The 70,198-nt window shown below is 38.4% G+C and overlaps 3 protein-coding genes across 4 annotated transcripts; all 3 read left to right on the forward strand.

Annotated features, from left to right (window-relative positions):
- Positions 1-13,459: 13,459 nt before the first annotated feature.
- Positions 13,460-32,719, forward strand: LOC107594891 (synaptopodin-like). Its single transcript, XM_016285103.1, is given in 8 exon segments — positions 13,460-13,634; positions 13,717-14,596; positions 15,569-15,716; positions 16,655-16,745; positions 17,460-17,597; positions 20,852-22,091; positions 30,079-31,952; positions 31,954-32,719. Coding segments are annotated over 3 exon segments (2,271 nt in total). The 5' UTR covers positions 13,460-13,634; positions 13,717-14,596; positions 15,569-15,716; positions 16,655-16,745; positions 17,460-17,597; positions 20,852-21,892; the 3' UTR covers positions 32,152-32,719.
- A 2,707-nt stretch (positions 32,720-35,426) lies between these two features.
- On the forward strand, positions 35,427-41,931 carry LOC107594904 (synaptopodin-2-like). Its single transcript, XM_016285117.1, has 3 exons — positions 35,427-35,553; positions 36,349-38,273; positions 40,929-41,931. The coding sequence occupies exons 1-3, from the start codon at positions 35,427-35,429 to the stop codon at positions 41,670-41,672; spliced, it is 2,796 nt and encodes a 931-aa protein (XP_016140603.1). The 3' UTR covers positions 41,673-41,931.
- A 3,780-nt stretch (positions 41,932-45,711) lies between these two features.
- On the forward strand, positions 45,712-60,701 carry tspan17 (tetraspanin 17). 2 transcript variants are annotated; one of them, XR_001610211.1, is made up of 9 exons: positions 45,712-46,218; positions 53,229-53,279; positions 54,390-54,536; positions 54,800-54,970; positions 55,176-55,301; positions 56,932-56,979; positions 58,124-58,240; positions 58,971-59,124; positions 59,236-60,701. XR_001610211.1 is itself a non-coding variant. In XM_016285104.1 (8 exons), exons 1-8 carry the CDS (start codon positions 46,132-46,134, stop codon positions 59,034-59,036), a joined length of 813 nt encoding a protein of 270 aa, XP_016140590.1. In that variant the 5' UTR covers positions 45,712-46,131; the 3' UTR covers positions 59,037-60,701. The 2 variants fall into 2 exon arrangements, 1 of the variants encoding a protein (XP_016140590.1); XM_016285104.1 differs by having other exon boundaries at positions 58,971-60,701.
- Positions 60,702-70,198: the final 9,497 nt, after the last annotated feature.

Below are 70,198 nucleotides of genomic sequence, written 5' to 3' on the forward strand. Positions count from 1 at the left end.
CCATCCTGTAAATTCACCCAGGATGACCGATGCAGTCCATCGGGACAAAAAGAGCTCAGATTACAGCATCTATCACTCCAATCTTTCTGTGTGCCTGTGCTCTGAGAGGTCAGGCCTTTGAAGTTCACGTCCATGCTGCAGGGACACCGTCAACCCTCTGCTAACTAATCCCAGACTTTGACTCCTCTACCCCCATTCAGCCCCAGCTCTTTGTCAGCCTGTTTTTACTGTGAGTGCTCCATGGCCAGACCTGTTTGCATTGGTGTAAAGGGAAGTGGGGCATTGTCTGGACAGGATCTTGCTCAGAGATCATGCTTTAGATTGGGTTGGTGTTCGAAGGGCAGGACTCCAGCGACTGACGTCAGCTGTGTTTTATTTGGACCCGGCAAACACTCAGCTAATCCAAGAACATAGATATCCAGGAAGAGGGGACTTGCAAAAACAAGCATCCTGCTGAAAAAAGAAAATTCTTTAAAGTTATTATGGTCAATTCTTCACTTAAGAGTGATTTAATATCTTATTTGACAAGCAAAGTGTCACACCTTCTTCTGTAGGTGAGCGTACAATGAAATATTTATGGTATACTTTTAAACAGAATGCAAGGAATGCTTTAATACTTAAGTCATTGCCTTGCATAACCTAGTTAATCACAAGTCTGATAAAAGACTATCAGCAGTTTGTTTATTGGTGTGGAAAAATGAGTGTTAACAAATACTTGTTACAATTGTAAGTCTTTCTCCCTCAGCTCAGTGTAACATCATCATTCAAAGTTTTTAACTTCACTGAATAGCATGAAGCTAAATTTGCCTATATTTGCTATACTTGCAGAATTTATATGGAAGGAATAATCTGCAAGACCAAAACAACAACGGCTGAAATGGTCTTGCATAGCCAGACTTTTGACTATAAAAGCACATTGTGATTTATCCTGCCTGGATAGAAAGATAGATTTCATTCAATTTTTTGTATTTTCTTTTGTTTGGAAAAAAAATTGCATTTTGGTATTAGTGATGAAAAATTGCACACTTTATGTAAAATATATGTAGACTTCAAAGTTTATTAATTGCTGCTGATAGCTTTTAGATATAGCGTATAAATGGCTATAATACTATTTTACCTTTGAATTGGTATTGATATCTGCCCTGGTAGTATTTAGAAAAGCCGTGATATCGTCCATCACTAGCTGATGGCTGTAAGCTTCTCTTGTGGATTTTTTAGTGCATACTTGTTCCATATGCAGAAGTTATGGCCAACACAAACTGTATACATAACGTACATGCCTCTTGCAGCTTGTAGATGTCTGTGATCCGACCATTTTTTTCATCAAAAATGGCTTTCTCCCACCACAGACGTTGCCACATTTTAATCACAAAGGTTGGTTACAAGTTGTTTTCTCACTAAGCAACGCAAATCTTTCTGTCTGCAGAGTAGAGCTCTCTATTGAAAAGATGCAAGCAACTAATTTATGTTTACTGTCTAACCAGACAATTAAGGCTTGGCGAAAGGCTGAAATTACAAGATGCATGAGCTGTCGTGGCCTGCTTGATGGGGCGAAAATAGAGGAGACGTCTGTTTTTAAGCGTGTTTATTTATATATATATATGGTCATTGAGCTTTTTGGAAACTGGGTTTAGGTGGTAATACAACCCATATGTCCCTTTATGCTTTGATCAATGTCTCTTCTGTTGTGCCTTTCTAACAGATGTCATTTAAAGGGTAAAATAAAAATTAGCCCATGAATTACTCACCCTCAAGGCATCCTAGGTGTATATGCAGTCACGAGACTCACCGGCGCATGTGCAACGCCGACATCTTACGTCATCCTCCCAGAGTTGCTTCCATGTACAACTGTTGGCGCAAGCTATATTAAAGTGATTATTACGTTTTGAATATGGATATTTTTCTTACAAAAACACATCGATTCGCTACAGGACGCCTTTGTTCACCACCCAGAGCCGTGTAAGGCACTTTTTATTATGGATGGATGTGCTTTATTTCACTTCTTTTGGACTGATGAACTGCAACACCCGCTGACTGCCATTAAACAGCTTGGAACATCAAAGATCTATATTTAATATAAATCCAATTGGATTCATCTGAAAGAAGGAAGTCATATACGCCAAGGATGGCTTGAGGGTGAGTAAATAAGTTTCATTTTTGGGTGACCTATCCCTTTAACCAGTACTATTTTGGTAATTTACATATGGTAATATAGTAGTTAAAGACAGAGAGTGCTGCTAGAAGGGGTTTTACTTCACAATGCAGCACCTGCAGCCAATCTCTAGAGGAAATAACTTCTCCTATTCTCACCATATTCTGAGACCGGCATTTAACCAACCCTTTCTTTCCGGAACACATCATATCCATGGAATTGAGTGCCAGGTCGGGCCCACGCAGCGGGAGTCTACAGCGCAGAGGCTTCGGTTTCTCTTGGCTTCAACAACTCGCTGCAATTTCCACTGTGTCATTTCCTCCCAAGGTCAGAGAGAATCATGGCATTTCCTATTGGTTTGCCAACAACTTTGCCTTCCTCCTCCCAGTTTCCACTTATAAGTTTCTCCTGTTTGCCATAGCGTTTGTTCCCATACTAGAGGTGTGCTCTGTGAAAAGAGTGAATAATAATAATAATAATAATAATTCATTACATTTATATAGCGCTTTTCTAGGCACTCAAAGCGCTTTATATTGTCAGGGGTTATCTCCTCATCCACCACCAGTGTGCAGCATCCACCTGGATGATGCGACGGCAGCCATAGTGCGCCAGAACGCCCACCACACACCAGCTTACTGGTGGAGAGGAGACAGAGTGATGAAGCCAATCAGTAGATATGGGGATTGTTAGGAGGCCATGATGATCAGAGGCCAATGGGCAAATTTTTAATGGGATTTTTAATGACCACAGAGAGTCAGGACCTCGGTTTAACGTCTCATCCGAAGGACGGTGCTTGTTGACAGTATAGTGTCCCCATCACTGTACTGGGGCATTAGGACCCACACAGACCACAGGGTGAGCACCCCCTGCTGGCATCACTAACACCTCTCCCAGCAGCAACCTAGTTTTCCCAGGAGGTCTCCCATCCAGGTACTGACCAGGCTCAGCCCTGCTTAGCTTCAGTGGGTAACCAGTCTTGGGCTACAGGGTGATATGGCTTGATATGGTGATATAAATGGAGACCGCGAGGATTTTTATGTCGGAGCATCTGCAGTAGCTTTTAAGCGGAGATGACATCATCCCCCGTCAATACGATTTTGCTCCCTGTAATTAGCGTATCGTTCTCTGTACAGAGGCTTGTAAAACACTTACTTTAGTCCCAGGCGTGCAGATGTGACTCCTGATCTGTGCAACAGGCAAAGTTATATAGCAGAATTGATATGGAAAGAGGATGCTGCAAGGCCCGAGCAACAATTGCAAGGAGTTTTATTGCAATGCACCTGTATTTAAGTATAATCTTTTCCCCCTAAAAGACACTCCAAGGCTGAAATAGTCTCACACAGCCAGGACTTTGACTATTAACAAGACATTGTGACTTATCCTTCATGCTTAGAAATAAATATTTTATTTATTTATTTCTTCTTATTATTTTAACTCTCTTTATCTCTTATAAGGTTGTTTCCGCCATGCAGGGGATAAAAAAAAGGAAATTGTGACTTTAACTTGAAAAATAAACTCAGAATTCTGATATTATTTTCCCTTTGAATTCCGAGTTTACATCTTGCAAACCTATATCATGCAATTTATCCTTTGTTTCTCTGAATTCTGAGTTTTACATCTCACTATTGTTTTCTTTTCTGCCACAGAATAAAAAAATAAAGTAATTGCGTCTTTTTATCTTGCAATTGACTTTATTTCTCTCAGAATTTTATTCTGAGAAAGTTTGTTTTTCAATTTTGCAATCTCCAAAATTCTGACTTTATATCTCACAAAAGTTTCAATTATTAAATTTTTCTCATGGCGGAAACAAGCTTCCATAATCTTTAGCTTTATTTGAACTTTTTTTTACACTTACTTTTGCTTATAAATATATTTTTACTCTTTTACTTTTGCTAATAAATATATTTAATTTGATATCCTGATGTTGAGAATAGACATGTACTGAAGTTCAAGCTTCTCTTCTAATTAATCAATTACTGATAAAAAAACTTCATTTTTTAAAGTGTTTTATTCTCTATTTTGTACAGTATTAATAGAAAGCATCTTTTGGCATCATCATTACAAAATAACATACTGCTATACATAAATACCAAGAAAATGGGCCCTCTAGAAATGGTGTAAAATCTGATTTGTAGTTGCTCGATCATGAATGTTTATAGTTTTGTGTGCAGTATGCATCAGACATTCAGCAAATGGACTGTGTGCGGTCCTGTCTGAGTCTGGAACTAACACTGGATTAAAACGCTTGCAGCTCCACGTTTGCCTGACGGTTTGCATTAAATTCAACTTTGGTATCTGCTCAAAGAACTCTTGTCTATGACATAAATATCATCAACATGGCAAGTGTTAACAAGAACATTATTTCTTCCTTTGGTCTTTGCAGTGAAACAGACACTTCTTTGTCTAAAAAGAGATAAAATATGACAGTTGGCCAATGGAAAAAATTAAGTTTTCCATGCCTAATGGGATTCAGCTGTGGTTGTAATCAAAGGAAGATGACAGGAAGTGTAACAAAAGCTGAAGCAAGATAGCTCAAAGAATAGCTACAGAAGACTGTTTTTAACAGACTTTCAATCAGGCTATTTTTGTTCAGTCTGTGATCTCTGTCCGTGGTTGATAGAAAAGGGGGAGGCTAGAAATGATACAGACTTCAGACCCAAATAACTTGGCTATGACCGAGACTTCCCATGCTGCTCTGACTACCAATAGTCTCATTAATTTCTCCTGTTGTTATTTTAGACATGTTAAGAAAAAGTCTGAGAGTGGGCTGTACCATATGTTGGACTTTCATGGTGGGCATCACATTGGCCGCAGCATGGAATTGTTCATTACAGGGGAGGTATAATGGTAAGCAGGCCTACAGTATCCATCCACCCCTCAGACACATACCAACTTAGCATCTGCATGACCAGTCACTACGTGAATATCACTGCATGACATACTTAATGTGCATCAAAACCAGTGATCAATTTGATTTTGGCAGTCAGTAAATGCATGAAAAAATATGCTATAGCTAAATCTTTTGTACAATATGGTAGCTGAAGCTTGCAAAGCTGATGTCTGTGGGTTAATACACTTAATACAAAAATAAATGTTCTTTGTATACTGATAGAAAGACATTTCTGAGTAATTTTGTTTTGTTATGCCAGTTATGGCACAAACATACCTGTAATCCTGAACAAACAAAATGCTTGTGAGTGCTCTAAAAATAGCCAACAAACCTCTTCAGTCTATATATATATATATATATATATATATATATCAAGAAACAGTCTGTAAAAACTGTTTGGCTCCAGTTAAAACCTTATTTTTTTACTGAATGTCATTAGGTTATTATTAATAATCTGCCAATACAATGTGCTAAACATAACAGACAAAACAGAGAGAATGTCTGTTTTTATATCTTATTATATTATAGCAGAAGACAAGCAACTCATTGTCAGGTATAATGGTATAGATGTGTCAAAGATAAATAGTAACAAATATTCCTCATAAGAGTATTGTGGTCTGTTTTTATCTCTTTTAAAACTCAAGACCTGTTACTGGCAGTCAAAACACTCCGTTATACCACAACAACACACTCCGACTCAAACCACAAAAATAATAAATAATAATAAAAAAAAAAAAAACCTGTTTGGGAGAGGGAGTAATTTGTCTACTGTTTACAGGGTGCTTGGACATGTGCATGAGGGGATGTTCTGCGATAGTTCACCGATTCAGATGACTTGTTTGCTGAAAGTTTTTCAGTCTTCCTGAAAGCATGGTAATAATATTACAGAGACGAATGGAAGGAAAGTATTTGGCTTTATTCAGTTTTGAATGCAAATAGCAGGGACTTTGAGATTTGGTTTCACTGACATTCAATGACATCCTCTCTGGAATATTTTTTCCCATCAGTGCCAGAAAACATTCCAGTCCGCTGGAAATGTCAATAAAAAAAAAATGCATAATGCAGAACAATAGTGAAATGTACGTTTTTGTTGTTTCTTTTGTATTTTTTTTAAGAGTTTGTCCAAGAATAGCTTTGGATTAATATGGTTATTGGTCATTTAGTGATTCCACATTCCTCACAGAGATCGGACTGCCCTGTTCATCTCAGCTGAAGCCAGATCGCTTTCGGAGCCTGCTGATAACAAACCACCATCAGTCAAGCCACTCCTGGATTACTGTGTGATTAATGTACTGCAATATTATATTTTACCGAAATGTTGGAGATATTTTAGGTGTAATTATAGACTGTAAATACTAAAACATTTTTTTCTTTAGCAAGACATTTCTGAGTTGAATAAGGTTCCAGTGAATCATCAATCATGGTCAAATGTAAAAAAAAATTAAAAAAAAGATGGCGCCTTAACTCACTGAGACAGTTTTGTTTTGTTATGCCAATTATGGTATAGCCTCAACCATTAAGAAACAAAATGCTTGTGAGTGCTCTAAAATAGCCAGCAAATAGAAAAATATTAAATATGCCAAACTCTTCAGTGTCACATGATTCTCCAGAAATAATTCTAATATACTGATTTGGCCCTCAAGATATAACATATTATCAATGTTGAAAACACTTGTGCAGCCTAATATTTTTGTTGTGGAAACTGTAATACATTTTATCAGGATTCTTTGATGTATAGAAAGTTCGAAAGAACATTTTATTTATTTATTTATTGTTCTTTAAAATTGGGCAGCAATCTTGGAAATTACATCAAATGATGCCAGATGTCTGACCTCGAGCACCATTCCAGTGGTTGTTTTAAAGGAAGAGGTGGGAGAATTCCAAGGTGTCTGGAATGCAGCATTAGAGAAATGTTGGGGGTGGGGTGATGTTTTTGCCCAGCCTTTTGGGAAGTGATGACATATCAAAAGCTCAAAGGGCAAGTCTGGTCCAGCCATCCCGGGTGAGGGCACGTCTGCGGTCTTCCTTTTGTGTTCACAAATGCTGGATAGAAGAAGGCCTAGTTAAAACACACCTAACTCACACAAAATGCACCTGAATGCAAGGCCTGTGTTATGAGAGAGAGAACAAAATAATTTCATAGTGGGATAATCCCAGAAGAGCTTTTTTCTTCCTGTGTAGCTGGACTTTTTAATAAGAAAATGGAGGCCAAAGTCTCTCCAAAGACATGTTGACAGTTTTGTGTCCCTCCTTGATTGAATTATTCATCCAGAATAATAAAACTTGACCTTGAAGTTTTGCTTTACCAAGCTGAGCAAAAACGGTTTTGAGTTTTATGTACTGTAGAACAGTAAAAGGAACTGGAAATCATGTCCTCTGCAAAAAACATTACTGTCTTCTTATAATATGCTAAATTATTGTCCACTTTCAGATGCTAGGCTGTTTAAATCATTTTAGTTTTTTTATGTGAACAAATTTAACATGTCTGCTGTGGTTTGTTATTTTAGAATTTGTCTTTTAGTGATTCTGGGTGTATTTACTGAAGAAAAATACTGAGAATCTTAGTGCTTTGGAAGAGGAAAATGATGCATCAGTTATATAGCATTTTTCAATAAAAGAAGAAATAGTTTGTGCACCACAATCCAGGGCTGGACTATGGGAATTGCATTGTAAAACAAAGAATAACAAGGCTTTGAAATCAATCTCTATGACTTAATCACACAACAATAACCCAACGCAGAACAGACACATATAAAAGAAATGTAGTTTCAGTGAGGCCACACACCCCAATGAACGCTGATTTTAGAAAAGGCTGTCTAACTAAAAAGGTAATGTCAAATTGGCCAGCCCTCCCATTCTATCACCTCCCGTTTCCTTTGAAACAAAGGAAATTCTTTCCCCAGCTCCATTTGGTCTATACATCATATCTCAAAGACAGTTATGTTCTGATGGTGCACTATCAACTTCCGCCCCATTACACACCTGAATGACTGTACGTGAGGCTGTTAACAACACACAACAGACCCTCCATTAAAACAATAAGCCTTTCTTTTAAGACTGGACTAAAAGGACACACACCGATAGTTGACTTTTAACCCCGTCAAGTAGCCAAGAGGGCCAGTAAAACCACAGGAAGTTCTGCATGGAATAAGCATCAAAATCCAGCTTCCCAAAGAGGATTTTAAAAAAGAGAAAAATGCAGAGGCAAAGCGCAAGAGCGTGAGAGGGAATAAACTAACATAAACCCTGTTTCTACTTATCTATATTTGTTGTTGGATGTCTGTTTACTTGGAAAGGGAGGTCATTGTTAAGTTGCGAGCATGTTAGTGAACATTAGAGCATTAAAGCCCTAGAGGCCTTTCTGGATGTTGTTCTGATGTTGTTAAAGCAGTGGCGAGGCCAGAAATTTTCAAAGTAAGTAGACTTTGTTGAAATATGTTGGACCTCAGTGCCTACTCTAAAATGAAAGTACATAATTGTACAATTCTTGAGATAAAACAAACAAGGTAATTCCGACAGCTAAAAATGGCATTATCATTACATAATACATAGACTTGTCATATGTCGCTGAAAAAGGTCTCAGCTAGTAGTATACAAGTGTAATTGTTTCAGTAGACCAATCAATACCAGTATTTTCGTTTGTAGCTTCACCAAACATTAGCAAACCATAGTAGATTGACAGCTATTGCCATATAATAGAAGCGCACAATGTAGCACCTATCCTCGCCACTGTGTTAAAGCAGTACTGTCATTTTAAATTACACTTTCTTTATATATTCATTTAATTTCTGTAAACTGAATCAAATGATTCATTGGAAAGATCCAACTCAACAGAATGATTAATTCAAGAATCAGTTTTCCTCTGAACAAGGAGAATGTGCCAAAGGAGAGCTAAGGCTGTTGTCACGATTTCCAGTGAATAATGACAAAATTTTCTTTCACAAATTTTTTCTCATGGCATAAGAAGACTCTATATAGTGTACAGGTTGTATGTAGCATTTATATGATATTTTGCATCATTTTTGAAGTTTGAAAGCAAGTGTGCATTTATTAGTCATTCTTTTCCATGCAGTACAGTTCAAAATCCCCCTTTTGTTCACAGTGAAAAAAGTCAGATTGGATTAGAATGACGTGAGGGTAAACCCAGGTGTCACAGTAGTCCTAAAATGACTGTCAACCACAAGTTTGAGCTTGAACCCGCTTCTGACATGCTGTCAGCGCAGACAGCTGCTTATGTTTCAGCACAAAGACTTTCAGATGAAAGACAGAGACTTTTCAGACTTTTCAAAGAAGACGGAGATGTAATCCGATGAGCACATCCTCATTTCAAGCTCAAAAGTAGCATGAAATAAGGTCAAGGAAAAGCTATGTGTGCAAAAATATACAGCCTGACGTTGATCTACAACTCCAAGGCATGACATCAGCAACTTGACATTTTCCTTTCATCTCATCTTGTTTGACCGTGTGTAAGAGGCAACGAAGGTCTGTTTATCTGCTCCCTTGGACCATCCCGAAAAGTGGGGTCATCCCAAGGCCCACAATCAAGGCATCTGCCTAACAGCTGCAGGACAGCTCTTTCGGCTAATGCCCTGGAACTCTTCTGTGGAGGCGGTGAACTTGAATGAGTGCTTTCTGTCTGTTGAAAGGCTTGGTTTTGTGTCCGTGGCCTGAGGCACTTTTCTTTGCTCAAAATGTCCTGTTGTCCACAGCAGGGGCTAATGGAGAACCATGTGGTTAAATAACGCATATAGTATGCAGTGAAAACATCAGGACTTTCCCAGAATCCCGGGATCATCTTTTATGAGAGAAACCACAAAACTGTTCTCCGATCAGTCTTATGGTCAAGTTTTACCATAGGGCATAGAGTAAAAATACACTCTTTGAGTCTATTAAAAAACGATCCGGCTGAGCCAGGGAGGAAGCTTTCATCGGTAGCTCAATTCACACATTAGGTTAGATCATTATATAATTATTCAATATTAATTTCCCATTTGATTGTACAACAAAAGCAATGACATGAGATGATTGCTGAAAGCCAGACAAGCTGGTGATGGAAAAGAAAGATTGTAAGGAGAAAAAAGGCATTCAAGTATTGTTCATTGTCCAAAGAATGAAAATACTTCAAGTCATTGAATGGAAAAGATATGAAGGGGGGTTGTTAAATCAGAGAATACGAATTTGAGAAGCCCGAGCACATATGGCTGGAGTCATAGAGTGTAATTGCTCCCAGGCCTGTTGCAAAAGGAGGGGAGAGAGGTAGCTGTACAAATAGCGCTATGAATCATGGGATTCATATTTTTCCTAAGAGGCTATCAGACACAAGCACCATATTTGGGCAGTCTGAAAAGCTGTGAGAATTGTCTGGACATTTGAAAACCATCAAAACAGCTTAATTAAAAACCTGGGAGACCGAACGGAGCATTAGCAGAGAGGTATAGATTCGTTTATTGACGTACGATGGAGAAAGGCAATGGATTTCTTAGTAAATGTTGACATAGCCTGGCATATCTGCTCTGTCCCTAATTGCTGCCGGTCTCTAGTGACCAAGTGAAAAAGATAGAGGCCTCCATACAAAGGACATGAGCCTCTGCTCATTTCAGCAGCACTGGCTTATATAATGAAACACACAGTGCAGCACAATCACACTGGGGGCCACTGAGTCCCTGGAATGCTGAATTACACATCAACAGTTAGGGAAAGGGTGTGAGGAGAGAGAGAGAGAGAGAGAGAGAGAAAATTGAGAGTGAAAGAGACAGACAAGCTGAGTTCTGATATTTCAGCCTTATCAGCCTAATGCCATTTGCAGCATGGAGAGGGAGTGGAATGCAAAGACTGGGAGGAGGATAAGTAGTCTGACACCCAAACATATAAATATTATGAGTCTGTTCTTTATAGTGAATAAAAAAATTACTGTGCAAAAATGTTGCTTGATTCCCAAATGAATGCTTCTAATGAGTTGTTTCTTTTTCAGTGAATCAGTTCACTGGAATTATAAAGAAAAATTAGAACCAGTGCTGTTAAATTCTTTACGAATTTTCATTGCTTTGTATCACAGACTAAGGGGGATTTTGCTAAGAATGAATTACTCTTTATAGCATTGTTTATTTGCAGGCACTGTCTACTTGTTTGTACTTCTGATTGACTAGAGGAATTATGCAAATCATATAACCGCATAAAACACCCATAAAATATGCTGACCCTGTATTGCAGGCGCTTGGTGAATAAGATACAGGGTGAAATATGGTATGCAACTGTTTAGTGAATTCACCCCAGGTCTCTGAGCTCAAATTCACTGAGGGAGGGAAGCCAGCTTGTTCCTGAGATATTTTGTTTATTTGTGTCTTGGAATGATTTTGATTACAATCTAGGGAATGGGGATCAAAACAGACTGAGAGGGAAATGCTGTCCCACTCTGGTTCTCATCTGTGCTTCAGTTCTTTCCCAGGGCATGTTTAAAAACAACCCATAATTTTTCTGTTTATTCTAGTTCATCCAGAGATTTTTGCTTACCTTGTTGCTAAACATCATCACCTAAACATGTACAATAATTAAAACGGGTGTATACAACACCAGTATAAATAAAAAATGCATTCCAATACCCTAAAGTATTTCATGACAGGCTCTATGAGCAGTATGCAGCCATTGGTTACTTAATGGTGATCTATGTCACGTTAATGTGAGTGTTACACCAGGAATTCAGAGGTGTCTGTGCCATTCTGAGGAAAAGCTCCCACCCATTTCCTGTCATTCTTTCTTGTATTAGCATCAAGACGTATAACAGTGCTGGCAACTGCTCCTTAATGCCCTCATTGCAGTATGACTTGAATGCACAATAATCTACCATTCCATAAATCAGATGTGTAATTGCCTTAATGCAAGGCTGTATTATTGTAATAGTTTTGATCATCATGTCCCGCCTTAATATTTTCTTGGCTTTTTAAGGAAAATATGCTGGTTTGAAATCTGGCTGACCAGTCGTCAGGAGTGCACACTGTCTTGACCAGCCAGAAACCAGCAGTTAGCAAAGGCAATGAAATAGCGAAAGAGCACAGGATGGGTTGAAACTTTTCCCCAACCACCCTCTTATTCATATTTTAAGTCTCTTTTAGGTTGTTTTTCTCATTCTGTGCGAAATTCATTGTAAAAACAAGTCTGTCCTCCTTGTTTTTTTGTCATCACATTTTCAGGAATCTACTTTCTTGTTAATCTGTGAATGTGTGTTTTCTAGAGAATTAATTTTGCTTGCTAAAAATGTCATATAAAGCAATCGTGAACTGATGTCTTATGGATTTGTAATGACAGAATTTTCATTTTTGGGTAAACTATCCCTTTATAAGTGGAATTGTAAAGGAAGTGTGCACATTTTTTTTTTGCACAAAAAATATATTTGCCAAAATGATTATTTTCAGCCATCATTCTGACTCTGACATTCTGACTTGGCAAACGTCATTGCAGGGTAAAAAGTATCAACACCCCCCTATTTCATGTGAGTAAAAATTATGAAAACATTATCCGTATAAAACCTTTAAATTTACAGACAAACATGATGAAAATGTTTACTCACACTTTGCGACGTACCTGCTGTCAGATCCAATACAGTTCAGCTTCATACTTCAGCAGATGTTCCTTTGCAAATTCTCCATTATACTGCGCCTTGCTTACAAAATTGTCTGCAGTCAAATGCTCTTAACATGCCGGGATGCCATTAAAATACACTATTCACTTGCAGTCTGTACAACAAGCTGTTTAATCGGACATTGAACATGCATCTGTATGCTTTATACTGTAGACAGCATCAGTGATTATGATGGGCTCCATTTGCTTATGATGCAACACGGATGTTGCTCTTTTGCTTTTGCTTTTTTGTACTGAGGAGGATGATTTAAGATATAAAATTTCCATGATGTTTTAATGGTACAATTACCTCTAATATCAGGGGAGTCCAACCTCAATTAAACACACATGGGCCAGCTAATTAAGGTCTTACTTGGCATACTAGAAACTCCCAGGCAGGTGCGTTGAGGCAAGTTGGAGCTAAACTCTGCAGGACAACGGCCCTCCAGGACCAAGTTTGGACACCCCTGTCATGACCCCTCTAAATGTGCGCTTGGCTTAATTAGGAGAATAAGAATCCATTCTGAATTTTGAATTTGAAAGCTGTGCATGGACAAGGAATCTGTCAGTGGTTGGGAGTGTAACTTAAGTTTAAAAGCCTGGAGTGACTTCAAAGATAGATCTTTGTGTCATGGAGATTTATCGATTGGTGGGAGGAAGTGTTCGATATGAGATGTTTCAGAGTTTCCAGGTACTGACTCTATAGTGTGGTGGAAAAATCTCTCTAGAGCATTAACACCAGCTTTTTTTCAGGTGCATTCGCCTGGAGACTGACAAACACTGGCGAGATGTCTGGAATAACATTGCTGCACCCATAGAGAGCCCGACTCTCAGTCTCTGTTTATTGCACAGATGATTTCATTGCCATATCTGCTATTTGTTTGCATTGGCCTGTGTAAAATCTTATCTTGTGTGTTGATGGATTACACAACGGAGCCAGTATGTGTCATATTAAGCAAGCTATCAAAACAGCACTAGGTAAGAAACCAAATAGCAGTGATTGTTTCCAAGTGTGTCTTCGGATTAATCCAGACTTGTAATGCTGATTCATATCTTTTAGGAGTTTCTCTCACTTTGCTGGCAGATCCATCGCCAACCGCTCTCACCTCTGGGTTTGTTTGCGTTCTGGATGGATACTCATCAATGCAGGAGCCTTGTAGACTAAAGAGGGATTGGGCTTGATTTGTACATCCCTCTTGACAAATGACATAAATACACATTAAGCAGTGAAAGCGTTTGTTTTAGGAACTCTTTAAAACCCCTCCAGAGGCCAAGAAATGCTCCATACAACAAAAACCTTGCAGTGCTTTTTAAGCTGGGATGGGGAGTGGGGTGCAAAGGCATGGAGTCTGGTTGAGGTTTTGGATGGGAGTAGAGGAATTCTGGCCACATAAAGACACCCAGTCGCTTGATCTCAAAGATTTTGACTTTGTGATGTCTCACGTCATTGCTCAATCGCACACCCACACCCTTCACTGTGTTTGGGCACGCTGTATGGTACGCGCTTTGCTCTATAGACCGCAGCTCAGCGGGCCCTGCAGGGTCTGCGGCGCTGGTCGCTCTCTGGCATAAATCAACATTCATTCAGTCATTCCGATGAAGTATAATTGTGAAAGAAGATGGGCTGTAAAAGGCCCTGGTTTCTGGAATTTATCTCCAATTAAAATAACTTTTCATTTGACATTTCTGGACACAAAAACTTTCATTCTAACAAATTCAAATGAGAGGAAAGAAGTGCATATGATTTAAAAAAATATTTTAATAATAAAGTCCAAGTCCATTCTCATGGATGGATGGATACTGGTTTTTTACATTTTAATTTAATTTAGTTTCAGGGTCTGATGGTTTCAACTTCAGATACCCTTGGACTGGCAAGAGTTTGTTTGATGATCGTCTGATTATTACTTATTACGGCACACTAGAAAGCATTTCTTGATCAGGTAACATGTAATCTAAATTTTTGCAATGTGTGTTTTTTTGGCTTTGAGGATGAGAAATCACCATCTTTCTCAATGTTTGCCAAGTTAGTATAATCAAATCTTTGAAATATACAGTGTATGGAATATTTATTTTGAATTTTGTTCAGGCACTTGAGTTGACTAGATATCTACAAACAAAAAAGTATATTTCACTTTGACTGTGAAACCATCTCCGTTTTTTGTGTGTGTGGCGTAATCTGTATCAGAATCCTAAATGCCAAAAAAACAATAACACAGAAATATGAAGGTTGTCACTTTAAATGTCGGTTAGATGGTTTCTTCCTGTTTAAATTGGCCATTTTTGGCCATAACTTGGGATGTAGACTAGAACTTTTGCTGTTAAGTCACATAGTCTGGCTACATGAGTCTAGGATATCTGGATAACATTGGCTCGCTGTGAGTTTGCCAAGTAAGAGATGTTCCTGGATCAACATCTTTTGTTGATCCTGGATCAACATTACTGTCCAAAAATATAAACTAAACCCAATCCCTACCCCTAAACCTAACCCTACCCATAATTTATTCCTAAAATCAGTGGGAAATGATAGCTGATTAACAAGGGTGTAGAAGCACCTAACCCTGATCGTAAGCCTAAAACAGATATTTCCTGAAAAGTTATCCCTTAATTCTGATTGGTTAATTGGAATGTTGTTCCAGGATCAACAAGGATGTTGATCCAGGAACATGTTGTACTTGGTGAAATCACGGTCACCATAACATTGTTGTCATTGACCTCCTTGAAGTCCTGAACACCCGTGACGCTTTTGCAGTTGCCAGTGGAGCGCATAATCAAACATTTTTTAACTCTGTTGGATTCAGTTTCATCTCTCAACAGGGTTTTGGTGGTCTCCAAGAAGAGGAGGACAGAAAGGTTCACTTCCAGGCTATGTATGACTCCAATCAAATGGCTACTCTGCTATGGCCTTCTCTCAGTAACAGGCAACAGACTCAAAAGAGGAGAATGTAAACCAGAACACTTAGGAAATTCTACACCTTCAGAAGAAAAGCCCAGATATGGTGGAATGTGTTCTAACATTTCCTCCACTGGTCCGTTCAGCCACACAAGGATACAGATTCTACAGTGAGACATGCACACCACACATCTAGACGTACACAGACACAGCTGCCCTTTGAGAAAGTCACGCTAGACTGCTGAAAGGACAAATGTAATGACAGGCTGACCAGCTGTAAAGAGGGCGTTGGGAAAAAACAAATATGTTTGTAGTGGCGGGAGGGATAGAATGAAAGAGTCAAAGAAAGAGAAAAGAAGAGAAATGGCCTGTTTTACACTGGGGAGTTGGTATTCATGCTGGTGTGCACCTCTGTCTTTGCATAATTTGAAAATCACTGGCAAACTATTTTAATGTACTATGATGTTAGAAATATTGCATAGTTTGCAAACGATCATCCTAGGATTTGCAGGAAGTTAAACTCAGAAAAATTTAAGTTATTAAATTAGCATTAGCATTCCACTAATTAAATAAGGTAGCACACTGACTAAATTATTAGTTTTCCCCCTATAAACAGCACAGCGGTTCACTTCAAGGGTCATCTAGTTATATTAAAGATTTGTTAATTGCACATGTTAGCCTTAGAGCTAAATGTATAACAAATTAATTACAGTCATTCATATTTTGTAATTTTAAAAAAAAATTAATTTTACATTATTTATTTTGCATTTTATATATATATCTATGTCTGTTTTTAATTTTTGGTTTGTGTAATTTTAATATTGCTGAGAAAAGCAATGCTATTTATTTATTTGTTTGATTGTTTATTTAATTATTTATTTATTGTTTTTAATCATCCATGTCTGTTTGCTTTATATTTTAAACTTTGAAAGACATGCCTTGAGATTCCTAGAACCTTTTTTCTTTAGGAATTTGCGAATGGGTCAGGCTGCATGATTAATTGCACTGATTTTAATCATTTTAATAGTTTAAATAATTTGTATTAATATTATTCATTTATTAATTATTATTATTTAATTGCATTGTTTTTTGATACTTCTCATCATAGGTATGACCCAGTTTTTGCTGACAAAGCCTTTATTCTGGGTACGATCGACACGGTGGTCTGAATGTGGCTGACGGCCTCAAATATCACCCAGGTATGACATTTCAAAACAGAAGCAAATATTTGATGGGTTTACAAAGGAGCTCAAAGTTTCAGACAAGAACGATTTGCTGTGAGTGTTATTTCAACTGTGAGAAAGCACTTATAGATGAAATAGATCAGAGCTTATTTTACACAGTTGCATACAACATTGAGCTATCATAAAGATCATTTTCCCTAAACTTACCTTTAAGGATGCTCTGAAGTCCGTAATCTAACCATAGTATTTGTCTGTTCTCAGACAGACATCTCTGTCGGGAGATCAGTGGACTTCAGATCCCATCCCATTGAGACTTTAAGTGTCTTACTTTGCTTCAACACGCAGCTCAAGAATCATTGCGGGGGCTCTCCATGTCTGTGAAACCAATCTGAGAGGCCCTTTTGTGTTACACTTTATTCATCTCAAGAGAAAACACTCGACACTGGTTACTTTTTATAACTCATAGCAATCAGAAACAAGCACATATTGACAGTTTTATAGCATGCATAGGCTGTGTATGTTTTATTCCCCTGTCCGGTGTAAAAACTTGAGCGGGACAAAGAGCAAAGTGCACATGATCCCCAAACACCCCTACTTTAAATATGAAAATATATAATGGTATAATGTGTTCAGTATGCATGCTTGAAGGAAACCATATGAAGAAGGCAGACAAAGAACTCTCTGTGTTCCAACTCCTGTTCGTCCACACCCCCTTTTCCCTTCTTTCAGTCTGCTAGAGAGAAAGAGAGAGCGAGAACGAGAGCGTAACTCCATGTGAGACAGAGGGGGAGGTGAACGTAAGGAGGACCTGTAAAGGGGCTGTACAAACTACCCATAACATACACACCGAAGCACTTGGGAGTACAGGTGAGTCTACCATCAGCTCCAGACTTTCACTGAGTTTCACTTGGTGTTGTGTTATCAATGAACAGCTTTATCACCTGTTGAATCGCAAACAGCATCCTTGAAGAACCTACTGCGTGAGGTAGCCAGCTGCAACCTGGAGGAATGTTTTTGAAGTCGATCATTCTAAATATTTGGGTTGGATAATTGAGGATGTTAACTTCGTTCTCCTCCCGGTGGAGGGATAATCTAACTGGCGATGGGCTTCATGTGTTCCCTGTTTGGCTCTCCTTTGTCCGGCCTGTGTGTGGTTCTTATGATGATAAATTTGAGCAGCGTGCAGTAACAGTAGAATGAATATCCGGTGCTGGAGTTTCTTCGCGACAGTCATGACTTATACATTAGGCAGGGGTTCTGTTTAGCAGAGACGTCATGCTGAGCAGCTGTCACTGACCTTTGGTGGCATAATTTGCAGGACTCTTTAAGTCGCAGCTTTTTAATGGTACTGAAGTTTTATCTGCTATTTGGATCTGCTAGATAAGTTTAGTGTTGTAGTAATTTCTCTGTCAGAGTCCAAAAAGGCTAGCTTTTCTTTTTTATATGTGTTTATGGCTCTTTAATGAGCCATTTAAAATGAAATTAAAACAGTTACAGTATTTTCACTTTATCCCAAAGCACCTGGTTTTGCTCTTTTTGTCTTCTCATTGATTCTCTGCAGACTTTGTCAAGTCACCTTTATATAGCATTTTATACAATACAGATATCCGAAAAGATTAGAACAAATTCTGCTGTAAAGCAGTCATAAAAAAGACAGTAGTATCATTATTCAGCTAGCTATTGAATGCACAACCCAGTGAGACCTTGCACATCTATGATTTCAATGACATGTCATTTTTCTCTAAAATGTATATATGTGCCCGCTATATACTTAGTACACTTATGAAGCAAACACCATGTCTCTGAGCCTCATTGAAGTTTATACCTAATGGTGTGTTCAACCTGTGTAAGCCAAGGCATGCTAGCTATCTGCTGAGAATTACTCTCAAAGAATGCCAAATGTAGAGTGCAAGCCCCAAATTATTTTTCAGGCCACTTACAGGTGCTTCAATAGGCCTTTGTGTGAAAGAAGCCGAGTTGAAGAGCAGGTCTCTGCATTGTGCCGTGGCGTATGGTTGAAGGATCTGGCCCTGGAGGGCTGTAATGGATCTGGAAGATTAGAGAGACCTGTAGGGCCCGCATAAAAAAGACAGTAGTATCATTATTCAGCTAGCTATTGAATGCACAACCCAGTGAGACCTTGCACATCTATGATTTCAATGACATGTCATTTTTCTCTAAAATGTATATATATACTTAGTACACTTATGAAGCAAACACCATGTCTCTGAGCCTCATTGAAGTTTATACCTAATGGTGTGTTCAACCTGTGTAAGCCAAGGCATGCTAGCTATCTGCTGAGAATTACTCTCAAAGAATGCCAAATGTAGAGTGCAAGCCCCAAATTATTTTTCAGGCCACTTACAGGTGCTTCAATAGGCCTTTGTGTGAAAGAAGCCGAGTTGAAGAGCAGGTCTCTGCATTGTGCCGTGGCGTATGGTTGAAGGATCTGGCCCTGGAGGGCTGTAATGGATCTGGAAGATTAGAGAGACCTGTAGGGCCCCGGAGGTCTATCAAAACGTACACTATTACTGCTCATATTATGCACTGTAACAGATACAGCCTAAAACACACACAAATACTATCTCCCAGTACCTGCATCCGGTGCCTCGGGACTGATAACGTATGGAATGTGATGGGTAGAGTTCGATACAGCTCATTAGATTGGTTTATGAGCACAAGAATGCCCTCACTGGATTGGAATGACTTATAAATCAAATGATGGCAAATCGTTAGAGTTATGTGAGAGAGCCATGCAGGTAGGTTGGTAAGTTAATGTTGTAATATACATACCAGGAAAGTGAAATCAGATAAGATAAGCATACTTTGATACTTTAAGAAACAAAGATTTATCATTATACTGTTTTTCCCCCTTAGCAAATCCAAAAGATATGCCCTGTAGTTCAAAATGCTCTGTGATGCATCAGCTTTCAACCTTCTTTCAACCAGCTTTCAGCCTTCAAGATGTTTTGGTGTGCCAAAGAATGTTGATTGCTCATCAGCTGGTAATTTGATAAGGAACCACAACATTCTAGAATGCATGTTAAAAAAACTGAATTGATGGAGATGAAGAATGATAGTCTGAGCTTCCCTGATGTACAGTTAAGTGAGATGTGACATGCTTAATGTAAGAAATTAAATGGAAAATTCTTTACATTAAGCAACTTACAAAAGTCCGAGATATATCTGGAACAATTTATCTTGAGTTTAAAAAAATAACTTTATTGCCTTGTATGAAATATTGAAATATTTCATATTGAAATATTTCATATTTATCTGCCAGTGTGGCAAAAACGAAAATGTATTTGTCAGAGTGTTGTCGGAGGTTACATTACTCAAAATCATTACAAAACAAAGCAACTGCTCTTTATGTTTCGTCCAGTGCAGAGAAAGGCAGAGAGCTTGTGAGAGGCTTTTGTGGGCAAGAATGTTTGTTTTGTTGAGTTGATTGTCTTTATTTGTGGAGGATGGCATGGAGGGCATGAACAGTGGGTGTCATTTTTGTGGCCACTTTGAGTCAACTGTTGGAGTGGGCGGGACGTTAACTCCCAAACATAAACGCACAGGGGTCGAATGAATCACTGGAAGAGTGAAACAGACCACTCATTTGTCATAGGTGTTATTAGTTAAAACAGTGTTTTAAAGGGGGCGATGAAGACTAATGGGGTCTTATTACCTCATGTGACCCGTGGCCTTGTTGTAGCCTACAGGATGTGAGAGAGACGACACTCAGCTGATTAGACTGTTACAATAAAAGATATATATATATATATATATATATATAAGATATAATTGGGCAACACATGTTCCTTTCATTATCCTGTCTCCTTGATATTAGTCAGGAGGAAAATGAGATATGCATTGTTTCAACTTCACATGTAGCGAATGCAATTCATTCCTCCCACTGATTTGACAATGGGTGGTTTGTCATTTTCACAAATGATATCAAGTGCACAGTGCCAGAGGAAATACCCCTCCTTCAAAACAGAGGAATATTTCCTTCATGAGGTTACTCATTTCAATTAGTTCAGATTGAAAATGTTTTGTAGAATATTATTTATTTTTTATAAGTGCATTTTAGTATATATTTTGACTGACAGTCTGCACCTTATATGTTTCAGGAAGCAGCAGTGGAGAGGAAGATCACTGACTCATTGTACCCTGGCAGCAGTGGAGGTTCATCCAGTGGCCTTTCATTTCAACTACACAACTAGAGACATTAAGCCCTGTCTGGATATACCATATACTTGCCCGAGGAGTCTTTTTGAACCTAATCTGAAACAAGCAAATAAACTATGCCACTGTGATGGTGGGTTAGAGATCATATCACTGGGCTTAAGCCACCCATATAGTCTCGGTCAGTAATACAGGGATAAGGAATGAAAACTATAGAAACCATTCGTTTAAAATCCAAACAATATGGACTGAGCACAATTAAGCCTTGCTTGAAAGTTTAGCGATTACAATAGCCGCAGTCAGAACATTTGGACAACCTTTCGGCTGAATGTGTTTTTTCATGTGCTAATGAAACGACAGGAAAGCACCAAGCACTCCCCTTCATCTTAACATTGTTGAAACATTTTGAGAGCAAGGGCTACACGTGCCTTTAAAGAAACAGTCTGCCTCGGGGAGATTGCGATAAACTCGAGGGACATGTTTTGGTGACTTTGACTCAAAAAGAAAGACAAATATCTGGATAAGACATCGAAAACAGACGCAAATAGAACAGAGGACAGTTTGCCAGCCTTTGCCGCATTTGCACAAGAGCATATCCCAGTTGTGAAATTTTCTTGGCACTTTTCCATGGGAACTGATCCAGGGTGCATTGAGAAGTACCTCCAGGGAGGTCTTGTTAGAGTTTGAATAATATTGTGTGGATTGAAAGCAAAAGTACATTTCTCTACTCCGAAGGATTACCGTGAAGAAAATGTCCAGCAAAATGTAGAGCTTTAGTTTAACTTTGATCCTGCTTTTGATCTTTGTTTCTTCAAAAGTCGGGAAGCATAAAACAGTCAGCGGATCCCGAAACCACCTCTTACAAGTCAAACTTACGCCCCAGCTGAGAAAAAGCTTTTGTCATACCCAGGCAAGTGTGCCAGCTAAAAGGGGGCTCAGCGAAAGAAGAGAGTATCTTAAGCAAGAACGAAGTGAGGCGGGCTGGGATGGAGTGCAGACATGAGCCTGCTAGAAGAGGGGACAGCTGGGGTGGGCCTACCACTACAACATCCTCCACCCTCAACAAGACAGGAGCAAACACGTCCCTGGAGAGGCACAGTACTAACAACTTGGAGAAGGATGACCACCACTGTGGGGTCAAAGCAAAGCCAGGCTTGACGTCCTGCCAGATGGAGCGGAGAACAAGTAAATATTTTCTTCCAAATCTTGTTTACAGCTTTGAATCTGAAGAACATGATATTTTATAGTATATTACAGGCTGCTTTCTAAAAAAATAAATAAATGAATGCAAACACTGAGTTTATATTTTGTTGTTATATAACGGTTTCCCATACTGGGGTTTGTGATTTGATGAAAAGCTAATAATTAAAACATTGCGTAATTGCATAAGTGCATAATGTAAATGGATATGTGAGTCAGTTCAAATTTCGAGTTTTTAAAAGTATAAAGTTAAAAAGCTAATAATTAAAACAAACTAATAAAAATAACATTAATGCAATTAAAATAAAACACTTGCTAAGAAACAGGCAATTGTATAAGTTTCCCTGGGCGTCATGTGATCATAAACCAACATCAGAGAACTTGTTGTTATAATGTATGTAAATATTTTAGGTCAAAAGTTTCAACTGACAAAAACGTTTGGGAATACCTGTATTATATGATTAAAAAAGAGATGATAAGGTGCGATGACAGACATGAAACTAGCAAAACTATGTAGGAAATTGGTTGCAATGGTTGCAAATTGGGACAATGGTTAATTATTTACATTTACATTTAATCATTTAGCAGACGATTTTATCCAAAGCGACTTACAAATGAGGAGAACAATAGAAGCAATCAGACGAACGAGAGAGCAACAGTAAGTGCTGTGACAAGTCTCAGTTAGTCTAGCACCGTACACATAGCTAGGTTTTTTTTTAAATAGAATGGAATAGAATAGAATAGAATATAATAGGTAAGTGCTATACAGTTTAGTGTCATTATACAGTACCTAATTACTGCAAATACTGCAGAATGTTGTGATTAACCAATCAGAGTTAAGTGTTCAATAGTGTCATGTAATCCATTTAAATAGAAACATGAGTCAAGACAAATTTATTCTTTAAAAGTTGAATGCTTTTACAGACAGAGAGACATAAGAACCATCCGATTGATAGACTGATGTAGCTGCTATCCCCTAACTGTTTAGACATCAGTTCTTACTAAACCCTCAGTGACACATTTGTTTCCTCACAGACACAGATGAGCCGTACAGTAATAGCTCTTCAGTTCATATACCCACTGACCATAATGCTCAAGCTGTGGGTAATGTTATCTGGAAAAAATGCATAATAAGGTTTGCAGATGACCAGGCACCCATTGCAAGTGCAGTAAGCGGCAGTTCACACCAGTGACTGTGCGACAGAGGGGTTTTACAGCCCTGCTGATGAGAATTCAGACCCATTTCAGATGGTCCAAAACTGTTTTTGCAGAATTTAAGAGGTTGCTGTGGTGTTGTAACAGCTTTGGAGTGTGTAAAATGGCGAGAGAGGAGGATGTGGAAAGGCTGAGATGGAACAGCTAATTCAGTCGCTTTATATTGGTTTCATACCGTTCCTAGGAAGAGGCGCTGAAGTAAATGTCAGCATTTTCTCTCTTTTTCTTTCGTTCTCTCTCTCCTTGTATGGGATTGATGTCTCCACACAGCAGCATGATTTGATGAGATGCAGAATGTTATGCTTTTCTTTCTTGCATTTCCAGATGCTGATAGCATGAAATTGGAAAATGATACAGTGTGGTCTAAAAGTCTGAGAGCAGTTTTTTTTCGAATGTTTTAAAATTAGTTTAATAAGAATAACAATAAACAGTAGTAAGAAATTTTAATTCTACGCCGTTTTTTAGGTCATTAATCAAATTTGGCAATTTTTTGAGGTTGAACCTAAACTCTTTTGTACAAACAGTCAGCATCGGAGATCATGATCATCAGCTTTTACACATACTTGTGTAGTTCATCCAGTTTTAGTGCTGCTGTCATTGAAACAAAAGAGGGCTCAGACATTCAAAAAGTACTAAGACTTTCTGAAATTGATGTAATGGTAGTTCGCTTGGAATTGTTTTGCTAATAATATAATTTGTAGCAAATCTCTTAGACTCTTATTGCCACTGTATATGACAAATGCATTAATTTCCATGTTCCTAACTTATGATTTAGAGCTGCAGGTCATATGTTTAGATACCTTTTGCAGAATATGCAAAATGTTAATAATTAAAAAAGTCATTCCTTATATCCCTTTAATTATGCCTCTTATTCATTCACTTATTTTTTAAACCAACTTTTTTTCTTTTTTTTACAAAGTATGTAAAGAGTTCTCACAATGTACATAAAAGTTTGAACAAACCAAAACAGCAAAAACAACAATATATAAAGAACAACAATGTTGGATGGGATCCTACACAAAGGGAGACACAGTAATACAATTCAGTGAGGAAGTATTAAACAGCCTGTCTAAAGCCAGATACAGTACAGAAAAAAGAACTTATTTACCCCACACCTTTTCTGTAAACGGACTCATTTGGAGTCTTTTAAACTGTTATCTTTTCCATCACATCATTTTTCATCTAGCAGCTTCTGCAAATTTACAGTAACTTATGGCCACAGCTGTAGGTTTTATAATGATATAGCAGGTCAATTACAAGGCATTTCTCAGCATCAGAACTGAACTGTATATGCTATTCTGTGAATGTTGTCCTACTTGAGAATGAGGTAGCAGAGTAAGAAGGGTCTCCTAGTACAGGTTTCGTGGACAGTGATGTGTAATTGCACATTCATGGTTTGAAAGTTCTCAAACCTCTCTGATCTCATCACTTCCACATTTCCCAGAGGAAAACTGTCACTTTATCCCATCTTCCCAGTGAACCATAACATCCGACAGGAGAATCTGACCTTTGATATACAACCCTAGGCCTGCCAGGTCCCCAAATCCTCAAGCTGTGAGGGAGTTTCCCTCATCTGTCCAAACTGAGAGCCCACATATCATACACAGCTCGATGCCAAGGACATGGGAACATTATGTCCCTGAATTCCTTCCTACCACTACTTCTTGGTTTGAGGAAGATCCTGTCTTTCCCTTCATGTTAATGAGAAGTTAAGCGTGAGTGTTATGATTCAGGTAGGATGGATCAGCTAAGCAAGCAAACCTCTGCGGCCTAAACTGAACTTCACCCTTGAGGCTCAGGTGTCCATCCAACCAAGCGAGCGTATTTGCCGGACGACTCTCTCCCCTGACACCCAATCCTCTGAAAGAGCTGACACACTGATTCTATACATGACACTGATGAAATGTGGCCACTTAATTTGGCGTGAAACAGAATGTGCGAACTTACAGAATCTGTACGTGATTATTTAAGTACATCCAAGGCCGTAGATGTCATAAATTTGAATCGTTCCTACATCCATCATCTCTGGTAATGAAAACAGTGGTTACGCAAAAGGATAGTTCATTGAAAAATGAAAATGTTTTCATTATTTGCTCACGCTCATGTAGTTTGAAACCCACATGATTTTCTTCTGTAGAACACAAATAGAGATGTTTGGCTGAAAGTCAGGAACTGACAGCCTCAGTCACCATTCTCTTTCATTGCATATTTTTTCCAAATGAAATGAAAGTGAATGGTGACCGAGGCCATCCTTCTGCTTCTACTTTAGTGTTCCACATCAGAAAGAAATGGGTTTCAGGGTCATAGAGGTTTGGAACATGAGGGTGATATATAAAATCATATATACTTAAGAGGGTTGAACTACAGCTTTAGAAACAACCTATAAAACCACTGATAGAGAAAACATTTGTCTAATTGGACTTCTGGCTCAAAACCTCATAGTTTCTGATTTCTGACTATCCCTTGTGACAACCTTCCCGCGTGACAGCTGCAGCCCCGCTCTCCAGATCTATTCTGTATCCTGGTTCTTCGCTGTTGAATTTGGAGTGTACCAAACGTCTGCCAGGAACATTGCACAGCATAGCCATCCTTTAAAAAAAAGCAAAAAGAAGCGCAAACCTCGTCCAGTGCCCCAGCCTGCCCGCCTCATACTCGATGCGCATTTGGAGCGCGCGAGAGATCATCATTCGCAACGACACGAAATCCGATCCAGGCTCGCGCTGCTAAAGGGGGGAGTGGAGGAAACACATGAATCTTTTCCATCACATCATTTTTCATCTAGCAGCTTCTGCAAATTTACAGTAACTTATGGCCACAGCTGTAGGTTTTATAATGATATAGCAGGTCAATTACAAGGCATTTCTCAGCATCAGAACTGAACTGTATATGCTATTCTGTGAATGTTGTCCTACTTGAGAATGAGGTAGCAGAGTAAGAAGGGTCTCCTAGTACAGGTTTCGTGGACAGTGATGTGTAATTGCACATTCATGGTTTGAAAGTTCTCAAACCTCTCTGATCTCATCACTTCCACATTTCCCAGAGGAAAACTGTCACTTTATCCCATCTTCCCAGTGAACCATAACATCCGACAGGAGAATCTGACCTTTGATATACAACCCTAGGCCTGCCAGGTCCCCAAATCCTCAAGCTGTGAGGGAGTTTCCCTCATCTGTCCAAACTGAGAGCCCACATATCATACACAGCTCGATGCCAAGGACATGGGAACATTATGTCCCTGAATTCCTTCCTACCACTACTTCTTGGTTTGAGGAAGATCCTGTCTTTCCCTTCATGTTAATGAGAAGTTAAGCGTGAGTGTTATGATTCAGGTAGGATGGATCAGCTAAGCAAGCAAACCTCTGCGGCCTAAACTGAACTTCACCCTTGAGGCTCAGGTGTCCATCCAACCAAGCGAGCGTATTTGCCGGACGACTCTCTCCCCTGACACCCAATCCTCTGAAAGAGCTGACACACTGATTCTATACATGACACTGATGAAATGTGGCCACTTAATTTGGCGTGAAACAGAATGTGCGAACTTACAGAATCTGTACGTGATTATTTAAGTACATCCAAGGCCGTAGATGTCATAAATTTGAATCGTTCCTACATCCATCATCTCTGGTAATGAAAACAGTGGTTACGCAAAAGGATAGTTCATTGAAAAATGAAAATGTTTTCATTATTTGCTCACGCTCATGTAGTTTGAAACCCACATGATTTTCTTCTGTAGAACACAAATAGAGATGTTTGGCTGAAAGTCAGGAACTGACAGCCTCAGTCACCATTCTCTTTCATTGCATATTTTTTCCAAATGAAATGAAAGTGAATGGTGACCGAGGCCATCCTTCTGCTTCTACTTTAGTGTTCCACATCAGAAAGAAATGGGTTTCAGGGTCATAGAGGTTTGGAACATGAGGGTGATATATAAAATCATATATACTTAAGAGGGTTGAACTACAGCTTTAGAAACAACCTATAAAACCACTGATAGAGAAAACATTTGTCTAATTGGACTTCTGGCTCAAAACCTCATAGTTTCTGATTTCTGACTATCCCTTGTGACAACCTTCCCGCGTGACAGCTGCAGCCCCGCTCTCCAGATCTATTCTGTATCCTGGTTCTTCGCTGTTGAATTTGGAGTGTACCAAACGTCTGCCAGGAACATTGCACAGCATAGCCATCCTTTAAAAAAAAGCAAAAAGAAGCGCAAACCTCGTCCAGTGCCCCAGCCTGCCCGCCTCATACTCGATGCGCATTTGGAGCGCGCGAGAGATCATCATTCGCAACGACACGAAATCCGATCCAGGCTCGCGCTGCTAAAGGGGGGAGTGGAGGAAACACATGAAGTTAAATTAGAAAAGCTCGAGAAGCAGCAACAAAAGAGACTGTATGCTGAGTTAATTAAGGTAAGAGAAGTTTAGTTTGACACGGTGCTTCTGAAACTTAAAAAAAAAAAAAGCCTAGATTTGTGAAAGGCATGTGCTGAAGTCATGTTTAAGTTCTGAGGTTTGATGACATAGATCGTTTAAATTATATAATGTGATGCATCTTCTTTAAAGCGAGAAGAGAGCAATATTTGACAGTGAATGCATGCTGCTTTAAAAGACAATACAGACTGGTTGCCACTTTGGGTTGTCTTTAGGCATAAACAGACAATAGGCTTTTTTGAATGAATAGAACAACTTTGTTTTGAAGTTAAAGTGACAAATGGCTCTTTGTGGATTTCAGACATAATGTTTTTAAAGTAATTTTTTTGTTTAAACTGTAAAAAAAAAAATTATAATCTAAAATGTGCTTCATGTGGTAACATCTAAATTAAGTGGTTTCATTCTAGAAAAAAAATTGCACATTACCACATTTTGTAGTGTATTAATTTATTTTAAAAGTAGAAAGCAGTCAGTGAGTAAAGTCATAACTGTATTAAATGAACTTGTATTTAGGTCTGGCTCTGACATGACAGGGACGTTTATAAGAATAAGGAAGAAATTAAAACTGCAAAGTTTTGAAAGTACTTGAAACTACTTTGGTTGGTGGGAAAACATGCACATTAAATTAAAAGAAAAGAAAGAAAAATTAAGAGAAAAGCTGCATGTATGTTTTTATAATTATCAGATTTTGCTCCAGGTTTATCAAAGGAAATCTATTTAAACACCGTAAAGATGAATGTCTGTTAAGAAGGAAAATGGAAAGCTTTTTATCACAGTGCTAGAGGTTGTGTTGCATGGCCTGACTAAATAAAGAGGCATTTTTGCTGGTGGAATGAAAGGCAGATGCACATTATTCATGCTCTATTATAATTTTATGCCATGTGACATAAAAACTCCTTTGAGTCTGGCAAACTTGCACATAAAACGAACGGGATAGATTTAGAACTCTTGCTTTTTTACTACTTTTTTTAACTCCCATTGTGGCTCTGGCAAGACAAAGACCTACCTGCTTGGATAGAGAAAAAACACTCAGCAAATTGTTTTCAGGTTTGCTGCCAAGTCTGAGGTTGAGGATAAAAGCAAAGAACTACCTCAGGGAAACCTGGAGTGGTTAATTATTCAAAGGTCTATTAAGGAAACAGATTGTGTTTATGTTGCACAGGTTAACCACACTTATATTAAGAGAGTCAAGCCGTTCAGCCAGTGATGTAATTGTAAGCAGTCTGTTCCTCAGGATGTAATGTTCTGGTATAAGAATTTTCCTGAGGCATTCATTCTTTTGTAGGCAGGATTTTCAAACACGCTTGTTTTATTTACTGAAACTTTGATGCCACAGTATGTCACTGTAGGTCAAAGTTTAAGCATTTAAATGTAGACTTTGTCTCGTAAGTGATGATGGAAAGGCATGAACCTGTCGGCATATAAACCAATGGCTCCTGTGCCTCAGAGAGATTTCTCAAGGCATGCTGCAGTCTCAAGCAGGGCATTTTCTCGGCAGTTGAGGAATGCTAAGGGAGGGACTAGAGCCCATGGTGAAGGAAATACTTTCTGCAGCTCGGAATGGGGCTTTTTTGCCCAGTCAATAAACCTTTGCCATTTTCAACAAATACATGACTGTTTTAACATCCATCTTTGCCAAACTATGGGTAGAACTGCAAATATCAGCATTAAGATTTATTTACAGGAGGTTTTTAGAACTATAAATGTGTGAAAGCATTGTACGGTCTACAAAAGTTTGCCCACAGGCTCTGTGAATCACAGCAAACTGTGAAAAGAATAATTTTGACCACAAATCCTTGAACTTTATTTGACAGCATTTCTTTTATAAGTCTGTGCGCAAAAAAGACGACAAACTAATATGATTCATCTTTTTAACAGGGTGACTCATGAAAGCTAGAATTACTTGAAAGACATATAATACTCTTGACTTTTAAAATAATTATACTCCCATTTGAGCACATTGCTACTATAACTGAGACTTAAAAAGCAACCGAATGATTGAGACAGCAATGGTGAGATCATGAAATAAAATACAAAGCAGGCTAATATTTGCCAAAACCTGTCCAATTATTCTGTCTAATAAAAAAGGCATGTGATATTATATACAGCACCCTTTGTTTGTTAGGCTGAAACAATTAAGTGCATTTGAAATATTGTGAATAATTGGTGGGCTGTGCTAAATTCTACAATTATAACCTGGGTCGAGCAATACTTTGCTTTGTGAACTGAAAAGCACTGCAAATGGCATAGCTGTGAATGTGTTATATAATTTACATTTTTTTGTAAAAAAAGTTGAAGTTGATTGGTGGATTTTTCTACCATTACAGACCTCAGCAGAAGTGCCAGTTTGTCGGAGAAGGAGCTGAAGGAGGCACGGACCAAGAGTCAGATCATTGCTGCTCAGCTCCAGGCCAGTTCCAACTCTAAAGGCGTCCAACTTTTCAACCGGCGCAGACAGAGAGTGAACGCTTTCACACTTGTAAGCGTCGGAGGAGGGGGAGTGGAGGCATCCAAGAATGTAATTGATTCATCTTTTGAAAGTCCACGGACATGGAACAAACATCACTTGACTGAGGACCAGGACAAGGAGTTGAATCGTAAGAACCTCTCGTGGATGGCCGACAGAATCAGCAGTACTGGGAGTGACATGGAAGATGCTAGTGAGGTTACACAGGAGGATGTAGCAGAAGAAAGCGGCCAAGACAGACACTTTCTCCCTGTCAACGAGAAGGATGAGGAGCTCTCAGAAGACGTCACGGAGCATGTGAAGGAAGAGGTTACTCTTAGAAGTGATAATACCCCTGCTGTTATGGACAGAACTGGTCAAGATGAAGCTGAAGACAATGGAGCACACAATAAAGAAATCCCAAATGGATACAGTGCACAATGCAATGGAAAAGCAGATAAGACAGTGACTAAACAGCCCACCATCATGAACAGAACAGCTCGCCCATTTTTCTCCCCGACAACAGTAGGATCCTCTGAAGCTACAAGTCCAGTCATGGACATCCCTCCAGCCCCATCTGATGACTCTACAACACACTTTGAACCTTCAACTTACCCAGTGCACCCAAGACCTGTTTTCTCTCCACCACCTCCTCCTTCATATCCAACGCCTCCTCTCCCCAGCTACTCCAGCCCTCCTCCACCTAACACAGCCCATGCTCCCTCACCTCAGCCTTCTTCTTACATCCGCCCATATGTCCCCAGGCCTACATTTGTCCCTAACCTTATGAGTGAGAAGAGATCTGTAACTCCCATCAGATCGGGCATCCTTGACGAGGGCCGGGCTCGCAGAGTGACCCGCAAGTCGATGTTCACATTTCAGGAGAAGCCAAAAGTGGCTCCGAATCCCGAACTCCTGTCCTTGGTGCAGTGTGCAGATGGAAAGAAGAAAAAACCCCAGCCATATGCAGGGCAGGAAGAGGAGCTGCTGGATCTCGGGGCTGAAGCCTCAAACTTCCTGGCCAAGGACAAGGATATTCACGAGGAAGCTGCGGTGCCAGAGTGGGCCTCGAGTTTGAAAAGCTCCAGGACACGTGCCAGGATAGAGCACAAGCCTGAGCAAGCCCTGACCAATGCTTCAGGAAAAGGAGCCGAACTGTTTGCCAAGCGCCAGTCGAGGATGGAAAGGTATGTCCATGACAGCAAGGACCTGAGAGCTCCCTCTCCTACCATGTCCTTGCCTCCTTCGTGGGTGTATCCATCCAACATGCCCGGTCGAGTAAAGGCCATAGTAAACTCCTCCAATATAAGTACACAAATTTCAAAAACACTTCAAGCTCAGCAGGCAACTCAGAAAAAGACTGTCCCTGCCAAAACACCAGCACCTGTTCCGGCTCCACCTCCAGAAATACCCTTGGAGAATGGCTGCACTAAAATCGACATGGAGCTGTCCAAACATCAGCCATACCAGCTCAACTCATCCCTCTTTATCTTCAACCCAATGAAAGATCCCTACAGCACTCTTCCCAGAGCCGCCCCAGCTCCTAAATCTGTCGTGACAGCTCACTCCTACTCCAGACAGTCATCCCTTCCAACAAGCCCATTGCCATCACCCTACAGCCCATCTGCCGCCTATCGGTCAGCCCATTGCTTTTCGCCTCCTATGACACCTCTCAGTCCCATCAAAGCAGGCAGTGTCAGTTCCCCAGTGTCACCTTTAGCTCCAGATCGTGTGGCTTCACCTCGCTCTGGCGTCCAAGCTCCACGTCCCACGTTCTCCACCAAAAAAGCTGGTATCAGCCCACAGGTGTGGAAACCCTCTTCGTTCTTTTAAACCTTTTAATTTCTGCTCTTCTTTGCTTTATGTACTCTTCAGACCAAAGTATAATGGAAGTAAAGTAAAAGGGACACATATCAGACTGACTGTCCACTTAGAAGTAGCAAGAGAGCAGTAAGGTTCTAAAAAGTAGCTACAGGAAACATGAAATCTAGCATGCTTGGTCAGGCCTGTTTGTTTATTGTTTTTGTTTTTTTGAGTTTTGCAAGTGGAAGCAATAAATGTCAGGTCCTACAATTGCCTGTAAAACTGATTTAAATTGTAATTCATAAACTGGCCACCAGAGGGCCATCAATTGAACCCTTATTTATTTTTTAATTAAGACATTGTAATTTAATACAGCTTTGAGTTTCAGAACTACAGTTTATTCATTTTTGTGCTGATGCCAGATATATTTTTGGTACAAAACCAGTGTGTCATTTTCCAACGCTTGCCTCCAAGTTTTCAGGTTGGAGTTGGTATAAGCTCATAAGAAGTTTAGCAGATGGTGTTTTGCATTTTATGACGTACGAATACAATTTAATATGAGTAGGATGATATGAGAGCCTCTTTCTATTATGACACATGTACTAATTCTTTATCTTAATTAGTTCTGTGTGCTTTTCTTTGATTTATAGTTCCAGTTTAAAACTTGCATACTGCACACAACAGTATGTACTTAATGTAGAGTGCAAAAACTCCTGTATGTGCTACTGCAGGGATCTGATAGTGGTTACGCAAAAGGATAGTTCATTGAAAAATGAAAATGTTTTCATTATTTGCTCACGCTCATGTAGTTTGAAACCCACATGATTTTCTTCTGTAGAACACAAATAGAGATGTTTGGCTGAAAGTCAGGAACTGACAGCCTCAGTCACCATTCTCTTTCATTGCATATTTTTTCCAAATGAAATGAAAGTGAATGGTGACTGAGGCCATCGTTCTGCTTCTACTTTAGTGTTCCACATCAGAAAGAAATGGGTTTCAGGGTCATAGAGGTTTGGAACATGAGGGTGATATATAAAATAATATATACTTAAGAGGGTTGAACTACAGCTTTAAAAACAACCTATAAAACCACTGATAGAGAAAACATTTGTCTAATTGGACTTCTGGCTCAAAACCTCATAGTTTCTGATTTCTGACTATCCCTTGTGACAACCTTCCCGCGTGACAGCTGCAGCCCCGCTCTCCAGATCTATTCTGTATCCTGGTTCTTCGCTGTTGAATTTGGAGTGTACCAAACGTCTGCCAGGAACATTGCACAGCATAGCCATCCTTTAAAAAAAAGCAAAAAGAAGCGCAAACCTCGTCCAGTGCCCCAGCCTGCCCGCCTCATACTCGATGCGCATTTGGAGCGCGCGAGAGATCATCATTCGCAACGACACGAAATCCGATCCAGGCTCGCGCTGCTAAAGGGGGGAGTGGAGGAAACACATGAAGTTAAATTAGAAAAGCTCGAGAAGCAGCAACAAAAGAGACTGTATGCTGAGTTAATTAAGGTAAGAGAAGTTTAGTTTGACACGGTGCTTCTGAAACTTAAAAAAAAAAAAAGCCTAGATTTGTGAAAGGCATGTGCTGAAGTCATGTTTAAGTTCTGAGGTTTGATGACATAGATCGTTTAAATTATATAATGTGATGCATCTTCTTTAAAGCGAGAAGAGAGCAATATTTGACAGTGAATGCATGCTGCTTTAAAAGACAATACAGACTGGTTGCCACTTTGGGTTGTCTTTAGACATAAACCGACAATAGGCTTTTTTGAATGAATAGAACAACTTTGTTTTGAAGTTAAAGTGACAAATGGCTCTTTGTGGATTTCAGACATAATGTTTTTAAAGTAATTTTTTTGTTTAAACTGTAAATTTTTTTTTGTATTTACCACATTTTGTAGTGTATTCATTTATTTTAAAAGTAGAAAGCAGTCAGTGAGTAAAGTCATAACTGTATTAAATGAACTTGTATTTAGGTCTGGCTCTGACATGACAGGGACGTTTATAAGAATAAGGAAGAAATTAAAACTGCAAAGTTTTGAAAGTACTTGAAACTACTTTGGTTGGTGGGAAAACATGCACATTAAATTAAAAGAAAAGAAAGAAAAATTAAGAGAAAAGCTGCATGTATGTTTTTATAATTATCAGATTTTGCTCCAGGTTTATCAAAGGAAATCTATTTAAACACCGTAAAGATGAATGTCTGTTAAGAAGGAAAATGGAAAGCTTTTGCATAAACAGACAATAGGCTTTTTTGAATGAATAGAACAACTTTGTTTTGAAGTTAAAGTGACAAATGGCTCTTTGTGGATTTCAGACATAATGTTTTTAAAGTAATTTTTTTGTTTAAACTGTAAAAAAAAAAATTATAATCTAAAATGTGCTTCATGTGGTAACATCTAAATTAAGTGGTTTCATTCTAGAAAAAAAATTGCACATTACCACATTTTGTAGTGTATTAATTTATTTTAAAAGTAGAAAGCAGTCAGTGAGTAAAGTCATAACTGTATTAAATGAACTTGTATTTAGGTCTGGCTCTGACATGACAGGGACGTTTATAAGAATAAGGAAGAAATTAAAACTGCAAAGTTTTGAAAGTACTTGAAACTACTTTGGTTGGTGGGAAAACATGCACATTAAATTAAAAGAAAAGAAAGAAAAATTAAGAGAAAAGCTGCATGTATGCTTTTATAATTATCAGATTTTGCTCCAGGTTTATCAAAGGAAATCTATTTAAGCACCGTAAAGATGAATGTCTGTTAAGAAGGAAAATGGAAAGCTTTTTATCACAGTGCTAGAGGTTGTGTTGCATGGCCTGACTAAATAAAGAGGCATTTTTGCTGGTGGAATGAAAGGCAGATGCACATTATTCATGCTCTATTATAATTTTATGCCATGTGACATAAAAACTCCTTTGAGTCTGGCAAACTTGCACATAAAACGAACGGGATAGATTTAGAACTCTTGCTTTTTTACTACTTTTTTTAACTCCCATTGTGGCTCTGGCAAGACAAAGACCTACCTGCTTGGATAGAGAAAAAACACTCAGCAAATTGTTTTCAGGTTTGCTGCCAAGTCTGAGGTTGAGGATAAAAGCAAAGAACTACCTCAGGGAAACCTGGAGTGGTTAATTATTCAAAGGTCTATTAAGGAAACAGATTGTGTTTATGTTGCACAGGTTAACCACACTTATATTAAGAGAGTCAAGCCGTTCAGCCAGTGATGTAATTGTAAGCAGTCTGTTCCTCAGGATGTAATGTTCTGGTATAAGAATTTTCCTGAGGCATTCATTCTTTTGTAGGCAGGATTTTCAAACACGCTTGTTTTATTTACTGAAACTTTGATGCCACAGTATGTCACTGTAGGTCAAAGTTTAAGCATTTAAATGTAGACTTTGTCTCGTAAGTGATGATGGAAAGGCATGAACCTGTCGGCATATAAACCAATGGCTCCTGTGCCTCAGAGAGATTTCTCAAGGCATGCTGCAGTCTCAAGCAGGGCATTTTCTCGGCAGTTGAGGAATGCTAAGGGAGGGACTAGAGCCCATGGTGAAGGAAATACTTTCTGCAGCTCGGAATGGGGCTTTTTTGCCCAGTCAATAAACCTTTGCCATTTTCAACAAATACATGACTGTTTTAACATCCATCTTTGCCAAACTATGGGTAGAACTGCAAATATCAGCATTAAGATTTATTTACAGGAGGTTTTTAGAACTATAAATGTGTGAAAGCATTGTACGGTCTACAAAAGTTTGCCCGCAGGCTCTGTGAATCACAGCAAACTGTGAAAAGAATAATTTTGACCACAAATCCTTGAACTTTATTTGACAGCATTTCTTTTATAAGTCTGTGCGCAAAAAAGACGACAAACTAATATGATTCATCTTTTTAACAGGGTGACTCATGAAAGCTAGAATTACTTGAAAGACATATAATACTCTTGACTTTTAAAATAATTATACTCCCATTTGAGCACATTGCTACTATAACTGAGACTTAAAAAGCAACCGAATGATTGAGACAGCAATGGTGAGATCATGAAATAAAATACAAAGCAGGCTATTATTTGCCAAAACCTGTCCAATTATTCTGTCTAATAAAAAAGGCATGTGATATTATATACAGCACCCTTTGTTTGTTAGGCTGAAACAATTAAGTGCATTTGAAATATTGTGAATAATTGGTGGGCTGTGCTAAATTCTACAATTATAACCTGGGTCGAGCAATACTTTGCTTTGTGAACTGAAAAGCACTGCAAATGGCATAGCTGTGAATGTGTTATATAATTTACATTTTTTTGTAAAAAAAGTTGAAGTTGATTGGTGGATTTTTCTACCATTACAGACCTCAGCAGAAGTGCCAGTTTGTCGGAGAAGGAGCTGAAGGAGGCACGGACCAAGAGTCAGATCATTGCTGCTCAGCTCCAGGCCAGTTCCAACTCTAAAGGCGTCCAACTTTTCAACCGGCGCAGACAGAGAGTGAACGCTTTCACACTTGTAAGCGTCGGAGGAGGGGGAGTGGAGGCATCCAAGAATGTAATTGATTCATCTTTTGAAAGTCCACGGACATGGAACAAACATCACTTGACTGAGGACCAGGACAAGGAGTTGAATCGTAAGAACCTCTCGTGGATGGCCGACAGAATCAGCAGTACTGGGAGTGACATGGAAGATGCTAGTGAGGTTACACAGGAGGATGTAGCAGAAGAAAGCGGCCAAGACAGACACTTTCTCCCTGTCAACGAGAAGGATGAGGAGCTCTCAGAAGACGTCACGGAGCATGTGAAGGAAGAGGTTACTCTTAGAAGTGATAATACCCCTGCTGTTATGGACAGAACTGGTCAAGATGAAGCTGAAGACAATGGAGCACACAATAAAGAAATCCCAAATGGATACAGTGCACAATGCAATGGAAAAGCAGATAAGACAGTGACTAAACAGCCCACCATCATGAACAGAACAGCTCGCCCATTTTTCTCCCCGACAACAGTAGGATCCTCTGAAGCTACAAGTCCAGTCATGGACATCCCTCCAGCCCCATCTGATGACTCTACAACACACTTTGAACCTTCAACTTACCCAGTGCACCCAAGACCTGTTTTCTCTCCACCACCTCCTCCTTCATATCCAACGCCTCCTCTCCCCAGCTACTCCAGCCCTCCTCCACCTAACACAGCCCATGCTCCTTCACCTCAGCCTTCTTCTTACATCCGCCCATATGTCCCCAGGCCTACATATGTCCCTAACCTTATGAGTGAGAAGAGATCTGTAACTCCCATCAGATCGGGCATCCTTGACGAGGGCCGGGCTCGCAGAGTGACCCGCAAGTCGATGTTCACATTTCAGGAGAAGCCAAAAGTGGCTCCGAATCCCGAACTCCTGTCCTTGGTGCAGTGTGCAGATGGAAAGAAGAAAAAACCCCAGCCATATGCAGGGCAGGAAGAGGAGCTGCTGGATCTCGGGGCTGAAGCCTCAAACTTCCTGGCCAAGGACAAGGATATTCACGAGGAAGCTGCGGTGCCAGAGTGGGCCTCGAGTTTGAAAAGCTCCAGGACACGTGCCAGGATAGAGCACAAGCCTGAGCAAGCCCTGACCAATGCTTCAGGAAAAGGAGCCGAACTGTTTGCCAAACGCCAGTCGAGGATGGAAAGGTATGTCCATGACAGCAAGGACCTGAGAGCTCCCTCTCCTACCATGTCCTTGCCTCCTTCGTGGGTGTATCCATCCAACATGCCCGGTCGAGTAAAGGCCATAGTAAACTCCTCCAATATAAGTACACAAATTTCAAAAACACTTCAAGCTCAGCAGGCAACTCAGAAAAAGACTGTCCCTGCCAAAACACCAGCACCTGTTCCGGCTCCACCTCCAGAAATACCCTTGGAGAATGGCTGCACTAAAATCGACATGGAGCTGTCCAAACATCAGCCATACCAGCTCAACTCATCCCTCTTTATCTTCAACCCAATGAAAGATCCCTACAGCACTCTTCCCAGAGCCGCCCCAGCTCCTAAATCTGTCGTGACAGCTCACTCCTACTCCAGACAGTCATCCCTTCCAACAAGCCCATTGCCATCACCCTACAGCCCATCTGCCGCCTATCGGTCAGCCCATTGCTTTTCGCCTCCTATGACACCTCTCAGTCCCATCAAAGCAGGCAGTGTCAGTTCCCCAGTGTCACCTTTAGCTCCAGATCGTGTGGCTTCACCTCGCTCTGGCGTCCAAGCTCCACGTCCCACGTTCTCCACCAAAAAAGCTGGTATCAGCCCACAGGTGTGGAAACCCTCTTCGTTCTTTTAAACCTTTTAATTTCTGCTCTTCTTTGCTTTATGTACTCTTCAGACCAAAGTATAATGGAAGTAAAGTAAAAGGGACACATATCAGACTGACTGTCCACTTAGAAGTAGCAAGAGAGCAGTAAGGTTCTAAAAAGTAGCTACAGGAAACATGAAATCTAGCATGCTTGGTCAGGCCTGTTTGTTTATTGTTTTTGTTTTTTTGAGTTTTGCAAGTGGAAGCAATAAATGTCAGGTCCTACAATTGCCTGTAAAACTGATTTAAATTGTAATTCATAAACTGGCCACCAGAGGGCCATCAATTGAACCCTTATTTATTTTTTAATTAAGACATTGTAATTTAATACAGCTTTGAGTTTCAGAACTACAGTTTATTCATTTTTGTGCTGATGCCAGATATATTTTTGGTACAAAACCAGTGTGTCATTTTCCAACGCTTGCCTCCAAGTTTTCAGGTTGGAGTTGGTATAAGCTCATAAGAAGTTTAGCAGATGGTGTTTTGCATTTTATGACGTACGAATACAATTTAATATGAGTAGGATGATATGAGAGCCTCTTTCTATTATGACACATGTACTAATTCTTTATCTTAATTAGTTCTGTGTGCTTTTCTTTGATTTATAGTTCCAGTTTAAAACTTGCATACTGCACACAACAGTATGTACTTAATGTAGAGTGCAAAAACTCCTGTATGTGCTACTGCAGGGATCTGATTAAACAAAGCCATAATTGAGTTTAATGAAGTCATTCTGGATTCTTCTCTTTCAAATGATTTTGTCTACTCTGTTTCATTAAAGCAATGAAACACTCAGTTTCTTTTCTGTCTCTGGTTTTCATACTTTATTATCTTCTTCTGTTGACTAATTTGCTGAATTTCCTGTGTGGATTTCTTCATCTATTTTCAGCATCCCCTCTAATCAGTTGTTTCAGTTTTTGTTAGTGTCTATCCTTCTTTTCAGCGATAAGAATCCCAGGCCGGCTTTCCGGAGTCGTTTTTATCTATACACTTGTACCAACTAAACAAAGATATGCATATCAGAGCGTGGTTCTCTGACCCAAAATGAAATTAGAAACTTTTTTTTTAATGCTGACAAAATATGTATGTGCCCTGCACATTCCTGGCCTGTCCCCTGAAAACGCACATCTGAGCCAAAACAGGCCCCTGTGGGCTTGAGCTTTAGGCTAGCGGCCTGACCTCTGGCCTCCCTCATGCTTGGAAAAACACATTTGCTGGAGGTGAAAACATACCCAGCAGTCCTTCAGCGATAAGAATCCCAGGCCGGCTTTCCGGAGTCGTTTTTATCTATACACTTGTACCAACTAAACAAAGATATGCATATCAGAGCCATGCCGCGTGGTTCTCTGACCCAAAATGAAATTAGAAACTTTTTTTTTTAATGCTGACAAAATATGTATGTGCCCCGCACATTCCTGGCCTGTCCCCTGAAAACGCACATCTGAGCCAAAACAGGCCCCTGTGGGCTTGAGCTTTAGGCTAGCGGCCTGACCTCTGGCCTCCCTCATGCTTGGAAAAACACATTTGCTGGAGGTGAAAACATACCCAGCAGTCTCAGCAGTGCAAATGCATATCTCAGTAAAGGTTAGTGGTCTTGGCAGCGTGTATGCAAGCGATCTGAAGATGGCATGATACCCTGGTGTGCTGGGAAACTACTCAGACATTGGACACTAATAAACCGCTCGATGTAATCACAGGGTGTATGAGAAGGCCTGATATCGATAACATCACATCTGAAGTTGCATGCAGTGCTGCAGGAGATGTTTCAGTGGCGTGTTTAAAGGCTAATCTTAACCAAACGTGTGCACAGTACCTGGCATGAACTTGGAAAGCTTGGATTTTTGAATGGTTATTGGATCTTTGGATCCAGGATTGTTCTGCTATTCTTGTACCTCAAGTGTGATGATAAATGTGTTCCCGTGCATTCCTCACTATCTACATTTATAACAAACGTTGCCTAAAAAAATGAATCATAACAAGTTATACAGGGCTCAACAATAAGGATGGTGTGCTGGCCCAGTGTAAGTTTTGGTCTAGGTGACTGAACTGTCACATGTCCTATTGGATCTAGATTTTTTTGCGTTTTCAGCTAAATAAAATGATCTAACATGATGTTCAGCATTATCTCCCAGTAAAAGTAAAAGTGACTTTCTTGCATAATAAAGTCTAGCTATTGTATATATTTAGCTATCAAATTCTGTTTGTAAAAAATCTTGAAATTTGATCATTTTAATTTAGATGTGTGAAAAATCACCTTTATTTATATAGTGCTTTATACAGAACAGATTGTTTTAAAAGCAGCTTCACAGTAAAAAACAAGAACAGAATCAATGATGCAAACTTCCAACATGGGACAAATTAAAATTCTGCTGTAAAACAGTTCTAATACAATAGTGTTAGACAAACATATATACTAATCAATGTTAAAAGAGGTCATTAAGAATGTTGGCAAAGCTAATAGAAATTCGAAGTATGGCAAACAGAAAAATCCTTAATGTTGAGCCCTGTTATTATTCAGCGTGTGTGTTTGTGAGTGTATTTAGTGATATAGAGACTCTAAATTAAAGTAATGTCTCACCTCTAAAAGTAATATTTTCTTATCTTTTGTCTTATCAGATTAAGGAGGAGACCCTGGCACCAATCAATAGCCCCGGCTCCACCACCCCAACCTCCAGGACGCCCAACCTCACTAGACGCTTCACCAGCCCTGAGGTGCTTTCCAGCACTGTCTGGTCCCCCAGCAGCCCTCTAGTGACCTCTACATCATCCAGCCCAATCTACAAGCCCACACCCATCTCCCCCTCACCCCGGCCCATCCATAAGCCCATCACGACATGCCCTTCCCCAAGCCCTATCCACAAGCCCATTGCAACCACTGCATCTCCAGGTACCATCTTCAAGCCGACCGCCACCTCTCCTGTATCTCCACACTGGGAAACCAGGTGCCAGTCCCCAGCTGTCAGTCAGGACAGCAAAGCCAACCACCGCATTTTGGCCAAAAACATCATCAATGCTGCAAAGCGGAAAAACAGTCCGTCTCCTGGGGCACTGAGCAGCCGCAGTCTGCACATTTCCCCAGTGAACGGCGGGATCGTGCCTTACGAACACAAACCAGTCAGTCCATTTCAACCACGGATGCTGGGGGCTCAATCGCCCACCCTTACCAGTCCCTCTCCCACCCGCATGATCCACTCTCCAGTGCAGTTGTACAACGCCCGCTCGCTGACTGACTCTGATGCCTCGGTCGAGTCTGAGGATTCAGGTCTGCGCTCTCCTGGAGTGCGCAGCTATAATACCTGCCCCCGTGGCTGGACCGGCAGTCTGCAGGTGAAGAGGGGAGGCGTGCCCGAAGATCTGTAGGAAACACTTAGGGATGATTTATACTTCAGCCTGATTTCGTTGTAGACCAAAGTGTCCCTTAAATATTGAATGTAAAGCATTGTGGATTTTTCAGTACATTGCGTACAGTACAGTATGTTACTATGTTGACTCTGTGATGGAATCTGTTCATGTTAAAGAAATACATTGTCGTTCAAAAGTTTGGGTCAGTAAGTTTTTTTTTTTCTCAGCAAGGACGCATTCAAATGTTTAAAGTGAGAAAAAGGGCTTTTTATAGTTTAAAAAATCCAGTAAATAAAATCAAATAAATGGTGTTCTTTTCTATTCATCAAAGAATAAAAAAAAAGTGTATCATAGTTTCCACAAAAATATTAAGCAGCATAACCGTTTTCAAAATTGATAATAAAAAGGAATGTTTCTTAAGCACCAAATCAGCATATCAGAATGATTTCTGAAGCATCATGTGACACTAATGACTGAAGTAATGGTTGCTGAAAATTCAGCTTTGCTGTCACAGGAATAAATTAAATTTTAAAATTGATATTAAAATTATAAAAGTTATTTAAAATTTAAAATTGTTTACTGTATTTTTGATTAAATGCAGCCTTAGTGAGCTTCTTTCAAAAACATTAAAAATCTTACTAACCCCACATTTTTTGAACGGTAATGTAGTTGCTATGACTGAAGTAATGGCTGCTGAAAATTCAGCTTTGCTGTCACAGGAATAAATTAAATTTTAAAATTGATATTAAAATATAAAAGTTAAAATTTTAAATTGTTTACTGTATTTTTGATTAAATGCAGCCTTAGTGAGCTTCTTTCAAAAACATTAAAAATCTTACTAACCCCACATTTTTTGAACGGTAATGTAGTTGCTAATTGAAAAAAAGAAAGAAAATGCTGTCATCATTTACTCACCTCACATGTTTACTCAAACCAGTATGACTGACTTTCTTTAATGGAACACAAAATGAGATGAATGTTCACATTTTCTAACAAAAGTAAACGAGGCTGATGCTGAAATATAACTAATACGTGACTATTATGTTGTTGTTGTTGTTGGAGCGTGACCGCATCTGTAAAGAAAGATTTTATCAAGGTCATATGATCTTGCAACAACATGAGGGGGAATAAATGAAGACTACATTTTCATTTTAAAGTGAACTGTTCCTGTAAAGTTACATCTTGGTCTCATCTCTGCAGCTGTCTGTAATCTAATGAAGAAGGCATTACATGGACTCAGAAAGGTGTACCAAAGATAAAAAGTAATGTGCAAGACTTTTCAAAGCAGTATTAGTTATTAACCTCATTTTTTAAATCTACATAAATATAAAAGGGATTGTCCCTTTTGCTTTTTTTGTACAGTATGTTCTGACAATGTCACAATATTTGTAGGTCCGACTTGAGTCAAACTTGGAAGGAACTGACTGCTTATTGCTGATTGTGAGTTAATTCAGATGTAAAGACAGAATGACACAGCAAGGTTTTATGGTATGAGAGGGAATGGTAGGAAATTCTCTACATTACGTATATTATAAATGGATGCTGCTGGTGATTTGAAATCCAATGCGGTTTTCATATTAGTTTAGTGCTGACATACATGAGGGAAATAAAATGGTCTGATGCACAATGGGAGAAGTGAAAAAATAAAGCATTAGGAGGTTTGGACAGTGTGATTTCACTTAAAATGTAGGAATGATTGAATTTCAGTGTTCATTAATGCACATTGCTTAGATGGCTATTAGTTATATTTCCAAAGAGGGCAAAAACAGGAGAAGAGAGAATTCTGGCTGAGCTTATATATAAGTTAAACTTCACATAGCATTTCAGTTTATCACGTAAAAGGGACTGAAGTAATTCTGGGTTTAAGGTGACTGACAGCTCTGTTGGTAGAGTAAGGTGAGATAATTGCTTTTTTACACATTTCACACAAATAAATATATTTCATGGGGCACTTGTAAGTGTTAACATTTATTTAAACATCACCCCTGACACTGTCAGACTGTCTACAGCACGTTTACACTTGACTGGGAAATTTCTGACAGTACACACTGTATACTGTGTGGTAAATGGTAATTCACACTACTTAATACCGAATGTTTGTCTGTCGTAGTTCTGAAATTACATGTTGAAATCTGTCTGAGCTGATCACTAGCACTCATTTAAGGATTGAGTCTCAAGGGTCATGCATACCAAGTGTAGTCATGTTAGCCTGCGCTCAAATATTGGATCACCACACATAAGAAAATCATTCTCTGTGTTGGTGCATCAGCAAGATTTTTGAGTATTTGCATGGGGGAATTTTGATTGACAGGGACATCAGCTGTAAAGTGACTCGGCACCTTTGGTGAGAATAATGTTATCACTTTCACGGATGCTTTACAGCCCCTGAGTACTTGTGAGATCCTTCATTTGTATTATGCTTGATTCAACTTACATATACAATTTCTTTGAGTTTGACATCATGTCTGAATAACCAGCCATCCTCAATATTATCTCTGTTCAGTTCTGTTTTTAAATTAAGTGAATAAACACAAATAAACAATGTCATCTTCTTGGATAGGTTTTTAGAAGGTTTTCATCTCTTGCTACATTTTGATGCTGAAAGCACAAACTGTAAGTTTATTCATTACAAATGCACACAGCTTTACCTCCCTATAAGAAAAATGCACATTATTATAACCAGATACTTTATTATAGTGTGATTATAGGAAAGGGATGTAGTTTATATTCTGACCTCTTTTACTGATACATGGGAGAAATATTTTACAACAAAAATGTAGGATATTATTATTGTTATTATTCACTACTACTATTTCCCCCACAACTCAGAATTGGACAGTATAGACAAAGTCTTAAAAATAATTTAATCTAGTCTGTGAATTGCATTCATACACTAGAATTAAGTAAAAAAAAAAAAATGTAATCAAAAAAGTTTTGATGTTTCTTGAAGAGATACAGGCAGCAAAGCCCACAGATGCCTGGTCAATACCGCCACCTATAGGACCAAAATGGTAAACTGGTTTCATCACTACTGAATCCATCGCTGCAGACTCAGGAGATGAGCTCAAAATAATGTCAAATATTAATTATACAAATACAAATATAAATGAGTCATTAATATATATAATACAAATAATTTGGGGGGAAAATCGGTAACGACCACATGTGTGCAGACATTATATACACTGTGTGTTTTAGTATTCAAATTATGCAAACCTTTTTAAGGCTCAAAAGTAGTTAATTATTAGATTATTAATTTTGTATGGAGTCAATATAATGCCACATATATATACAAAATAATAAAGTTTTGCATATATATGTGGCATTATATTGACTCCATAGGGTAACATGCTTCACATTCTCCAGAGAGACCGTCAGTGCTGCATAGACGCTGCATAGAAAGAACAGATCCAATGGCAGCAATAAGCGACGATAAATAACAAAAACAACCGGAAGTGACAAAATAAAATAACCCCTCGGCTGTCTGTGAATTGTAATTATTTTACATGATTTAATGGCTTGGTTGTCAGCATTCACCATAATGCCAAAGTATACAGTTACAGTAGTGTAACGGACAATAAAACCGACAAAGTAAATACAGAAATATGGAAAATGAAGGGTAAATCAAAAGGAAAGGGAAAAAAAAATTATATGAATTTTAATGAATTTACATAGAAGATATGAAATGCAAAATGTAGTCTCTTGTTGCAGGGTGTGAAAAGGTTGGGGTGGTAATAATAATAATAATACACAAAATAATAATAATATACTAAGGTAATAATATGCCAAACTCAATAGTAATTATATATAATTTGATATTTATATTTATAGGTATTTAAACAAGTGTTTACAAATTAATTAGGAGTTGGTGTTTGGAAAAGCACTGTTTACTCAAGACGACCTGAACAGATCTCAGAAATACTTTAAAAAGGTGAAAGACGTTGCATATTTGTGCAAGACATTGTTTGTTTCACACTGACTTGTTGGTGAAATAAATCAATATTTCATGGATACTGGCGCTGACAGGACTTTTATTATGACAGCTTGTTCAGTTGACAGTGAGCTGGTGTCCTCTGATTGCAGTGTCGCGCTTCTCTGTTCTTGCTGGATTGTTAGATTGCTGTGGATTGTTTTCCTCGGGACATTCACAACTAGGTTAAAATATCAAGCACATCTCATGACACCAACCCAAAGCGTTCGGGGTTTATCAGGGGGGACCCGGAGCATTAATCTCCCCATCCATTTAACTCCTCACCCGTTGTTTATATGTTGAAAAGCTGATGAATAGATTCAGCTCAGTGGAAAAAGCGCTTGTTGATGGTGCATTGTTGTGGTGTGCGATGTATTGCTGGGTCGCAGCCTCTTCGGCTAAAATATAGATGCATGAATCGCTTTCGAGTCGTATTTTTGGCGATCCGTTTAGTTTTTCGCAGCTGATCATTGAATCAACACAACAGCGTTAGCTGGCCTGAACAAAATGAGCAGAAAACCGCATCATTTTAAAGGAGCAGAGGTCAGCTGCTGTGTTAAATACTTCTTGTTCGGATTCAACATCTCATTTTGGGTAAGTTTTGTGGATCTGCAGTTCATTTGCTTTTTAATGTTTCTCTCAAACTCATATAAATTGCCTTCATAATCTTTTCATTGTGCGTTTCCATCATCTAAACAAATCGGGATTGCAAAACAAGTTCAGCAGGATAGACATTTGCCTTATTCAATGTGTTTGTATGAGATATACCCAACCAGTGCTATGTATTTATTTATTTGTATGGTAAATGAGCTCTCTGGTGTGTATGATGTTGGATACATAATCAAACACTCATCCAGGTAAAAATAAAAAAATCATCTGTTTCCCATGGGAATGCATTATGGAAATATTAGTTTCTCAGTACCTTTCCAGATTTGAAGAATACATCCCATTGAGAATTGAGGGGAGGGGAGTGGAGGGGTAAATAGGATTATCCAGGTCTCATTAGTTGGTGGAGTTTGGGACAATTCACAGGTTCAACAGAGATTACCTCTCACACCGATCAGTTTTTCCATGTCTGTGTTGGAAATTATTATTTTTGCCCCTATTTCTGTCTTTCTCTTTTCCACGAACAAGTTTTCTATATTTTGTAGTGATTTGGAGGAAAACAGATTGTATCAGTTTTTGAGCGGTTTCAGCTATGGTGGTGTTGATTGTAATGGTAAATCTTTTAGGTGTCTGATTTTGTTTTATTTACATGTTCCAGCCAAACTTATTTCACGGAATTTATCCAAGTGTTAAGAATATTTTGCTTTATTAAAGGGTTAATTTACCTTAAAAATGTATATATTTAGTCAATTATATATACACACACACGCACACACATATATATTTAAATATATTGATATTAATAAGTTCATATATTAAATTAATATAGTACATTTTCACTTAGATGTTTTGCATATATTGACAGTTCATACTGACAAAAGGCTGTCAATATTCCAGAACTCTGTAAAAGCACCATTAAAGTAGTCCATTATAGCTTGTGCATTAGCTATTCTATGGCTTATGGAAATTTAGGAATATGGAATATAGCAAATGAGCCATATGGGCGACTGTTATTGTGCTTTTTATGGTCCTTTTTGAGGCTTGATAGATGTGTTCACTAATTGTATGGAAAATATCCAGTTCAAATGCGTTCAGAACAACTTGAGAGTGAGTAAATGAAAATATTACTATAATAAAGTCTTATTTTTGAGCTGAAGTCTCTCTCTTAAGTGACTCTTAAGCCTTAAATATGGACTTTTCTCCATTACATCATCACTAAGAACCAATCATGTTGCTCAATTCCACTATGGTTTTCATGTAAGAGAGTGATAAATTGTGAGATAAAAGGAAAATCTTGCAGCGGGAAGCTTCCATGAGTAATTTCTGGGGTGAACAGATCGCCTGGAGCGTGATTCTGTTAAGCTTCTTGATGACATAAATTCCAGCCTTCATTGGTTAGTATTGAATGGGGTAGTGAAGACCCCTCTGGAGGGCGTGGGGGTAATTGGTGCCCCCTCATGCTTTAATGCCGTCCCGTCTGAAATGTTAACCTTTCATAATGATCTGCTGTCCTCTGTAACAGCTAGCTCTCCTACTGCCATTGTTCCCACGTTATAGAGAGCCTGTTGTGTTATGTTGGAACTTAGACGCCTGTGTTTTCACCAAATCATGGCCAGGATGTCGGTCTATACTCCTGGAAGCTGAAATCAACCTTGTTGTAGCTAAATTAAACCCTTGACTTGATCTTTTCAGGAGGAATTCACCCAAAGTCAAATCTGATACTGAACATTCACCTAAAATGAAAGTTCTGTCATCATTTACTCACCCTCGTATATGACTTCCTTTCTTCTGTGGAACGCAAAAGAAGATATTTTCAGAAAATATATTTTGAGAAGTGTTTTTTGTACATTCAATGAGCGTCAGTGTTGTTTTGACTTTCTTTGTATGGACAAAAATGGTTAATACTTCCTTTTTAGGTTTGCGGTGTTATTGTTAACTAAAAAAAAAAAAAAAACTAAACTAAAAGTAGTTTCTATTAGTTGAAATATAGCTGAAATAAAATAAAATATAAATATTAGATTAAAAACTTCAACTTAAAATATGTATGAAATAAAATTAGTAATAAAATAAGTTGAAGTACTAAAATGACTAAAACTGAAACTAATGGAAATAGGAACTTTTTAAATGTAAAACAAAATTGCATAACCAGATTACTGAAACTGAAAATATAAAAATAAAGTATCACTGAATACTATAAAAGTATAAATAATGCTAAAATATCACTGCAGGTTCGAGTTAAACTTGAGTTTTAATTTTTCAACTATACCCATAAGAACAAAAATTGAAATATACATTGGTTGACTTTGGCGAAAGTGGCTTTGATCATGATTTTTTTACGTTTTCTTAGGAAAATGTGACTGGTGTTTACCCATGCAGAAGTCACCACTTTTTGTGGGTATGGGTCAAGGTGAATGTTTTTCTTTTTTTCTATGTGGTTGCTAAGGTGATCTGGGTGGTTGCTAAGTTGTTGCTTACTGCCAACTGCAGATATTGCTGAATTCCCTCATTCAATGTAAATCTAAGCAGTTTTTATTCTAAGCCATTTTATTCTCTGCCAGGAGAAAATTGTACATCTTACCAATTAGAAAAGTAATAGAAGACTACTCCAGCATAATTGGCATGATTGGAGGTATCATTCATGTAGCTTGAACCGCTCAAGATAAGTTACATACTTGTTTTATGGGTGCAAATCTCTAACCCTAATTATGAGCAACAGCATCAATAATTAAGTGTCTGATCACCATACTTCTTCTTGTCATCTTATTGTCCCCTCATCATGTCTGAAAGCCTTTTATTGTCTCTCAACTGCTTTTGTCTTAGCAGACTGTTTGACCCCTGTGCGCCCATACTAATGCCTGTCTGATTGGTTTAAAGTGGAGACAGTCTGATCGGGCAGAAACCTACCTGATCCCTACAGAGCACTCACTTTGCCAGCCTCAAACTGGGCCGAGTTGATGGCCTGTAATTATGGACGCCTCGCTCTGTAATCGCAGTCTGATATCTCCCCAGGAGGCTTTTGAAGGGACATCTTAACGTTACCACTATCAGACCCCCCCACCTCCCCAGCAATCTTTAATTCGTCCTCTCCAAATTCTCCTCCTCCTTTCCATTGGGGAGCCTCACAGCCCCCTTGTCTTGTATTCAAATGAAGATGTTTGGCTAATGGTGTATATGAGAGGGGACATGCTGTTCCCACAGCGTCTGAGGGGCCCGAGTGCGAGCCATGGCCCTGTGTGTCTCAGGAACCCCATTCAGCCTTTTGCTATGGAGCTGATGGGGCCGCGCGTCTATTGTCACACACACTGCCCCTGATGCGACAAAAGCATTGACTGCTGTGTTTGTTTGCACACTTAATGCGTCAGGCTAATTTATTCTGTACAAAGCAATGCACATTTCTGATTCCCGAAGTGTTTATTATGTGTTTTTGTCCTTGCTTGAGCTCTTGTATGTTTTTCCTTTTCATATCCTCCAGGTTCATACAGCAGATGGGAACCACATGTCCGTTCCCCCTTCTTCCTCTGTTGCTCTGCGAGGGAGTTTATTTCCATGCCATTTCCCAGCAGGCCCTTCTCTGACTCGCACACATTGACTCATTCTCACTAAAACACAAATGAATCAAGCCAGAGTCACTCTCGCTGTTTCATCAATTATTAAAAATGACTCTAACGTGCTGATATTGAGCCACTGCTGACATTCAGCAATTATATGGTAATAACAAATGGCTGTTCTTCATTGTTTTATGGTTTTTGTTGTTTTGAAATAGACCAAAGCTCATGTGAAGTGAGATTCGTCCCCCTGAAACGGTGAACTTGTCAATGTTTCCATAATCTAGGCCAGATAAAGATATTTTCTAAGCATTCAAAACCAAAAACAGACTCCCGTTGTAAGTGTTAAACTTAAAACAAATTGATGCAAATGATTTCCGAATAAAGTTTCTGAAGTTTTCTGAAGAAAATCTGAGTGGTGTTTGCCATTGCAAAAAAAATGTTGCCATGCAGTTGCTAATGATTTCTGAGCTTTTTGTTTTTTTAATGTGTTGCTATGCTGTTGCTAGGTGCTTGCTTAAAGGAATGGTGCAACCAAAAATGAAAAATCTGTCATTATTTGCTCACCCCCTTGTTGTTCCAAACCTGTATGACTTTATCTTTCTGTTTTCTTTGCCCATACAATGAAAGTTGTTTTGAACCTCCACTGCCTTTTCATAATATGGGCAAAAACAGTTCTTCAGAATACCTTATTTTGTGTTCCACAGATGCAACAAAGTAATACAGGTTTGAAACAATGTGAGGGTGAGAATTATCACCCACCAGATGAAAGTCACATCAAATCAAAAGTCAGATAGTTCAGAAAAATTACAGTACACAAATGTATGATAAAATGGTAAACATTTGACAACTGGTAAAAATGTACATCACACTTTTTTGTTAATTCAAAATAAGATTGAATAACTGAATAACTGTGCTTTTGTCTTTTTTTATATATTTCTATTTAGATTTAAATACATTTTAATTTCAGTCGTTTCAGCAAATTTAGTACATCAACTTAAACTTACTTATTTCCTGTATTTGTTTATTTCTTTATTTTTCGTTGAAGTTTTTTCTTCTAATATTTATTTCTGAAAATAAATACATATTTTGAATTTTATTTCAGCAATTACCGAAAACAGTTTTTAATAGTTTTAGTTGTTGAGAACAACAATAACAACAACACTGGGTATTGTGCATGTACGTACAGTATAACTAATAGGCTGATGATACACGGGGCAACTTTTTGAGCAATGTTGCCTGCATGGGCACTTTCTCATTGAGAATAGGTAACAAATTTCAATCTGGATACTTCAGATCGGTTGTGGGCCCTGTGTCTCACCTGGTTGCCCACTGACGGCAACATTAGCCAAAGTTGCCCCGTGTATCATCAGCCATAGTGTAGGATAAGTTTCAAGAGGGTTAGCAGTTTGTCCAGATCCTTGAGTACTGTGAGTAAAATTAATATTGATGCTTGCTTTAGCAAACAGCACTAATAAAGCCAAAATATTACTATGTACCGAGTCAGACTTTCCAAAAGTATACGTTTCCATGGCGATGCAGCAGTTCTTTAATCAAATAAAGATAAAGATGTCAGAAGATGGCTCAAGGAGAAGAAAAGCAAAAGCTGTTCTTATGGATGTAGCAGCTGGTGGAAAAAGTAGTTCCGTTCACTGTCACAGTGCTGAGAGTTTAAGACAAGAGTTTATTTGGCTGCCGTTAGTGATAATACAGAGACACTGTAAGTCTAATCATCCCACTGTGTGAGATAGCAGCTGTCCTCTGATTGACTGGACGCACTAAATAAGCTGTTTAAGTGCTCTGTGATGCTTGAATGTTTCTAATCCCAATATCCACGTCACTGGCCTCCCCTGGATCAGGACCGAGAGGAGTGGAGAAGATATACTAATGTCTTCATTATAGGGATGAGTTGGGAGTCAGTGGTATGTATTGACACAGAAAGTGTGCAGTGGATGACTGGCCCTTAGCTCTGTCCCAGCCATCCATTGGATTAGCCGAGACCACTGGGAAATGGGATTATGGGATTTGCGGCTGCTGATACCCGACCTCTGACTCTCACCTTCCCGCTCTCACGTTTCCCCTCACGCTGGAAATGCTCTAACCTGCAGTCAAACACACACCGCTGAGAGCTCAGTGGGAGTTTGACAGGGAATCTGTAGTTTTGATAACACATTAGAGCAAGAAGGTCAGTCAGTAAATCAGACTCACTGAGAAACATCTTTTATTGAATGGTTTAGTCCAAGAAAAATTGGATTCTAGTTGGTGCCATGGCCTAGTGGTTGGTGCATGTGCTTAAGACATGGTAAGCTGTGGTGCTCTGGTTCAAATTCTCATCCCATCCCTCTCTCTCTATCGCTTTCTCTCTCTCACACTATCTGTCTAGTAACGTCCTGTACTGTCTCTTCTGTTTCTGTCTAATAAGAGTGATGGATGACTTTTTTATAAGTTGGCCAAATGAAATATGTGAATCACATTACAAGTTTTATGAAGCTGTATAATAGCTTTGTGAAACTTGTGTTGTTATTCATTGAGAATTGTCCAAAGACCAATGACAATGAACGTGAAATCTGGTGGGATGTGTTTTGGCAATGTATGCAAACGAATGATATGTGAGTGTTACTCTATGATTTAGGTAGAGGTCTGCATTCCCGCGGGACTTTACGAAATAATATGACTTAGAATTCATTCAGAATTGAAAGTAATGAATGTCTTTATGAATGGGTTATTGAATCATTCACTCATTCATTCAGTAAAGAAACCCAGCTGTGTGTTGCTCAGAGACATGCAGCTGTTATGCACTGGCTTTTTTGCAACAGTTTTTTTTGCCATTCTAACTGTATTCTAAAAGACTACATCAAGCTGTGAATGCATGGACTCTCAAGATAATGTCAGCTTAAACATCAGTAAATTAATGATACATATCTCACATTCCTAATAACTTTACAGTTTTGATCCTTTGGCATTTCTTTTTCTGAAGAATGAAACTCCTACAGGTTTGGAACAACATCAGGTTTTTTGGTGCTTTTTTTTTTTAAATATCCTTTTAAAGTTTGATAGTCAATTTAGAGATTGATTTTGCAGATCGTGTTGGATACACATGCCAAAACAGTAACATTATTGTACCATAAACCTCTATAAAAAACAAAACTGTTTCCTGTAAGCAGTAGCATCCAAGTGAATTCTCTCATTCAGGTAAAAACAAGTCTTGGCTCCCTCTCGGGGAACCTTATGCCAAAGATTGCAGTGCATGCAGGGAAATCTCTGCTTTCCGGCTCTTTGATTGAATCTCAGCCAAGACTGTTTTTGTTTTTTTTTTAATCCGAAGAGTTGCCCTCAGATAAAGAGAGCAGTGCTGTCTACATCTAGCACTAAACTCCTGCCATTGTGGGGTGGGCATAAATTGTATAAGTGGCGTAAATGTGATGAATTCTGTTGTGTGCTTGTATGTTGCAGTTGCTGGGAGCTGCATTCCTGGGTATCGGACTTTGGGCCTGGGCAGAAAAGGCAAGTTGGAAACACAAATACAGAGTAACACAATGATCGGTGACATGCCTCAGATTCCTAATATTATTATCCATGTGGTTGCCTTAGCAACATAATCATAGATGTAAACAGAAGACAACGGCACACTTTAACAGTACAATCTACCTACAAATACCCTGTTGTCTCATTAAGTCTGTGAGTTAAAGCACCCAAATTAATATTTAGCATTTTTTCCTGTTGGACTTCATGTTTTATTTTATGAAATGTTCTGAGATGCTCTTCTGTGAATCCCCCATGTTGCCTTTTCCTCTTTTGATGTCTGTAGTCTCCCTTTTAATATCATGAAACCATGACATTTGAGAGCATATGGGTGGCATCTTTTATTTATTTCCATGGCAGGTTAATGTCGCTATTATATTGTAACAGTATCGCACAGCTCAATAAGGATTTGTATTTATTGTGACTATTCTCTCTCTGATTTGTCATCCCTCTCTGAAAAGGTCACCCTTGCTGTTATGTATTCATGCATGAAAGGTGAATGTAATTTCTTCACTCTAATTTGAGGCGACTTAATGAATGAAGTCAATTGGCTGATTAATAACCTGGAAATTGCTCCATTTCAGCCGTTGATTGTTCTGCTAAAAGACACGTGTAGGCCATATGGCACTTTGTATTAATGTCAGCTGATTAAGGAACATCTCGGTAACTTGATGTAAATAATTAATAAGTGGTTCAGTTTTAATTTGCAAAATGTTAATCACAGAAATAAAGCATTAAGAATCGAACTAAGGGTGTTGGATTTGATTGGTGGAAATTCTGTTTATTTTAAATTAGTGTTCAGGAGGATTTCAGAGCCTTCTTTTTTACTCCATCATAACAAACCAGGCAAGAACACACCCACACACAAAGGAAACCTTGTTTATATTCACTGTCAGCGTGGTCAAAGACCTGCTGTTGGTTCTGGGGTTGAACTGAGATTCTACCCTGATGTGGAAATCCAAACGTGGAAGGCATGAATCACTGCGATAGTTGCCCAAACACTGGCAGTTGTGGCAGCCTGGCAGGTGGTGGAGGATTTTAAGGTCAGGATGTGAACTTACAACAACTCTGTCTGATGTGTCTGGCCCACAGGGAGTGCTGTCAAACATTTCCTCCATCACAGATCTGGGCGGCTTCGACCCTGTCTGGCTCTTCATTGTCGTAGGAGGGGTGATGTTCATCCTCGGATTTGCCGGATGCATCGGTGCGCTCCGGGAGAACACATTCCTGCTCAAATTTGTGAGTTCCACCCTTGCATCCGGCCTACGAGCCCTGCCTCCTATTTTTCTGCAACCTGTTTTCCTCTCTTCACTCATTTCAAGGTTTATTTGTTCCCAGATATGGTCGTTTAAATGAAATGAATTTGCCATTATTTAAGAATACACCCAGAAAGATGCCTCCTGGAGGCAAATTAAATGTCAGTGTATTAGAATGATTTTTATTGAAGTATTTCCCTTAAAAAAAAATTCTGACTCCACTATCTTATGTGTTTTCTCTTCTAGTTTTCAGTGTTTTTGGGCCTCATCTTTTTCCTGGAACTCACAGCTGGCATTTTAGCTTTTGTGTTTAAAGACTGGATCAAAGACCAGCTGAACTTCTTCATCAGCAACAATGTTAAAGCATATCGGGATGACATTGACCTCCAGAACCTCATTGACTTTGCTCAAGAATATGTGAGTCAGCACTTCTCTTCCCCTCTCGTTTTCTGCAGCACTGTGGGTGTATTTTGAATGGGATAGATATGCAAGTGAGACATCTGCTGAGTCATTAAGCTTTCTTGATGTGAAAAACATTACTGTAAATTACAGCTGTGTGAGGATGTAAAGGTGCTGATGATAATGATAGTAATGTCATCTCTGATGTCATATATCACATCAGTGGTCATGTTGTGGTGCTCATGGGCCGAATGACTGGAACCTGAACATTTATTTCAACTGCACCGACTTCAACCCCAGCCGGGAAAGGTGTGGCGTTCCCTTCTCCTGTTGTGTCAAAGACCCTGCTGTGAGTGCCAGAAACAATCATTTCATCTGTTTACCACTTGCTCTTCCCTGCTTCTGTTATTCCTCACAATCTGTGCAGCACTCTTTAAAGGGGTCATATGATGCGATTTCAATTTTTCTTTTCTCTTTGGAGTGTTACAAGCTCTTGGTGCATAAAGAAGATCTGTAAAGTTGCAAAGACTAAAGTCTCAAATCCAAAGGGATATTCTTTATAAAAGTAAAGAGTCATTATTATATTGTTGTTGCCGCCGCCGCCATGTCGTGAAGAAAGCGAAACTACTTTGTTTGGTCTTCCAAAAGAGGACACGACTAGAAATCAGTGGTTAAGTTGTATTTACAACACTGTTCCAGAACACTTCAACCCAAATATTCAGCTGCGAGCAACGCGTTTTATGGAGGACTGTTTCCTGATCATTATGGTAAGGGGCGTAACATTTCCGTCACACGCTTGAGGTATTCGGCCAATCACAACGCACTGGATAGCTGGCCAATCAGAGCACACCTCGCTTTTCAGACCGATGAGCTTTGTAAAAATCAACGCGCTTCAAAGGCGGGGCATAGAAGAGAAAAAATAAAGTACAGTATGTGGAAAATAATGTGTTTTTTGAACCTTAAACCGCATAAACACATTTCATTACACCAAATATACAAAATAATGTTCTTTTTAGCAACATCATATGACCCCTTTAAGTTTGTTTATAGAGCTCATTCAAAAATCTGATGGAGGTTTAGTATAATTTGCTGGTCTGTTTTACAGGGATAACAGAATGTAGCTAAGGGTTGTACTGTAGCTCAGTGGTGCAGCACATGTGAAATTTGCATTTGTGTGTGTCATGAGTCAACAATTGTTTCCCTTGTTTTTTCCCCTTGTATTTTTATGTATGTATGCATATATACAGTATATGGTTAGAAGTGGTGCTTTAATTAGCATGCTGATAATACTGTTGTTTTGCTGTTAAAAAATTTGTATGATAAAACTCTCAGAAGTCTCTTATCTCTTTCTCTATTCTATTCTGTTCTGTTCTGTTGTGTTGTGTTGTGTTCTGTTGTTTTTTCTGTCCAAAGGAGTGCATTCAATTGTCCTGAAATTATATTTTAAAATGATAATTATATCTCATTCTATTATATTGTTTAAAAAATCTATTGTGCCCCTAAGATTCTATTCTATTTTTAAAAATGGTTTTATTGAAAATCCTGTAAAGTCTTTTGTTCTATCCTATTCTATTATCCTGTTCTTTTATACTAAAATGATATCCTGTTGTGTGCTAAAGATTGTTTTATTCAATCCTATGAAATTTCATTTTATCCTAAACATTATATTTTATCAGAAAGTTTGTATTCTGTATTTCAGATTGTGTTTTATTGGTGTGGGAATTCTTTTGAGACAAATTTCACTCATAAATTGCTTGGAAATTTCACAAATAGTTAAAAAAGAAATGGCACATTGAAAACATTGAATTAAACAAGCATTTTGAAGAAACACTAAAATTGTGTTTTCTTGTAAGGTGCACCCCCGTAATCTTTTTTTTATTTACAACTTCGATTTTGTGTGTGTGTGTGTGTGTGTGTGTGTGTGTGTGTATAGACATGTTTTGAAATAAATTGAGCATGTTCTTTTGTTCTCTCTTTAGGAGGATGTCCTGAATACACAATGTGGCTATGATGTGCGGCTTCAAGGGGTGAGTGTGTTATTAGTAGTTAGAAATGTTACAGTTGTGCAGATCCATGGTCTATTCATAATGATGAAAAACATTATAGTGTATAAATTGTGCTGTGTCAGACCACCCTCTGAAAGGAGCACAGAAGGGTTAAGCTTATGAGAGATTCTGAGAGCATTTGAGTTCCTCTTGTTCGCCTCTTTAATAACAGTTTAAGCCTTTAAAAGTGATAATTAGTTTCTAGTTTTAGCCACGGGAAATTGTGGAGCTCTGTAATTGGGAAGTCAGCGGCTTATGCCAGCCCTGTGCCTTTCAGTATGGGTGGAGTGACACTGCACCCACGGTTCACCACGGTCTCTTCATGGTACAGAGTACTTATTCTGTATCCATGGATACTCTTTTTTTTTTTTTTCCTTTGGAGAGATTTACTCCGGTTTTATTTGCTTTTATAGTGTTTTTTTTTATTGATTTGGTGTTGTGAACAAGTATTGAACATATAATAAATGTTTGCTCAAATTTAAATATTTTGCACGTCTTTGTTCAACCTCTGGAGGAAGGCCTTGGAGAGAAAAAGAGAAGAAGTTAACAAAGATGAATAAGTACAAACAGTTAACTGTCATACAGCCTTTCACTGGCTTTCTCTGAATTCTTCAGACTTCCTACCGGTTTGGTGATACGTTTCTAAAGTCTTTTGTGTCGTCTTCCCTGGAAGAACGTTTTTGTATGGTTCACAAAAGCTGAATTGTGTGGATTTCTCTTTCTTCACCTTCAAATGTCACTGACACCCCCAAATTACACCTTTTCATCTCCCTTACTTCCTAGAATTCGATAGACAGTAGTTAAGACATTCCTGCATGGCTGTGTAATACAAACTGGATCTTCCCTGTGTTAGGTTATATGTGGTGAGCTGCTGTGTGACATTTCATCTACTTAGTGTGGGAGTGAGTTCTTCCAGTTTTCTAGAGAGGATATTTGTTCTCAAATAGATTAATGCGCAGGTCCACCCAGGTGAAGGCCTAATTGTTTATCCTGGACTTGAGTAAAGATTAAAGGTCAACTCAGACTAATATGCTCCATGGTGCACTTGATTGAATATTTGGTTTCTTATTTAGATCTGACATTTGCCATTAAGTGCTGTTCTATTTTGAATAATCTTTTTTAACAGGAGTTGGATCAGCAGAAGTACATTTATACAAAGGGCTGCGTGGGGCAGTTTGAAAAGTGGCTTCAGGATAATCTGATCGTCGTTGCTGGGATTTTTGTGGGGATTGCATTATTACAGGTAAGGATAATGCTAATGGAAATGCTTTAAAGCATGCAAATATCCTTTAAAGATGTAGTAAAGACTGAACAGATTTGCTTGAATGGTAAAATAGTCCCACATGAATGGATATTATGCTGCCACCTTCTGGTTAAACCTTAAAATTTAGGTTTAAGTTCCTCCTTAATGGATGGCAAGGCGAATATAAAAATTAACCAGTACATTTCTTCCCAATTTTATTATTGCTGTAACCAAATGTATACAATAATGAAAGCCACCCTGTTTTGTTTTTTTAATTAAATAACGCATTTAATTTATGCTGGTTTTATTTCTTATTCTGTACAACAAATATACTACAATGTATACTTAAAAATTAATGATAAAATTGAAGTATTATGTCATTATTTGTCAGAAAGTGAATGAGATTGCAAAGGCTTGCAGTTGGGGAAGGGCAGGAAAACTATGCTTAATTGTCATGAAAATGTTCTAAAAAGTCCTAAAAAAAAATCCTAATTATCCTGAAGTCAGATTTAATTTTCTTTATTTCTTTATTATGATTATTATTATTATTTGTACATTTTACATTTAATTTATAAATGACCCTGGTATTTTTTGACTGTTTTTGTATAATACAACTGTAGGTTATAGGGATATTTCAGCTTGTCGGGTAGTTTAACTAAAAGTGAGTGCATGTTGAATGTGAATTGTAATTTTTCTCCTCTATGATGCTTTCTTTTGAAATATGTTTCAGATTTTTGGGATATGTCTGGCTCAAAACCTGGTGAGTGACATTAGAGCGGTCAAAGCCAACTGGTGACCCTTTGCAGAGACAACAGGTGACAGTGACCTCTGATTATGCCAGAGAGCTAATTGCAAATCAGCACTGTTTACACACCACTGAGCTGGTAAATTCCACCCTTATAACCCTACAGACTTTGTATGTTAACTGACTTTACAAAGTGGACTGTCCATCTATGTTTTTTCTTTTTTTTTGTGGTTCCTTATCTGAAAACAAGCTCTTATGGAGACTATCCAGAAGGAGCTTAACGTGAGATGTCACATCGAGATCAAGCTATCTGCAATCTCGCAGCTGTCTCTTGATTGAATGCTATTTTCGTTTGCCCTTAATAAATGTTCACCAGACTCTCCTCCATGTTGGCGAATAATGTAAAGTGGATGGTGTTTTCATTAACCTGTGGATTACTTTCTTATAGAAAAACACACAAATCAACCACTGGGACTTTAAACAGAGGAGCCTTGAACTAAACAAAGCCTTACAGCAGTGCGTTTCACTATACACTTGTGTGGGTTCAGCTTTTTACACAATATTCTGTCTGCCAGTCATTCGAGCCGATGGACAGTTGGACTCTTACCTCTGATTGGCCCTCTGTTGCACAGGGTAGCCAATCAGAATGACGTACTTGATAAATACAAATAATGCATTTATTTTTGTTGTTAGTACTACCACTACTGTTGGGGAGGTGGAGAAATAGTCTGTTATTTGTCTGTATATCTATGTTTTATTGGTTGTCTCTGTGGCAAAGAGTATAAATCGACTTAACCGCTGTCCCAGACTTGCCTATGTATCTTTGTTTTCTCTACTCTGCTAGATGGTGATATGCTATAGTGTATACATTATTAAGGTATTATTATAAATATGATGCTGCTTAAACTCATAGAAGATATACATCGCTATACTAACCAACTGAACTTTTTATAGAAATCATGTGGTATACATTCCCTCTGGGAAACACACTTCAGATCACGCAGAGTGCTTTGCGAATGAATCTAACGTGAGTGCACATGAAGTGGACAGATTGAATTAGCCGTGTGTACGATCACATGCCTTATTGAGCCCTACAGAGATGGTAGCAGAAGCCAACGACAGTTACACAGCACGTGGCACAGCACCTTTAGGAAGGCTTTTTTTACTGTTCAGTCTCTCTTGCTCGAGCCATATGCATGCAATCATCTATTTAAAAATGCATGGCAATGCAGACCTCTTTAAAAGCATGCACACACGTACATACGTGTGTGGATGTGTATCCATCCCATTATGAATACCATACCAGTGCGTTTTCACTTAGCTGTGTTAATCCCATTGTGTTCAGAAGGTGTCTGCTTTGAGTCACGACCTTAACGCTGATAATGTGCAAAGTAAGATAAATGATGTATTGCCGACTGCGTATGTAGAACGTGCCTGAATGGTTATAGCAGTGGAGTGTCATGTCAGCTAGACTGATCTGATTCATCTGTTTAACAAGCTTTGCTCTGTTTCAAGGGTCTATATAACCTGTGTTATCAGAGCAAATAGTAAAATGTGAGATTTCTCTTCTGTGGTCTTTTTGGGAGATTTCGGTATATTGTGTATATAAGAGGCAAACCTTTTATGCAGATACAAAATTACGTTCTAAAGATGATGTTTAGTCCCCTTTTTGTGCACCCAAATTGATGACTCTCATGAAAAGCTATCAAGAACATGTCCAGGTTGCAAAATGGAAAAATATAATTAGCATATTTAATCCAAATTCTCCCAAATATAGAGATATATTTAATTTATAAAATATTTATACATACAGATATTATGATATTTTGTTGTACTGCCGTATATTTTAATTTAAAGATCTTTTTTTTTTCTGTAATACAGAAAAAATTTGTATTATAGTAGCAAGAAATGAATGAATCTGAATAAAGAGAATTAATTTCAAAAGAAAACTCTAGAGGCAATATTGTAATGAGAATTTACGATGAAAATATTGTCACAATGCAAAAAAAATAAAAATCTATAAGCTTGAAATAAGCTTCATTTTCTTTATGCAGAATAGCATATATTCTGGGGTGAACTGCAACCTGGACATGTTTTTGTGAGACTCGTGTTTATTATCTCTCTCCCTCTCAGTTTCTTCATCATGCAATGGCCTTTTCTGTCTTCTCCTTTTTTTTTCTAAACAAAGAATATTGTGTATATAAGAGGCAAACCTTTTATGCAGATACAAGATTACGTTCTAAAGATGATGTTTAGCCCCCTTTTTGTGCACCCAAATTGATGACTCTCATGAAAAGCTATCAAGAACATGTCCAGGTTGCAAAATGGAAAAATATAGTTAGCATATTTAATCCAAATTCTCCCAAATATAGAGATATATTTAATTTATAAAATATTTATACATACAGATATTATGATATTTTGTTGTACTGCCGTATATTTTAATTTAAAAAATCTTTTTTTTTTCTGTAATACAGAAAAAATTTGTACTATAGTAGCAAGAAATTAATGAATCTGAATAAAGAGAATTAATTTCAAAAGAAAACTCTAGAGGCAATATTGTAATGAGAATTTACGATGAAAATATTGTCACAATGCAAAAAAAATAAAAATCTATAAGCTTGAAATAAGCTTCATTTTCTTTATGCAGAATAGCATATATTCTGGGGTGAACTGCAACCTGGACATGTTTTTGTGAGACTCGTGTTTATTATCTCTCTCCCTCTCAGTTTCTTCATCATGCAATGGCCTTTTCTGTCTTCTCCTTTTTTTTTCTAAACAAAGAACTTTTGAGGGGGCCTCTTGCATATCATGAATGTAAAGATCATCTCTTACTAATGTTATGTCATATACATCTTACCCTTCAAAGTGCAATGCACAAACGTGAGTACAATGAATGTTTGGCTGACAGTAGGCACACAACTGAAAAACATCGCAAATCTGTGTTCGTGTACATTCCTCGTGCATGCTTTGGCAAAAATGTTTTATGAAGTGCATTTTGCATTTCAGTGGTTTTTCTGTGCTGGTTCATCAGAAACCGTTTTGATGATTAGTATTAAAACCATTGAGCCTTTTTTGCTGGCCTTTCTCTGTACCAGCTGTGATAGTTTGTACATTACAGTCATTCGAAATGTTTGCAAATCTTTAAGCACAGTTTTATCAGAGAAGCTGGAGTTTCAGTCGACCAGTCGAGAACAGTTGTACAGAACAGTACTGTGTGGATGGTAAACATTTTGTGATTGTGAATGCATATCAGAATAGTTTTTCAATGATTTAAAGATGTCTTGATCTTTTTCCCAACATGGGTCTTGACATCACACTTGTCACTTTTATGTGCTTTGAAAAATGAATTGAGAAAGCCTTCAAGATTTGTTCTGTTTTGTTTACATTCCCATACTCATTTTCAAAGTGTCTTCATAGAAATCTTTGGATTCTACCTCATCACGGAGAAATGACTTTAAACGTGGTCATTTGGGGAGTCATAACTCTAATGCAAAATTTGTGAGCATTTTTAGAAGAGTTGCAAAAGCATTTTAAAATCCAACTTTAAGAGTCTTTTGACACAAATAATGGTAGCAGGTCTTCTCTCACAGTCTCAGCTTTTCTTTAGATGCTTTTTAGGCAAATGATCATTTTGTTTCTGAGTCATGGAATGCAAAAAATATCATGTGGATTTGTTATTTGAATGGTGAGAGTGACACTTTTGTTTTTTAAACCTGTTGTTTATACTTATCCAGCCCCATTATGTGCAGCACTATTTCAGGACTCTGCATACAAACAGTTCTCAGCTGTAATTAGATGTCCTTTAACTAGTTTATTGACTTAGTGTTCATTATCCGATAATTTCATATTAGCATAACTCAAAATACCCTCTTAAACTGCATAATGAATATTGCACTTGCAGACCTAAAGCATTTCCTGTGCTCTCCATTATTCCATTAGTCAATGATTGTACTAACCTATAATAACACTCATACGTAATGTGGGATGTTCACTCTATTAAAAAAAAAACTATAGAAATTTAGGATCGTATTTGGAAACATCTTAGCGATACCACTGTTTTGCAGTAGTTTTGTTTTATTTGATTTTATTATATTATTTTTTTTAATTCTTGTTCAAAGGTTCATTTATTGGTGGCATCCACAAATGGACTTTTCTTGTGGGAGATGGTCTGTTACACTGTATACTATGATATGAGATATGCTTTTTCTTTTTCATAATAAAATGGATTTATGACATTCTGAGCTCAATTTCTTTCATCTGCAAATTCTGTCAAACATTTGACTGACTGAAAAAATTTACCATTGGCTGACCTCTTATTTTGTCAGTGGTGTTGCACCTAATTAAAATTAATAGAACCAGTTAATTCACTCTCAAATCGTTTAAATATTTAATGAAATGGTACATTATGTATGTTGAAAAATGTCAAATTATATGCATTATTTTAATTATATGTTTAATTATTTATTATAATAAACATAAATATATATGTATGTATGTGTGTGTGTGTGTGTGTGTGTATATACTGTATATGCTATCCAAGATTAAGATGAGTTTGTTTCTTTGAAATTTAGCATTATATTACTTACCAATGGATGCTTTGCAGTGAATGGGTGCCGTCAGAATGAGAGTCCAATCAGCGGATAAAAACATCACAATAATCTATAAGTAATCCACACCACTCCAGTTGGGTGCTTGTAAGAAAAAAATCCATTATTAGCAGTATTATGTATTATGAACTGGTAATTGGCCAAAGCAATGATTTAAAGTTAATAGGCTTTCACTTGTTCTTACTTATGGATTATTGTGATGTTTTTATCAGCTGTTTGGACTCTCATTCTGACGGCACCCATTCACTGCAGAGGATCCATTGATGCAAGTGATGTAATGCTGAAATGTATCCAAATCTGTTCCAAACTTATCCACATCTTGGATGGGCTGAAGGGGAGTACATTTTCAGCAAATTTTCATTTTTGGGTGAGCTATTACTTTAATAGTAAAATAATTTATGCCATTACAAATTATTACTAGTAAAAACTGTTGTAAAACAGATTTAGGTTTCTGCAGAAATTGTGGACATTACAGTTTGAATTTTAGCCATCTGAAAGTGTGTGACGGACAGCATCTGCAACTGCTGAATGACACCAATATTACATTAATTAAAACAATGATGTACAATTTTACACTGATGTAATTTTCACTAGGACCACTAGATGGTGACAAACCTCATCTCATCTTTCTTTTGCACAATACTGTAATGCTTACACAAGTAAACCAGAAACACTGCACGAGTGCCATTTACCAGATGCTTTAATGTGCCTACATGCTCTTTGACATGGTTTCTCTGCACATGCAGCATTAAATACTGTGGCCACCACCTGCTGGTTTTCAATTAGCATATTTGTTTGTGGTTTCTTTGCTTATTTGCTACTCCTTCAATATTGAATGGTTTTCTGTACAGAACGTTTTAGTTGTGAAGCTTTCGGTAATTACTTGCTAACCCTCCTTTGAAGTGTTTTGAAGGTGCCGTCATGCTGTGGATGTCAATAAGCAGTACAGTGACATTATCAAGATCACTTCCTTAAAATGAAGCTTCCTGCAGATAAACAGACTCAATTCGATTCCATACTGCATTTCGAGCATGCTCCACCAGTTGTAGTCAAATCAAATAATGATGAAATATTGAGCCTATATGACTGGAGGGGATTATTTCTGTCGATGTGTCCCTTTATGGTCCAAGGCCCTGCATTTGATATTTTCCAGAGAGCATGTTTCCGATATGATCAGCAGATTGGAGGTGCATCACTGCATTGCCTAAAGGCAGGGAGATTCCTTGTAGATTTTTCCTTTGGAAAACTTCTGATCTGTTTTCCCCCAATGTGCCCTGTGCCCTTTCAATTTATGGCTGAACCTTGACTGGATTACTCAAAGTCTCAAAGCAGGAGTGTTACATTTCAGTAGGACTTTAAGATGTATCAGGCTCAACCTATTTCTGTGGTCTAACCTTAAAGAAAGCCTGGTTTGATGATAGATTCAGAAACAGGCCCGGCTCCTCAGTTTCAGTATGCTACACTTTTTGACAGTGATTCATTTTTCATCTACTTTAATCCTCGAAGAGTTTATTTGTTCTGTATCATAAAAACAGGCTTTAACTCGTATGTTATGTCCCTTAAGCTTTTAGGATTAGTTGGGCTAGGGGAGAATGGGAGAATAACATTTGAAAAGTGTGTGTGCATATATAGAAGAATGATGGCAGGCAAATATAATAAAGAAGGATGTGCAAACTCCACTCAGCAATATTTATTATTCCAAGGTGTACAGTACTCAGTGAAAGGTGAAAAGACAGTATTTACAGTTTGTACAGTGTTTACAAAAGAACAGGGAGAACAACATATCAATGGCAAAACAAAAAGGTAGGAAGGGGAGCATAAGAGGCGCCAAATAAAATAAATACAACAAATAAAAAAAAAAACATTTTGCTGCAGAGATATGATTCATCTTCAAACCTCACGACTGTTCTCTAAACATAATCAGAAGAGAGTGGCTGCGGACAAAATATTTGGACACGCGTGTGGAATTCAACAGAGCAGTGCTATTTTCATTTAAAAGAAAAGATCTATCCATTAGACTGAGATAATGATGGAGACATGTTTCGTCTTTGAAATGCTTTTACTTAAAGCTTGAACGTTATTTCATCTATCCAATTGGCAAGGCACTAAAGGCTGCTGTATTAATACAATCCAAATCATCATATGTTTGGCTCATTACAGCAGCTCATAAGCCTGTAAAATGAGTCATGATGAGTGTTGATCTCAACCACGGAATCAACTGTTTATTCATGGGCTGTGTGAGCCATGTTAGTTTCAAAGGCTTCCATTCAGCCAGTGACGCGCTCAAACCTGTGTCACTTGACTAGAACTAGGCGACCATCACATGACGCCTCTTAGCTCCCTGTCGTTTCATGTCGGTGCTATCTGAGAGACTCTTTCAGCTGTGTAACCGCCCAGAAGGGGATACCACCACAGTAGTGTTTTGTAAGGCCGGGCAGAGAGCAAAGCTCAACACAGAGCCTGTTAAAGGAGAAAAAGCCATAATAGGTGAGATCACATTGCATGCTGAGGGCCTCCATATAAAACAGGCATTACATTAAATGCGCAGGCTGTGAACAATGAGCCAATGTGTGTAACGTTGCATGTGAATATATTTCAGAGGTACTAAAAGCGTGTGATAAAAGAGGGGTAATTAGAGCTGTGAGAGCAACACTTAACCGAAAGGGAACATTTAATGCAAGTTTATGAGAGCACTGAATCACAACCCGATTTCAAAACCAGATATTATGCATACAGTTTTGTATAATCATGCTCAATTCATATCTTTCATAATTTCTTAGCTAATGTAAAACTAAAAAAAGAGACAGAAGCACGCATCGGATGGGCGTTTCTACAAATTAAAGCTCCTAATTTGTTGTCGAATGGAAGTGCCAACATACCGTATATATCAACAGGCTCTTGTGTACATTCAATACTCATTGAGCATCATTCTGTGAAGCACCATCACCCTACTGAAATAAGAATACGTTAAGAACAGAAAACCTCTCAATCGCATTAACTAATCTTCCCATTAATTGAACAGCTCTCTGATTCAATTGGTTAAAGCTTCCTAGCAGCCACTGGATATCCAATCGAATTACACAATCATCCAATCAATCCATTACGAGCAATAAATGCCATGAACTTTCTGCTGGACGGAGGCATCTCACACACTCGCCATGGGACAAGATGATGGACAACTGGATGATTTGGTAAGAAGCCAGAATATCTCAGAAAGTGTGGGAGATGTGAATCAGTTTCGAGTCATTTGCAGGACTTCACAGGGAGGGAAAGCGAAAAACCGTTTGGAAAATTCTCAATTCTCCACAGGAGGGGCCTTCCCTGTCGGGCTTTATCTGAGTCACACAGCGATGAAAAGGCCTTGTGCCCTCGGACATCAATTCGCTCTCTAAATATCTTCAAGTTTCACCCAGATCAGAGTAAACAGTTCGATTTTGTTGCACAATTGCATGCTGAACATGGCTGACACGGTTCTCTTTATTAGCTTTCAGAGGAAAGCCACCAAACAAAACCCATTACGTTTTAAGACACATTCATTCTCTCTTGCCGGGCAGCAGTTGTATTTTGATATACAGCATGTATGGACATCATATATCATGGTATTTCTTTACATTTATGCATTCCATGGGAATCAAACCTATGACTTTAGTCTTGCTTAAAGGACTAATGGTACTTCTATGGTGCATGGTTCAAAAACATCACTGTAAAAATGCAAGAATTGTTTCCGGGTTTGATACAAGTTAAGATCAATCAACAGCATTTCTTTCTTTCTTTCCTTCCTTCCTTCCGTCCATCCGTCTGTCCATAATAAAAATGCTATTTTAAAATGTATAGTAAAAATATTTTAATGCAAGACAATGCATGTGTTTCTACTGTAAAATACTGTAAAATAATTTTTTGGAAGCAAAATGTATTGTCTTAGTATTTTTTCTATTTTTATTGTAAATTATACGGCAATACCTTATTAAGTCAAAATTTATTAATTTATTACAAAATGTATTAAATATAGTTACTTGTACAATAACATACTGTATGAATGCAATTTATTTCAAGTACATAGTTTGAGTAATCTTGTAATTTGCACTGAAAAACTGCAAGGTTTCTGTGTGACATGAAACAAGATTATAATTTACTTAAAGCAATCAAAGACAGACAGTGTTTGTATAAGAAATGTTTTATTTTTTACCTGAAAAACCTGTTTGTCATAGGCCTATGCTGTTCTGTTTCGTCATGCTAAATTACACACTTCTGCTTTTTGTAATCAATTATGTATTGAGGTGTTTTATGTAACATTTATTTAGTATTTATTACATTATTTTAGTGTCATGTTACCCTGAAGGTGTTTTATCATTTTGTGTGGATAACATTTTTTGTGTTAAGTGTCTCAGAGGACACAAGCTTGGCCTCCTTTTAAACATATTTGTCTTAATTCTGTACAGCAGCTTGTTAACTAATGCACTTCTGCTCTTTACATTTTTAAATTAGGCCCTGTACCATTCTTATGTGACAGAACCTTATGTCAAACCACTTAAATCCCATGCAAAAACCTCGCTTTGTTGGTTTTAAACAAGGCAAAGTGCTTTTACGGTGATGGAGTTGAACTATGATCTATGGTTGGAGGAGAATAATGGAATACTTGGGTGGTGGGGAATATTGACTAAAACACTAAAGTCGGTTTTACACGCCATTTGTCTTCTGAACACTTTAAGGAATGTCATAATGAAGATAAAAGGCTTCTTGTGACGAAAATGCACACGTAAGCATGCAAATGAGCTTTTATTCTTTTCTGATCCACAGTTGACCCTGCAATACGGTCATGCATCAGATTAGCACTTCAAGTTGGAAAAGAGTTTCTCCTTGGCTACACAGATTACAGCAGAGCTCCACCGGCAGAGGATTCTGGCTGTCTTATTAAAAACATGCCAGAAGATGGTAAGCGAGGTTCGATTAGCTTCAGGAACAGAGATAGGTCTTTGAACACTTGATAGATTCAAACTGTAGTGTGTTAATTCAAGATTCAGCCCTATATTTAATCTGCCCTTCTCTCCATTTGCTTTTGATAGACAACACAGGGTGAATGTGGGTATTATCTACTTGTACTTTCTGTGACAGTTTGAGTATCTGTACACATCCACGCTCAACAGTTTGCTGAGTGCAACGATTAGCATATCAACAAATTGTCGAGACAGACCTATTTATATGGCCCGTTTAACTGATAGACAAAAGCTTTCAGAAAGCATCTAAGTGCGGTTTTGTTTAGAAAATTAACTAAATAGATACTAAACAAATACTTGGCTTGATACCTGTGAACAATCAAGACGAAAACCCAATGAGAACACAGGACACATGACTAAAACAACCATTCAGAACATGACACATTGACTAAGGGAGCACATGGCAAGATACATGAGGGCAAGGGAATCGCATGACAAACCAGGAAACATAACCATGACTAAACTACAAAAGACATGAAAACCAAACCCAAACACAGATGTGACATATTCCCCCCTCTAAGGACGGCTCCAGATACCCTAACATAACACCAAAACGTTCAGGAGGGTGGTGGAGTGGAGGTGGTTCAGGCGGCGGGATGGAGGACCAGGCCTGTGAAGTGGAATAAGACCCGGATCGTGGAGCAGTGGTGGACCTGGACCGTGGGAACAGAGATGTGCCTGGTCTGTGGAGCAATGGCAGAGACCTAGAACTGAGGAGCAAATGACAGAAACCATGGACTGTGGATCAACTATGGAGGATCAGGGAACCAGGGGGAAGCCAGAGACCAGGGGTGCTCCTCAGCCCTCCATCCTATGACCCGGAAACCGATCGAGCTCAGCCATCTTGTTGGACATCTCAATTCTCTAATTGCAACGCGAGGTGGCTTCCTGAAGAGTCATGAGTGAGGATTCCTGTGTGTCCTTTGCGGAAGTGTTTTATCAACTAAACATGACGCATGTATAAATTCTCCTCCCCCTTCACATCTGCACCAAGTGCTAACCATGGGAGAAAATACAAACACACATAAATGAGAGTATTAAGCATGAAGTTATTGTAAATGTGGGTAAAGTTTTGACAGTACCTTTAATTTCGATATATAATGTGTACTTTTCAGCACAGATTTAATTACGCCTCTTGATTTTAAAGGGGTCATATGATGCTTTTTTAAAGATCATTATTTTGTGTATTTGGTGTAACAGAATATGTTGACATGCTTTAATGTTCAAAAAACACATTATTTTTCAAATACTGTACATTATTGTAAGTTCTCTATGCCCCACCTCTCTCAAATGCTTCGTTTTTTTCCAAAGTCCCTCCTTTGACAAGCGCAGTCTGCTCTGATTGGCCAGCTGACCCAGTGCATTGTGATTGGCCGAACACCGCAAGCACTCATCGGAAATGTAACGGCCCTTACATTAATCGCTAGCTTCATCTTTCAAAATAAATGTAAAGACAGAGCCTGAAAGGGGAACAGAGTCTCGTGACAGACACAGTGATGAATATGTGTTTGCAGTACACAAGCCACGGTTAAGACAGCTGACTCCACTGTGATGTGAGTTCCCCCCTCTCCCCCTCCCTCTCCCTCTCTCTCTCTCTCTCTCTCTCTCT

Source organism: Sinocyclocheilus grahami, unplaced genomic scaffold, assembly GCF_001515645.1.
Source record: "Sinocyclocheilus grahami isolate Dianchi unplaced genomic scaffold, SAMN03320097.WGS_v1.1 scaffold192.1, whole genome shotgun sequence".
NCBI lineage: Eukaryota > Metazoa > Chordata > Actinopteri > Cypriniformes > Cyprinidae > Sinocyclocheilus > Sinocyclocheilus grahami.

What these genes read in the sequence shown, in the direction of transcription:
- LOC107594904 (XM_016285117.1), top strand. Translation starts at nt 35,427, where the DNA reads ATGAACCTGTCGGCATATAAACCAATGGCTCCTGTGCCTCAGAGAGAT. An exon ending in GGGAGGGACTAGAGCCCATG is followed by an intron (nt 35,554 to 36,348) that starts GTGAAGGAAATA and finishes CTACCATTACAG; the next exon opens with ACCTCAGCAGAAGTGCCAGT. An exon ending in AAGCTGGTATCAGCCCACAG is followed by an intron (nt 38,274 to 40,928) that starts GTGTGGAAACCC and finishes TTGTCTTATCAG; the next exon opens with ATTAAGGAGGAGACCCTGGC.
- tspan17 (XM_016285104.1), top strand. Translation starts at nt 46,132, where the DNA reads ATGAGCAGAAAACCGCATCATTTTAAAGGAGCAGAGGTCAGCTGCTGT. An exon ending in ATGATGTGCGGCTTCAAGGG is followed by an intron (nt 56,980 to 58,123) that starts GTGAGTGTGTTA and finishes CTTTTTTAACAG; the next exon opens with GAGTTGGATCAGCAGAAGTA. An exon ending in TGGGGATTGCATTATTACAG is followed by an intron (nt 58,241 to 58,970) that starts GTAAGGATAATG and finishes AATATGTTTCAG; the next exon opens with ATTTTTGGGATATGTCTGGC.